This window comes from Ascidiella aspersa, chromosome 6 (assembly GCF_963924565.1).
Source record: "Ascidiella aspersa chromosome 6, kaAscAspe10.2, whole genome shotgun sequence".
NCBI lineage: Eukaryota > Metazoa > Chordata > Ascidiacea > Phlebobranchia > Ascidiidae > Ascidiella > Ascidiella aspersa.
This window is the reverse complement of record NC_139452.1, coordinates 29,653,934-29,714,881: the sequence shown is the minus strand read 5'-3', so window position 1 is coordinate 29,714,881 and position 60,948 is coordinate 29,653,934. Positions and strand designations below refer to the sequence as shown.

The following is a 60,948-nucleotide window of genomic DNA, read 5'->3' as shown; positions in this document are numbered from 1 at the left end:
CACCAGCTGGTTTTAAACAAGTTGTCTTTCAACATGTGCTAGCTTGGTTAACACAATCGCATTACACCAGGCTTCCAATGTTTGGTTTAAACGCAGCGCCCAAATCCGATGTCCAACGCCATGTTTTACAAAGCTGGATTAAATTAGCAGTGTCAGTGGGGATTATTCCAGGCCCTGGGATAAAGAGAGGGGTATTGGGGTTCATCCCATGTGCTTATAACAGCTTAAGCTGCCATCGTTTAATTTATGAGTGCGTTGCTATTTGAAACATCTGCAAACCGTTGCATTTTTGTACAGTGTGTTGGGAGGTGGAATAGTGCTTGGAGAGAGTGAATATACAGGCAGTGAAAGTAAACTTTTACGCATTTAAGCAAAACTACAAGTTAAGTTGTACTTTTGGAGGTTTATGTAGCCTTTGTATGAATTTTAAGTAAATTGTGGTTTAAAATGAGTGCCGTGTTAACTTTGATTAATTTAACCTTTCAAGAAGATTAAATGGTAAATGGTTCTTATGTTAAAAGTTGATGTTACGACAGTTAAGTCAAGATCGCTATAAAAATGAGAAAGGGAACATTACGTTGTGTCATATATAGTGTATGGCAGTCATTCAAATATATATTATAAGTTTAGTACCTAAGACTAAGAAAACTTTAGAACCTGTATAAACTTACGAGTATGAGAAAAACCTATTTGTTTGGATTCGTATTAACCTCCTAGGTTAAAATGTTTAGTCGTGTTGGGAAATCCAAATAATAACAGTTAAGTCAACACCACTGTATAAACAGACCCTGGTCGCAGTTCACAAGGGTTCAGCATATATTGTAATGTAACATTATGTTATTCCCTATATCAACTAGATAACATAATCAGAAATCTAAATCAGAAATCGCTGTATTTATATCTGAAGGGTATATGCTGAACTAAAACGAAGTAAAATGCTGAATAATTAGGTTTTGGGTATGAGAAGATATGGATTCAACGTCAAACGCTAAGATCTTCGCAAAATCAATAAACGCGCCGGTCTTGCGATCGGAATAAAATGTAAAAATGCAGAAACTCCGACAAGGCAGATGTACCAGACTCTGGATCGCCGTGATTTTGCTCGCTATGGCACAAGTTACCAACACTCAAACAGAAAGTAAGTGTACGTACAGCTTGCACGGCGCTTTTCCTCCCTCTGGTCTCGTGGTTTTTGCCTTTTCCGTGTCCAACTCGGGTAAGATGCTTCTCTGCCGACGCCGAGCGACATTTTTGCCCAATGACAGCTAATCAATGCACTTCGGCGTCCAATTGTCGAAGAGGTTTCGCCTAATTGACAGAGAAAAGTTTGGGATTGTGATATTTGATTGAAAATCGCGCGATCCTTGCGCTTAAATTGCCGCAATAATACAAGATCGCGCTGCAATGTACTATGGGCATTTCGGCAACATTTATAACTGTAAAAGTGTATATCACCAAGAAAAGTATATTTACGATATTAATAAAGGCGGTTCTAAATTATGACATATGGAAAACGTATCGTACAACTATTTAAAGTAGTATTTTCAGCAGCATGAACATATATTTACAATAGGACAAAATATATAGCATATATACAGATATTTTTCACATTTCTTTATGGAAAACAGTCTAGGTTAGACGTAACAAAGTAAGCATACTTCCAACTGAAATACTAACACGCTATTTTAATATCTTGATTAGACGAGAAATCAACAACAGTTGATCAGGAGGTCTTTCATTTTTGGCATATCAAAACCTAATAATGGCGCCAATATATTATCATATAAATTTAGATAAGAAAAAATTATACATTGTCTAAAAATTTAGTAAATTTTAGCAATGTCAAAGTATGGAAAATGGATAACCTGACATGTAAAAATCAAAGCAACTTTCTAATAAAAAATAAACAACAAACAAATGTAACATAGTTCATTAGACAGCGAAACAACTTACGATCAAAATCAACAGGCAATTTGATCCGAAATCAACAAGCAAAATAAGGGTCTTTAATTTTTCGCATATCAAAACCTAATATCTTCGCCACCTTTCCACATAGATTTCTACTTTAGTGACGTCACTTAAACAGGAGCATAAGCAGCCGCCAAGCAGCGTTTAAAATCAATTTGCACAAGAAAAATGTTTAATAATTGATGTCAGGGATTGTGCAAACGCGAGGGACCCCAACTATGTTGAAATACTGGCGATGATGAGAATACAATGTGGCGCGAGTAACTGCGCACATCGCCTGCTGGGAATCAAGGAAATCAATTGCGCAAAAATTAGGTGGTTTAGGTCAGGGGTCGGCAACCTTTTTTGCACTGCGGACCGGTTTAAAACTACATTTTTTTCGCGGACCGGCCTTAAAAACAACAAATGCTCAGTAAAGGAAATTTATTCCAATTTTTTTCAATAAACGAATTAAAATGCATACGTTGTTTTTAAAAATGAAAGACACACACAAACATATGTGTTTAATAACATCTGTGATCATATTAAACACATATGTTTGTGTGTGTCTTTCATTGATTGATACGGACTGATGATCCCCCAGTGTGAAGTTGCTTGTACTAACAAAATGTGCAAGTATTGGCGCATGGTTGTTTCTCGACTCGCTCCTCTCTGAGCCTGCATAGCTCAGTTGGTAGAGCGACGGTCCCGGCTTGACCGGAGGTCGTGAGTTCGAACCTCACTGCAGACCAGTTGTTTTTCTGGCTTGCTCTGCTTGCATCATAGATCGACAGATTCGGCGAGTCTGCGATAGCTTTTCGGTTTACTATTGTTTTTAAAAACTTTCCTGCCTGAACATCATAATAATAATTAATTTTATTGTGGGACGTTGTTTGCATGATTTGATTCTATTGTACTTTAGGGTGAACGCGGTTAAGCATAAAAAATATATGATATTTTGGCCCTTTTTCGATATATTGTACATACGAGGAGTTACGATTTTACAATCAAAAATTGCATTATAGGGTGTTGTGGAAGTGCTCTATAGTCTATGGCCACAGCACACTGGTTTGTTTTGCACCTCACGAGTGCTTGAAACTAATTGTGATTTTTCATATACCAATCAACCATGGAGTATATTTAAACAAAAGTGAATGTGATTTGGATATAAAAATACTTTCAATCGTTTTTGATTTTTCCTAGCCTTTTTCCGGCTTTTACGTACGGTTTAGGTTTAAATCAAAACTTTAATCTGGCAACCCTGCTACGGACCGGTAACGAACTCCTCGCGGACCGGCATCGGACCACTGGTTTAGGTTGTTGGAAATGGTGACAAACCTCTAGGTTGGCGTTAACCGCGGCGCTATTTGTAAAAAGGCTGGGATTTTTAAGGTTTCACACCGACAACATGAACCATTTTATAGAAAGTTTTCAAAACTGAAATAGGTTTACAAACTCTATGATCGGCGCTAATTTGATGAAGGCTTATAAATAGTAGGGTTTGTATATGTGTTATTGGAGTTTTTTTGTAAAAGCTTCGGTTCATACTTTAATTAATCAGCAGCAAGGTTTCATAACTCTAAAGCCCGCCTTTCAATAAAAAGTTGTTGAACCTGTAGTAGGTCTATGAGGAGCTTTTTAGAAGGTTTTTAAAACTGTATATAACATCTTTAAACGACGTTTTTTTAAAGAAAACTCGTTTCTAATGCGGATCATTTCCCCTTTTAAAGAATTTTTTAAAGCAAGCTTGTAATGGTATCAAGACACATGTAAAAAACATATTCACTGGCTATAGGAATATATTTTCCATTGATCAATTACTATACTTTTTATATACGTTACTGCAGACGACCAGCCAATGGTTTTTTCAAATAAACCGATAGAAAATATTCCCCTTTTTATCGAACTGTTCATTCGTAGGGCAGTAAACTTAAAACTTAAAAAAAAAGAAATGAATAGTAACTGAATATCGGGATATATATTTTTAATGATAACTAATGTACTTAAGGTTTAACGTAGATTACGGTGACCAGGCAAAGGTTTATTAAATACACTGAGACACAACATTCCCTTTTTATCGAACTGCCCCCTTCGTTTAATCGCGCAAAGACAGCAAACTTGAGAACGCGCAGCTGGATTTCTTGTTAGTGTAATTAATGGCAGATGTTCTTACCACCATGGACAGCGAAACTACGGGGGGCGACGTGATACAATGCACACAGAGGGCGAGAAACTAATTCGCGAAAACTCGATATTGCAATCGTTGCTGTCTATTGATTGGTGACAATGCAGCTTGTCAATTTGCCTCTGCTACTGCTGCCCGGATAGGGGCGTTTAAAGTGAGCCGGGTACTTAATTGATTTTAACGCCGCTGCTATCTCCTGGAGCCCGAAGCGTGTTTTTCACAGGCCATACGAAACATTGCACAATTTCACTCAGGGTTGTCACACAAGTTTCAAAGATTTTTCGAAGATTTTTTTAAGGTTTTAAAGACATATAAATGGATCACGCGAAGTTTTACAAAACAGGGTTTTGTCCAATTGATTTTTAACGGCACTTTAACAAACACTTTCTAAAGCAGGACAACAACGCTAATATCTACCGGAGCTCGAAGTGTGCTTTTTACAGCTCATACAACACATTGCACAATTATTTTTTTGTTGGATGACAAATTTTGTGCTGCATTATTGAAAAAGCTAAATCCGAATAGATAAATTAAGTTGAACATTTGTGTATAAAAAAACGAGAACTAAAACATCATATATAGGTTGAATCAAGGGATATTTCAAATTCAAGTATAAAGCACTTACATGAAAAATGTAATATTTAGAGTTGCCACACAAGTTTATAAAAATATTTAAAGACATCCAAATGCTTTGCAAAAAAATCTAGGTTAAAAAAACCTAAAACATTGATCACAGCGTTTTATGCAGCTTTTAGTGTAAACTAGAAAAATCACAGGGTTTCGATCAAAGAATTTGTGAAAATGACTTCAAATTAACCGTTATTAAGTGTTGAAAATACTAAAAAGGAATTATTCAACTTTCATATGTTAAGTGCAATAATGACAATCCACAATTTTCAAGCCACGAAATACCGATTTTAGCTCACATTGATCTGCCCCATCCCAGAGCAAGTCTGTCGAGAGATACACTGGGCGCACGATTTTGGATGCAGCATATGGCCACGCTTCGTCGTGATTGGGATAAATACCCTGAAAAATTCAGCAGTTGCTGTCAATTTGTAAGCGTCTAATTCGATACGGCCTATCGTGTCAGTAACCCCGGGCACAAAATCGCAGCGATAATTAAATACGCGCCGACGGTGGGTTCTTGCGACTGCCAAGGGTGCACCTTGTTGAGCGGAATCTAATTTGCTGCGGTCAAAATTTCTTGGCTACGAGCATACAAAGAGATAAAAATATTGCTTTTGAAAACGTTTGAAAACTATACAAGCTAACAATCGCTTAGAAATTCGATTTAATGAAAAAACAGGATTTACCTATCGATTTATAAATCACGCGGCTATGCTTAGTTTGATTGTTTACAATTTAGTTGAATCAATTACTTTAAATATTTTTGAAGCTCTCAAATCAACAGCTTATTTTGCGCATAATTATCTATTCAAGCAAAGTGTCGTGTACTTTGCAAAATTTTAGGTTCGAAAATACTGCTAACGCTCCAATTATTCATTTGATCTATTTTACCAAGTTCTACTTTCACTTATTGAAGATATTCGTTGAATTATAAATCACAGCTATCGATCGTTCTATTTTTTTACAATATTATTCACAGGAATCATTTTAAACATTTTTTAATGCGTTTATATATACATTTTTTAATGCTGTTTTACAGTAAAATTTTTTTGTTGTCTTTGACAGAATAAAAATTGACGCCATTTGTAAAACGAAACGCATTTTTTTATTAACAGTTTGGTATTGCGCATAATTATCAAATCAAGCAAATCTTCTTGTACTGTACTTTGCAAAATCTTAGGTTAAAAATACTGTTGACACCCCTAAAACCATTAATTTCAACTATTTTCTTTTCAGCTCGCATCCAGGCTCCACTAGGTGGCATGGTTGTGCTGCCGTGCGTTGCCAGGCAACGGTCATCACGCGTCAAAGCGCACGTGATCGAGTGGTTTCGCTCTAGCGAGAACATGCCCTTCTTCATAAAGATAGGAAAGCGGCCGGAACAAGCCGATTCCAACTTTCTCGGTGAGCGCGATTTTAATAATTCAGCGGTGGTTTGCTTTATGTGTTGAATTACACAGGATAAAATTATTTTTCAAATTAGTTTCAACGCTAAACGCGACCTCGCGAAATCCAAGACGGCTGAGCGGCATCGGCGCACGCGTTCTGTAATCGCCTTGCTTATTACACTGTGCTTATTACAAGTAAAGTTTAAAGACCTATTTTCTTTATTATCGTTTTCAATCACAATATTAATAACCAAGATACACACCTCCTACATTTTTTTATAATGAGCATTTTTCTATCATTTGATGCAAGGTGGTCCAAAAAAATTATCAAGCTTAACACAAAAATAAATATACTTGGAAAAATATATTGTTTGCGTACTAACGCGAAAAACATCCTTTTTAGCCTTGTTTAAAATTCCTAACTTTTATCGCATATGTTTGCTACCTTATCAAGATTAATTTCGTGAAGAAATCCACTTTATCTCTTATATATGACACTATACTACGACATTATAACAACGTACTATAAAATTTATGTTTAAAAAATTTGATTACCCTCCATCCTCCAAAAAATGAAAATAACAAGTTATCTATAAATTTAAGTGTATAAGTATAAAGCATTTAACACAATAGTATCGGCATATACCTTATTTTGACTAGCAAGTGACAATTTTACTACAAATTTTGCAGCTTTTTATTCTAACTCCTATTTGCAAAGTTATAATTGATTTTCACGTGTATTGTCGCATGCAGCTTGGGAAAACTTGTTTCGTTCGAGATTTAAAAGTACCCCGCGGTCAGGTGAGATCTAAGTATGTTCGTATCAGTGTTTTTTTAAGGTGTTTTGAAAAAATTTCTCCAGCGGTTTCCCAAATTTTAGACTTGCAACTTTTTGGTATTTAAATGAAACACTTGCGGTCTATTAAAACTACTTAGCGGTCACCCAAACCAAACCTTAAAAAAAACCTGGTTTGTATTAAGTGTCGTTAGTTTGTTCTGTGCGAATATTGTTAATAAAATCATGCAATATTTAACTTGTTTACTGATGATGCGTTGAAAAATGCTTAAGCAATGGGTAGCCATTACAAAGTTAATTGAGTTTGTATTTGATCATTTGAATAACAACATGTGATAAACTATGTTGATTTACTTTTTGACAAATTTTTGTTATGTATTGAACCCAAGAACGTTCTGATAATATGGCAACATTGAAAACCCGTCAGTAAAAATCCTTAAACTATTTATGAAAAACTGACGTTGAAAAGAAAAAGCACATTTTAAGCCCAAAATAAAAATGTGCTTGTTTACCGCCACAAAGCATTAAATACCTTGCGCAGTTTTAATCTGCAAAAAATAAAAAAATTACGGCTTTTCAGCGCTTGATTTTTTTTCAGACAGGGTCAGTGCCCTCACGTCTTCGCTCTCCGACAACTACTTAACGGCCTCGATAACGATCCGCAACTTATCGATGATCGATACCGGATCGTATCGTTGCGTGCAGTCGATACTCGTGACGTCATCGCAACAGTTTCGAGTGCGGGAAAGCACCGTGCAGCTGACGGTGACTGGTGAGTGAATTTTAACTTTGTTGGAATATTGCGAAGCGAAAACAAAGAGTTGCTATAGGAGAAAGCGCGCTAGGGTTAAATAAGCTGAAACACTTTAGAAAGTAAGAAATCTCCCGCAGGCAATAAAATGTAACAAAAAAATTCTTGTTTTTGCATCAGATGATTTTAAGACTGTTTATAAATATAAATATATTTCGCCTTGAAAGTAGGCATCGTTAGTTTCTGTTAAAACATTTATAAAATGCCAATAATATTAGACATGATTTTATGTTTTATATCTGTTTTTATAAACAGTCTTATTAAGATCATAGGGGTTAAATACGTTAAAAGCGACGCAAAAAATCGTTATCAATTCGCAAGCCACCCTTGTTTTCTGTCTAAACAAGCTACATTTCACTTGGCAGTGTAGTTTCGTATATGCTAAAGCACCAAGGGCTAACAACTCATATCACATTCCATTGAAGGACTAAGGATACCAAATAAAATTTAAAAAGATTTACGATTTTTAGGTTTCAACCGCCTCTGCCCGCCTTTGTATTTATCTAGAAATACTGTGTAGCACAAAACTCACTATTGTGAACTATAGTAAAATCACGTGGGTTTTGAGCTATCGATAAATATTTTTAAGTGGCCGCGGCCTAAAATTCTTAGCTAAGTTAGATGTGGTAGAAAATCGGACGTTTTTGTAACATGGGCATTATAATGCTGGGAAGTTAAGATATAAATCGCCAACTAGTTTTACGAAATTGTTGTCTTCCCTAAAAAAAGTCGTCAATATGTTTTGAAAAGTCTAACAAAAAGGTTTTCCAAGTGTTTCAATAGACCTCGATATTTCCGGGTAAACCAAACCAAATATTCCGGTATGGTTTGGTTGGCCCGTGATGGTATTCCGTGATTGTATTAATTTGAGTTGACAGAGATACCCCTGTGTCTCAGAGTTGTTAACATTGTTTGAAAATATATCCTGTTTGCTTCGACATGAGAAAATTACCAAGTTAATCTTTGTGAGCGGTCGTTGCGGTTTTGTAAAATTTCGTAGTGACCACCAAACGTAATTATGGAGAAAACCTGCTTAACAGTGGTACTAACTTTTGAAACACAAAGTTATTATTATTGTTTTTAGCGTCAAACACAAGTTTTCCTTTAAAGTTCTGCGTGAAATGTTTGTTGGGTATAACAACGCATAACGTTGCTCGTATGATAGAAGTGTTGCCTGGCCGGAAAGCAGGTCGAGGTTTAGCGGCGCCATATTCACATGCTAAGGAGGTTTATCCCAACCTGTCGTTTATTTACTTTGTTCAAGTGCACTTCAGTAGTTAAGGGTGGATTAGTCGTGAGAAGAAAACGTCTTTTAAGTGGTGCGTTTTCACGTCGCAAAACGTGAGAATTTATTTTTTACGCAGATGGCTCATTTAAAAACATTCAAGATGTTTTTTAATTGATCATATTGCGAAACTAATTTGACATTAATGAACATAGTGTGGGTCATAACGAATAATTTAGGTATAGAAAACTAAGTTAGAGCCACAATATTTGAAGAAAGAAAATAAAGTGAAAGAATATTTCTAAAAAAAGAAACTATTGCAAACTCAACGATTAATTTTAAAACTGATAGATTTTATTAACTTTGGAGAAAAATAACGAAACTATTCTGATCTTTTTGTTGACTTGGATTGTGAAACAGTTTCTGCGTCGATTTTATCGAATAATTGAGACCACAAGCACATGTTGGTTATGCGTAATTTCGCAACAGCGCCACCCGTTGTGCCGTAATACCATTTACAAGAATCAGCTAGGTGGCGATAAAGCGCCGCATTCACTTTCTAAAGGCCAAGAGCGAGTCGTAACACGCATTTTCTTGTTTGTGCTCAAACACAGGCACAATTTCAATAGGAAATATTGGAAAAAAACATGATGTAAAGTATGAATAATAGTCTTGCGCTTAATCATGTTACAGGTGAGACTATTAGATAAGCACACTATATACGGATGTGTAACGATGCTTGAAAATGACTCATCAAAGTCAAAAAGGTCGAGTAAATCGACATTATCTCGATAAAGACGTTTCGAGGCGAACATGTTTCATCATCAGTTAATGTAACACTATTACAGTTCTTACACAAATAATGGTTTGAGTTGGCCTGTAGAATTGCAAATATGACGCATAATGACTGACTTTACACTCAAGTGTACTTATGACAAAAACACAACAAAACATCGATGATGGGTTGCTATGTTATGCCTTAAATTTAAAGACGGAATCCTGCTGATAATTTAACCAAGGCATGTACAACGTGTATGCTGCTGGGGACGATAAACCAAAATGTTCCTAAAAATACACTACAAAAATACGGTAATGGCGTGCTATCTCAAGTGGATACGCTAAGCAGAACCTCACTTGACCTCAGATGATTCACGCGACTATTTGTGCGTTTCTAACCGCATCCTACTTAAACATGCTCCTTAGACATATTTCTTATTAGGAAATTTGCAAGGCGAGAGAGTTTGCAGCAAGTCATGGTCGTATTGTGATGCAAGTTGCATTACTTATGAGGCAAAAACATATTTTTTGCAATTCAGGGTTAAAATGTAATAATTGTATTAAAGCCCATACAGAAGTAAGTAGCATTTTAAACGTTTCGAATAATTCTTTATTAATTTTCAAGAGTTATTCGAAACGTTCAAAGTGTTTTTTATGTATGGGCTCTGATATTTTTACTAATACATTAACTACAACCTCCAACCAATATGCTCCAAGAATTAAAAACTTTCAGGTTAAAAACATCTTACTTCCGCAACCGCTTAGACGCATTTCTTATCGATGAATTCACAAGAGCACGCGATGATGGTGTTATATATTAATATGAGGCAAAATAAGGTGTTGCTTTGCAGGTCAAAATTTTAACATTTACGTGGTTTAGTTTATTTAATGTAATTAATTGCAAAGGCATATAATGAAGGACATTGCGCAACTTTTCTGTTGTACTTAAATCAACTAAGGGACGACCTTTTTCAAGGTAAAGATTATATTGTAAGTTGCGCTTAGCTAATTATTTAGATCGTTCTATTTGCCAACATCACAGTATGCGAATTACAAAATTCTTGTGATGATCATGATCCGTAAGTTCTGCTGTGCCTATTTGTAAGTTAAAGTTGAATTAAGAAAAAGCAACAATAAATTAAACAAATAAAAATCGAGGGTTGATGTTCATCTTACAAGAAATTGAACAAACTTGACAACATGTTTATAAAGAGTCATCGTGGTAAACGGTTAAAGGAATACCGAATTGCAAGAGTGACAGAGGGCGACGTTATCAACGTAACGATCACACATACCTATGCTGTTTTTGCGTTGTTGTGGTCGAGTAATGTCTACAAAAACACTCTTGCTGCTCGTAAGTTCGCTAATTTGCAACATTAGGGGGTTTAGTGGTTGAGATTTGTGTGTCAGAAAATATCTTACAAAATAAAGAGTAAAATAGTGGTGAAAAGGCTTACGCGTAAATTTAAGATAACATTTCGGAGTTTTACATATATTCTATACGGAAGTACTTATCAAAGCCCATATAGACGTAAGTCACATTTTGAACGGTTGGAATAAATAGTTTTTTTATTTTAACGCAATTACCAAAGAGTACGTTCAAAATGATACTTACTTATATATAACTTTAAAATTCTCAGTACGTCTAACTTCAACCTTCAATCATTATACTCCAGAATTATTTTGTTGTACAACTTAAAGCTGTTTAATATCATTTCCTAAGAAACGCTAACCCTCGCATATTTTAACAATTTAACAAAAACAAGCAGGGTTCATATGGGGTCAGTATAGGTACGTCACAAGTAGTGTTCATTTCAAAGTTGATATTCCCATATCGTACGTAACGACCTGCTTAACCTAAAAGGCACGATAAGTAATCTTGCATGGGATCAAAATACTTTGATAAGATCGACGTTAAGTATTAACTCTAAGAAACCCTAGAAAAATTGTTTTTTTTTAAATATCTTAAAAATATTTTTTTACGTGAACTTGATGATTCCCAGTACACAGATATAGCAATGGGAATAGCTTTTTAATGCGTGTAGCTCAGGATTGAAATATTAGGCGATAGTGTTCCACAGATTAGCCTATGCAAAACACGATAACACACATAGTTTTGATATGAAATACGATGGCGTCTAAAAAATGCTATGCTGTGAACAGTTTGGTAAGTAAATTACAAAACAGATCTGTCAACAAAACTGTCCAAAACCGGTAATTGCTTCAAACTGCTTAACTTTCAGAGATCAGCGGAACGACTCTGCGTTAAATATCGCTACAGGGTTGATTTTTCTGCGTTAAATATCGCTACACTCTGCGTTAAATATCGCTACAGGGTTTGATGTTGATGTAAAATTATCAAACTTCCTATTAAAACAATATGAGGTTTCGCATTATCTTTAGGAACAAACTAAACTTTTTTTCATAAAATACATGGTCATTTCAAGAGTATATAGCCGTCTTGTCATTTAGCCTGCGATTCAAAACTTAACTGGAAGGAATATTGCGTAATCGCAAATCTGCCAATAAAACATGGAATAAGAAACATATTTTTTCACGTTTTTGTGTTGGTGTTACCACCCAGAACATACAGTATCTAACAGAGTAACACCACCTCATTTACGAAACATTTAGAAAAAAATGAGGTGTTTGAGACAGTTGAACATGCAATGCTGTTGACATTTCAAGCGTCAAATTTCGCTCTTTGAAATGGATATGCAGCCTCGTAGTAGTTCAGTTCACACGTGACGTAAATCGCCAATGCGCGACGAGCGGCAGAGAGTAAAGAATTTGAAAAACTTCTAATTTTACCAACGGAAAGGTTTGCGTTTCGCGATCGCAAGGTGCGAGGATAGCGTGGCGTTGATGTTACATGTTTTTGTTACGGCGAGTGTTCGCTTTGGCTTTGAGTTAACAATAGTTTTGACCGAATTACAAACTTTATGAATTAGTCAAATTAGTATAACAGGGGGCCTTTAGCAGATTAAACAAATTACTCGCCAAATAAGGATTTATTAGCTAGCAAGCAAGGCATATTACTTAAGTGTCATTGGAGTATTTTGGCTTCTGTTTGACATATTAACGCTCCCACAAAACTCTGAGATGTGTGCCGTTGGTGTAAATGTAAGGGCTATAGTCTGAAGAGCTAATTCACAGTTGTCTTACACGTATGTGTATGTATAATTCGGTTTCTAGAATTAGGAAATAAATCTACCAAACTACAAATTTCATTGATATTGCTTATAGTGCATCCAAAACTATTTTACCGCGAAAATGGTTCGTTAGTGTCGTGCATTTGCACAGCCATGAAGGTAAAACTGGTGAAGCTGAAATATTGAGGCGCGAGAAGGAATTTCGTCACCAGGTGCAGTGAAACGAAACCCTTTCCGGTTGCTTCGAATCAGTTAGATCTCGAATAGCGTTACATTAAGCTGACATCAGTCGCGCAATTCTAGAAGGCAACATGCGATAAAACAAGAGTGCAGTTTCGCTCATGTGTGATTCTGCGAAGTTTGTGACGCTCAGTCGTTGAGGGTTGGCTTATTTGGCAAAATGTCGCCCTTTTGGGGAGAAATGTCGCGATTTATTACGATAAGAATCCGAACTGAAGCATTTTGCTGTTTCGCGAATTATTCAGGTCGACTTTAGGAGAAATTATCTTGGTGATAGAACCGAATTGCAATCGGTTCCAACTAAAAATGTATAGTTATCGTTCGATCAGTTATTGGTATGAAAGTACAAGATTTAAGACTTTGCAGTTAACACTTGTTTCTTGACTTGTAATCGTTGACACTGTTCAGGTAATACGTTTGCATATTGCTTTTTTTATTGCAAATTACACTGATCTGACTAAGCGCTAGAAACTCGGAACTTACTTTTGGATTACATAATCCCATCGTTGCATTAACTACTGTCAAGGTAGTTTAATCCGACATAGCTATAACGGGTAAGAATTAAGTTAGAACATCACAAATCAAATATACCTTTGGTACAACTAATGCTAAATAAATTAAATTGCATAAAAAATGGGCAGATTTATAAGGGAGCAGTTAGAAAATGCCAGTATGTTCTTTGCGTTTTCTGCAATATGTTGTGAGCGGCTTGATATTCTCCTAATAACGTCCAAGTATACCAAACCTTACTTTTGTCAAATCTTATTAGTGTGGGTCATGATTTTTCTTTGGCTGTTTTTTTATTTAGAAAATCATGCTCAGAACCAATCCTAATAAATCAAACTATGCAAAACTATAACAGAGTAGTTACCATAAGCTGGTTAGTTTTTTGAGTTTGTGCAATATCATGTGAGGTTAGGGTTATTCGTAATAAAGCCCTAGTATGGCATCCTTTACTTTTGTCTGACGAACCTATGCATCTTGATCACAAAAATCCGACGGGTAAAACCGCAATGATCGCGTTACGCCATTGTTTGTTTAGCGAAGCCAGACGGTTGCAGGTAGTTTAGTGTAGTTCAGCCTCCGTGAAGTTTGATAGAAAATAAGCCGAAATATTTGGCGACCAAAAACATTTATTGATTTTAATTCAAAATACGGCGATCTACGATTCAAGTTGAGAAAGTAGTAAATTAATAATTTGAAAAACCATTGCAACACTAATATGAGCATAAATGAAATAACATAGTAGGTTTTCCTTATTTGTAGTCTATTTGTCAGACGGCTTCAGACCAGAACGTTTTTTGCTCGCTGTCAAAAGTTTAGGTTTGATTATGAATTAGGAACAATTTTACTTATGAACATTTAGATTATAAGATAGTTGACATATTATAGGGCTACCATATTTTCAGCACCCAAAAAGAGGACATTTTTGTTCCCTTAACTTATGCCAATAAGGAATGGTCATTTTTTTTACCGAAATTGTTTACACGAAATATCATTGAAATTACCTGTATTTATAGAGCAGTGGTCGGAAAACTTTTTTGTCGCGCCTCAAAGTACTTCAGAGCTGTTGAAGAAGGCCCACTACGTAAAACCACTACTAAACAGTGGCGGATTCAGGATATTTGAATTTAGCAATTTAGCATGTTTACAGTAATTTTTAGGAAATAAATTCAACGTCTCGCCTAAAAGTCTTAAAAGTATAAGCAACTAACTCGAATTTCGAAAAAAGAGAACATTTGGGCTTTTTTGATCGTCCTCGGAGGACCATTTACTTTTCTTGAAAAAAAGAGGACAAATCCTCCTTAAAGAGGACATATGGTAGGCCTAACATATTAGGAGCAAGTAAACGAGTTCTAAAAATCTAACCAAAAGGTAAATAACCCCTAAAGTTATAATCGTGTTTTAAGTTACCTTATAGAAAAAGCCTTCGATTAGAGAAACACTTACAAAACTTGAGTGGTGATGCGTAATTTGCGGACCCTTTACGATAGGTATTTCCTAAACAGTGTCACTTCGTTGTAAACATATACACACAGGGGCAATATAGCTGACCAGGCGTATGCAATTAGCTAAGTGATGTGTCGGGTGCACAGGTCAGCCAAACATGTGCCAGAATACCGGGCACTGCTATGTTTGTGCGATACATCACTCGCTAAAGGGGCGTCGCTAGTAATTGGCCGTTTCGCACCTGCCAAGCGAGGCGAGATATACAGCGCTATAGGGCATTCGAAGATTTGCGTGAGCATTTGGGCGTAAGTAATGCAGTGTAAGTAATGCAGTGTATGCAGTGTGTTAATAAAACAATAAAACTCAAAGTTTAAAACACCCGAGTAAAAACTGATTTCATATGTTTTTGACTTTGTTAAAAATTGTATTATTACTTTGCTATGTATATGTATTATAAATACTTATAGCAACTAACGATGCCAATAGAGGCGAAATATAAGTCCTTAAAAAAATTTTTGATCTTGTTTTTACTCGGGTTTTCAAACTTTGAGTTCTATTGTTCATATACGCGTCAGCAGAACAATGATCGATAAGCAGAAACCTGTTGCTAATGGTTTTGGATTCCATAAAGATACGCCCTTTTATATATTCTAGTATATGTCTGTTCATGGTTTTATTCGGTATTTTAAACTTTGAGTTTTTTTGTTTATATACGCGTCAGCTGAACAGTGATCGACAAGCAGAAACCTGCTGCTAATGGTTTTGGATTCCATAAAGATACGCCCTTTTATATATTCTAGTATGTCTAATCCTGGTTTTACTTTTTTTAATTTTGAGTTCTATTGTTTATATACGCGCCAGCGAAACAGACCAGCAGAAATCTGTTGCCAATAGTTTTGGATTCTATTGAAAAACGGCCTTTTATATATTCTCGTATATGTCTAATCCTGGTTTTACTCGTTTTTTTTAATTTTCAGTTTTATTGTTGATATACGCGTTAGCGTAATACTGATCGACAGAAACCTGCTGACAATGGTTTGGGATTCCAGAAAGATACGCCCTTTCAGTGTGTGTTTTATGACCTTCGCCGTTTAAGTCATTCACCGGCCAGTTTAGGAAGCGCGATTCAATTGGGGATCGACTTCAGAGCGCTTAACTTGATTAGCTTCGATCGCAAACATAGCCAAGTCAGTATGGAAGGGTTTATAGCGGGCGCGGGACGCAACCGTACGCTGCGTGTCTTATATTTTATTGATGCGCAAAGCTTAGTTATTATATTAAAGCGACCAGATGAAGCCAAGTTTTAGTCGAAACGTTGAATCCGTCAAGGTTTCAAACCCTCGCTTTTCCTCAGGAGCAAAAACTAAAAAACCTTCATTTCGCCACAGATGAGATAAGGATCGTGTGCATTATTGATGCTGGAAACATAATTTAAGGCGGTTCATTGCAAAGAAAACCGCGATAAAATAGAGGACTGGTGAACTTTTAGGCGCGGGCCTAATTGAAGGAAATTCGATCGTCGTTGGCCGATAAAGAAGCTTTCTATAGACAAGCAAAGAGGCCAGCATTAGACTGGGTTTGAGGTCGGATCGATTTGATGCAAAGGGGAAGGGGGCTGATAGAGTAGAGCAAGTTTAAGAGGTTTGGGAATAAGAAATACGGAAAGTGGCAAAAATGTCAGTAAAATTAACCCGGTTGTCGTTTTTAAAAGATCTAAATACACTAGATAGATTGTCCTACTAATTTTTAAAGCAAGGTTAGGAGAAAAATAGATAGAAGTTAGAAAAACAGAATTGCATTGAATTGACTGGTTATTATTAAGAGTTTGGTAAAAAAAACTTAAAAAGGTTGGTATTACTTTACGAAAGAGAAAAATTGGCAAAATGCCGTAAAATCAAGCCATTTTTAAATATCAAACCTGCGAGATAGCCACGCAAATGTAAAATCAGAGCATTGCATTGAGGCAATGATTTAAAAAAAATGATTCTCTAATTGTCTCTCAACCATGCTATACTGGAATTGTATTGTTTATAACAAGCAACCTTGAGAGGCGACCTCGTAACTTTGCAAAGGTTAAGACGTAAAAGTGGTCGAAAGGTCGGTTAGATTAACAGTGACGCCAACCCAGTTTAGAAGGAAATGCATTTCCACACGTGTGAGATGGATTTTGAGCAGCTGTGAGGTAAATATAGGATCATTTTTGCTGATTGAACGTTTATGTCAATTATTTTAGCTTTGACGATTTCGTGTGTTTAATGTGCAGTGAATTACCCTTTGAGGTACAATGTTATCACCCAATCTGCAAGTCCTATTGGAAAGTGGTACTCGTAGTAATCGCCCGATACAACGTACGAAATTTGACAGCAAAAAGTAATAGTTGTTATTCGTCGACGAGCCTGAAAGAGTTTGATGAACAGATTGTGAATAAAGTTAATTAGCAATTAGTAAAACGTTGTTGGTGAAACAAAATTTTGTATAAATAACTAAAAAAGTTACTCTAAAACACTTGACGGTTCCATTCTTGCAATAATTTAGCAATGTAGATAAAAGGCGTAAATATCTTGTTTAATAAGGAAAATTAGACAGTCGTACTTTTGTCTATGATTGAGTGATTATATAATTGTTCTGTCAAAATTTTTTTTGCGTAATAATGAGAATTTGAGACAACACATTGCTAATGTCGTTGGATTAAGATGTGAAGACAGCAAAACCCTGCTAGGTTATATACATTTTTGGATAGTTTGGTTGGTTAAAGAAATTTGTTTAAAAAACTTAAAAAATACATAGAAAGCGTTAACATCTACCCAAAGAATATTCATGGACAAAATTTTGTATAAATAAACAAATAATTTGCTTAAGGCCATTTCGCTCTTGCAATCATTAAGACACCAAAACAGAAATGTAAAAAATAGATAGAACGCTTAAACATTTGTCCATAGTATGGCAGTAGTGCAACGCATTCCTCCGCAAATCAAGATGGCCGCCGTCGACACAATTACGTCACTCTCTCACGACGACGTATCGACGTAAGGTCAAGGGTCGTCATGCTCGAGTGAGCACGAGACGGGATAGAAGGCTGTCGTTTTGCGGAAGAACGATAAGCGGTCAAGAGAAGACTTGTCAGTCAGTCGCCGTAGCAAGTTAGAGACAGCTTGCTAAAGACTTTAGCAACATATTGTCAATGTCGACGGGGTTAAAAGACAGTGGGATTGCGCCATTATTAGGCATTTTTAGACATTTGTTAGATAAGGAAAAGTAGTTTAGTGATACGATTGTGTATGATTGAAGAATTATATAATTTGTTCTTTCAAAAGTTTTTTGCATTAACTTTGGGCAGTATGCCGGAATTTACATATTGGTAATGTCGTTAAAATAGAAGTTAAAAACAGTAAGAATGTGACGTTATTTAGTAGGGTGAGACACATGTTTCAAAAATTGTATAGTCGTGGAACTATGACAAACAAATGATTATATAATACGTTCTATCTCAAGCTTCTGCAAAGCATGGAAAATTTGTGGGCAGTTTTCGGAAACATATTGAGCATGTCAGTAAAATAGGAGTTTAAGACAGCAAAAAATGCGCGGCTGTCAAGCATTTTGAAACTTGTTAGATTAAACGAAAGTAGCATCGGCGAACTATTGTTGGCGAAGTGCAGCCTGTTATTTAATTTACTAAACGTTGTTTGTGCACAAAAATGCAAACGTCACTGCGACTACATCGAGCTTTTTACACAGTCATAAAAGGAACTATAGCCTTGTTATTACCATTACCGATCTAGTTATATAATTTTCTACAGTTTTGGCAAAGCTCGAGTAATTTAGAGGCAGGTTTGCGAATATTGCACACGGCGTTCAATTAAGTTTAAAGTCGTGAAAACTGCGGCTTTTTAGGCATATTACAAAGTTTTCAGTTAAAGATTGGTTAGGCTAAACCAGCGGTTCTCAACCAGTGGGCCATGGCTCACTGGTGGGCCATAAGAACGTTTGAGGTGGGCCACAGACAAATTTAAAAAAGCTATTCAGTTTCATTTTTGTCACTATATTTAATTTTACAGGAATAATGGCTTGGGGATCAATTAAAAAGGAATGTAAATGTATTGTTCAGCAGCAAGTATCTCACTAATGCACGGTTGAATAAATAATCTTTGAAATATGTTCTGCTGTGTTTTGTTCTAAACCTATTTTAAAGTTTTTTCTTTCATAAAACTATTGGGCCGCAGAATTTTTTTGCAACCTAAATTAGCCATAAAAGAAAAACGGTTGAGAACCACTGGGCTAAACTGTCTACACGCATGTTATATTTATACCCTTGATCAGGGTTGCTTCGTAGCGCAACAAGCCGATGTTGTTTTAAGCAGGCGGTTTAAACCGAATAATGCACACTTGAAGTGCATTTGAAACAAGCACGTGTCTGATTTAGTTTAACGATAAAACATTTTGTCATGAAAGCATATTCTATACCTGCAGCCCAATTGTAGGGGTATATACTGCACATTAAAATTGCAATGCTGTTTTACTTGATATTTAATGTAACATGTTTCAGCAATTATGGCCGTGTCTGAGGTTATGTATATAAAGTTGACTTAAAATTTATAATGTCATTTTGATAAACAACATGCATTTTCTATAAAAAAAAAGATAAAAATTGTCTCGGCAAATGGTTTAATTTCTTTGTCATGTCAGGTATTGCTTTAATGGGTATTTTTGATGATTCACCACAAGCGAATCTGTTAAAATTGCAATATTTACCGTGTTTATAATATATAAATTGTCTCTGTAACTATGTATTTTATGCGATAAATCAGTACAGAAGTCAGCATTGCTATTGGGGTACAGTATTTTTTTGATGCACATAACGCCGCCGTTCTACAGTATAGCGTCTGTCACGGTCGATAAAAATTAATGACTCTCTTAATCTCCAAAGCTTTAATATCAAAACACAAGAGACCGATTTAGTGATTTTGATCTTGCCAGAGAAATAGCTGGAATTAAGACCTCTCGTTTAATTATACAAACGCCATTTGAGAATGAAGATTTCTAGTAATTTCTTCCGTTTAAAAAAGGCTACACTTAGCAAGCTACTTTAATTCACGACATTACTCTATGCGTTAATAGCTTCGTTTAGATTTTGCCGAATGAAGATTGTAGTTAGTTGTGACGTTAAACTTAAAAAGTTTGTGTTGTTCAAATCAAAAACGTTATGCATATGCACGGGCTTTAAAATTTATTGCATAATTGCACTCCAGTCAATAAATTGTCAAAGTAAAAAGCTGTGTCTTTAGAAAAACTCAGGATAGCATTCTATGTAGTACAAGTTTTATTGTATAAAACTGTTGTTCAGAATACACCACTGCATGCATTTATATTCTGAGGGTTTGGTTCATACTACGGCCGCGCCTTGACATTTACAAACCAAACGCGTGTGAAAAAAGCTATAAACGGCTCGTAACCGTGTAAAAGTGCTGCGCATAGCTGACAGATCACCCAGGGCGCACTACAACCAAACTGTAAAACTAACGGTTTCTCAACCTGTGGTGCAAAGACTACTATTGGTACGGGAAGGTGTTTTAGCAGTTATGCGAGCAGGTTTTTGGGTAAAGGAGTTTAGAAAAAATCCGCAAGTGTAATATTATTGAGGCTGCTGTAAGTTATACTATTTTTCAAATTAAATCCGCCAATGTTCTAAAATCTGCAGTTAGCGCTCAGACTGTTTTTGAAATTTCAGTTATTTTCTGCTTCGATAAACTTGAGTCAATTAAAACAAAACGATTGCTTTAAAACGACTCTGGGTGGTATACCGCCAGAAAAGCTGTACACTATTGCCGTGAAGTGACAGTAACGGCCAAACTACGTCACCCCAAACATACAGCTACAGAGTTTTGTAACTCGCCAAGAATAGTTTGTGCATTTCCTGGCTGGCGGAAAAGATCGCGACTAAAAGCCGCTAATGATAGGTTTACGCTCGAACTGCGACAAAACGAGCTGCGCTAATTGTGACCTTCAAATCACACGAGGCGTCGTTAGAGGTCGTTGTGGGAAAACAGGGCGGAGAACGGAATGCAGTGGTTTCTACTCTAGTTAATTTACACTCGTGCTAGTCCAAAACTCCAATTTTAACCTGGGTTTGGTCACGTTAAAGATAATTTTTACTACAAATAAAATGTCTCAGTCCAAGTCATTGCAATGAATAACAAGTCAATTTACCGTAAAGTCATCGCCACCATATTAAGTCGATTTCAAGTCAAGTCGTTGTCACCAAAAAATGATTATTCATGAGAATTACTACATTAATTCCATTTCAAGCAATATGACACAAACACAAAAAACGAAACAGCACTCTTTTTACGTCTAAATGTTGAGGTATATGAAAACAATGTTGACTAAAAAATAAATTCGGGACTGTCTTAATGATTTATAGATCTCAAATATTTGCCTGCAGTTTGGGTAAGTTCATAGCCTTGAGAGGCGTACGCTGAATTTTTAGGAACGTGAAATACAAAAAATTAACGAGGGGCAATTAACGCAAAGTATTTACAACTTTTTTAGTTGTTGCACCCCGTTCTAAAAACTTTTAATAAACGTAGGAATGCTATATTAACACAATATTCCAACTTTCACTGATATTGCGTTCCATTCGAAAATTAAACCACGCAATCAAAAGATTAAGATGCGGTAAACCATCACAATTTACGCTTCACCATGAAACATGCATCAATTATTCACGCCCAAGAAGTTGTATCCTAATGGCGCGATAATACAAAGTATACCTTGCAACTTCAAGATGGTATCTCAACTCGAATATTCGAGGTCGAGACTTCACGAGTTCGTTCGCTAAATATAATAAACAGTAAACACGAAACAGTCATTTCAAACGAGAAATCTATTTATATCTGTTTGTCTGCGCCCTAACGAAGATGAGAGAAAAACGTGCGACAGTTTCAAAGCACGCTTAAATGTGTATGCAACATAAAAAGGCGTGTGTTACCAAGGGGCCAGGTATTCTACTTAATAATGTATTTTCTGTTGATGTAAAGTCGCTTATGACATCGGATATAAAATTAAATCGACGTTTAAAATTAGAGTACAGACGTTTATCGCATATGATCCTTAAGCATGCGTTATTTATTTGTTAAGTATTTTGCGACATTTCAAATAACATTTTGAAGCATAATGGTTGGATGTCAAGACGTATAGGTACTCTTTTACTCATTTTTCCACATTGACTATGTTGAAAATGAATTTAGGTTATTCGAAACATTCAAAATGATGCCAACTTCTGTATAGACTTTTAAGTAACATTTAGTTCGTTTCATATTCGTATAAATCCCGGGAGTTACGCATTATAGCTCGCAAATAGACACTTGACCTGTGAAAAGCAAGTAAGGAATCTTGTCAAAAGCGAGGTATTTGTCTTCGTGCTAAAATTACCAGAAACTCCCAAACAGTTTTGATTTAGACAAACCGAGAAAAAGGCAAAATGCTTGCTAAAAACCGAAAAGGAAAGGATCTCTCTGTCGCTAATGCCTACATTATCGGATCACGAGTGACCTGTTGGATTAGACGAACGTACGTAGAGAGAGAGCGTAAAAGCAGCCGAGTCAATCGAAAGTCAGGATAGTATACATTCGGAGTTTCCTTCTAACAGAGCCACATCTCGAGTAGCACTTCACCTGGCTAGGATTGACATCGAAGTGCTAGCTTTGGCATTCATAAAGACCTGGTGCTTCATATTCGATTCGCGTTTGTTGGAGAGAGTATCGTGTATTTACGCTTGGTAAGGGTTTAGAAGCGACCAAGATTGGGTATATGTGTGATTAAAACGGTTCTATTTTATACATGATTGATGCTTGACCTTTAAATCTCGACTTGTCAAAAAATACCGTAGTTTTTAAACAGTTTTTTTGAAGAAAATGAAAAGGTTCTATCATTTGCGCCATTGGATAGTAGATTAGAGTGTGAAGTGTTTTTTAGTCAGCTGGAATGAATCAGAATTATTTCAGTTCTTCACTTTTGCGCGTGAGTCTTTTACACGAAGTATTTACACGAGGAAATTGCTTTACATTTTATGGGGAGAATTAATATGAGTTTTGTGGCAGATAGATAACAAATTATAGCAGAAATTTTGTTCTACTGCATATACATACCTTATATGCACAACTTTGTCAAATCGGGCATTCAATTTTTAGTTTTGCAGTTTACCGACATTAGCGGTTGTTTAAATTCAGTTGTATTGGAGTTATTAGAATTTGATGAAGAGAACGTAAATTCCAGGTATTTCAGTTTTTCAACATAGAAATTAACCGATCCAAGGGTTAAAAGCAAATTTGCGAGATTAACATTCATGCAGTTGTCAGCATTTCAAAGTTGTGGCTACCCAGGTGGAAACAGCGGTTACCGATCGGCAGCAGCTGGCTCAGTGGATGAATGGTGTACTATACGCGAGACTCACGTAACCAGGAAAAAAACAGTCGGAGTTATTATAAAACACCAAGTTGTCCGTTTGTGCAACGATTGCGGTATTTCGGAGTGGCTGAGACATATACCAAAAGACACACAAGTTTATAATATTGTTTGGTTAAACTAACTTGGCTATTTGGTTATACCAAAATGATTTTTATGTGTGCGTTTGTTAAGGGACATCCTTGATTGTGAATTGGACATTTACTGAGAAATTTAACTGCCGAGACAGTACCATAAGACACGATAGTTTAGTACAAATATTTAGCGCGTCTATGCAAAGATGGTATTTGATAGGAAGATTTAACTGACTCATTAAACCTAATCGTTCAGCTGTGTTGATTGCGATTTTTACAATTATTGAAGAAATTCAAATAATTGCGATATGTAACGAAACGGATGAAAGTTTATATTTGAAAATGGTATTTGAAAAGAATAATTTAGATGATTTTGCTGTTAAAAGTAACAAGTACTAAACGCTTTACAATTTAAGTGAAAAAAAAACAATTGTGACTATATTAAACAAAAAAAAGGAACATCAAGATATTTAAGAAGATACTATTTGAAAACAGCGATTACACGAAATCCGCGCTTTGTTTGTTTGTTTGTGATTTTTACGCTTTTAGTGGCAAATGCATTTTGATTCTTCGGTTCAATATGCTGCGTTGTTTCTTAATTTTCGATTCTTCTTCGACAAAAAACCTCTCTTGTTTGTCATCCACCACCCGCTTAAATCGGACATTCCTTTTCTCTTAAACCGCCGTACAAGGTCAGTGTGGTTCTACTATAACAAAAGTCTACCGCATCAGTTATCGTGGAATCAGCGGTGGCCTTGGCAGTCTGCGATTTCGGCAGGAATTTTGAAAGCGTGTCGGGTGGGCCACTAACGCCTTCTCCTTAAGCATTACGCGTATTAGGCATTCTTGGAAGTTGAGCTCTAATATGGGCGTCACTTGTAGTGGAAAGACGCTTTTAAGATATTTCGTTTGAATGGTAAAAGTCCACGGTATCAAAGATTATGTAGGAAATTTAGTACAACGTTAAGGTTATTTGACAGGCGCTATCATTTTGTGTATGTTTTTTTTCTTTATTAAATTCGGTTTCAAATAGGACATGGCAAAACAGCAATGTAAAATTCACGAACTTGCAGATATTATAAATGTGTTGCTAAAATGCACAAGTGAATGAAATTACAGTTCTAAATTATTTCCGTGTAAAACTTTTATATCCACAAATGCTACTTTTGCACCAGGCTAATTATTTATTTCACATGTTCTAAAAATATTAGCTGGTACGTTGTCAATTGACGTGCGTTCTCATATTTAAACCGAATCCATACAAAGTAGTCAAGTTGCACATAAAGTGCGACAACAGAACGCTGTTGAGTAAGATGAGCTTAGTTTTTACATTTCAAAATCAAAGCCGCAAACCCCGTAAAGCAAAGAAACGCAATCCGAACTGATCTAACAGTTTCAGAGAAAGTTGCACTTACAAAGTGCAAGAACAGAAAGACCATTGTAAGACCTTAGGCTTAGTGTGTCAAAACACAGCCGCAATAAATAATACATTTTCCTTTTGTGTTGTGTTGGTCTCAGAAGGCGGTTGGAGAAATGCTAGGCAGCCTGTTGGTGGGGCATTTGTTTGTAAATAGTGATGTTTAGGCATGTGCGAAGTAGGGCAAGGTGTGGTGGAAGGAAAACGGTGCTATGTGTTACAATGCTGGCTTTCTTGACACAACTGAAAGGCACCAAAGCTGTCTTGAACGGAGGTAAGTGGTGGAACATGATTTTAACACGACAATGTAACCATTTATGGCTTGGTATATTTGCGATTTTAACATTTGCAGTAATGCATAAAAGGTCTGTTGAAAATTTCTTTTGTGTTTTTAAATAGTATAAGGCACAAGTTTGCTTTGAAACGTTACAATCCTAATTGACATGATAAAGTTCGGTCCTGCAATAGCCTGCAGATTTTAAAATGTAGTTTATTATTTTACCGGTCCCTATAGTTTACAGTTTTCAATTTAAACGCGACTAGGTTTACAGTACAAAACTGCATTAATTGCAAGTAGACTTCGTAAAAAAAACATATCGCATTGGTAAACAGCTGTATTTTAATTTGTATTCCAAAACATTTGTTGGGGTTAAAACAGCATTTTTACGAAAGGCAAGGAAGAAATTGGTAATAACAGTAAAAAAAGGATAGTGTATAATATCAGAACGTTTATTTCTCAACATCCGCAGCTTTACATAATTAACCCTTACATGTCACATTTATGAAGTGCAACACGTGACCAGATCTCGCAAAACCGCTGATTGCAAATGTCACGTGTCAAGTGCGCGCGCTGATCACATTGTGACGTACCAATACGGCAGCTCGATCGTATTTGTAACAATAAACTCGAAGGGCGGGCGACTGTTCATCAATTTTTAATGCCTCGTCAAAACCTACGCTGCTACTTGGAAAGGTGTATTAAGGTGGAACTATTACGTCACGGTAAATTGGCAAACTTAGTTTGAGGCCTAATGCACCAAGAGCAATGGTATGAAAGATGCTTGAAATTATTGGTCCCAAGCTTTTAAGTTGTTTGCATATGCGAATCCTCGTAACTTGTTAAGTGATTTGCAGTCCCACAAAAAATGTATGTTTATTTGCGCTGCAACCAGACCAATCATTTACCCGCACATGAACAATACAATATAGACATTTTGTAAAACAATGATGTGGCCATTTTGAAGTCGTAATGACCAAAAATAACGGCAAACCCATAATAGTGATAAAACACCAGATGCACATTTGTACATTTGTGATCTGGTCCTTTTAAATTTTGCTTTGTGTACTTTAGCAAAAACACGAAGACGAATATTGTCAAAGAAAAACATAACTTCTAACAAATATCCTTCGGCAATTACCCGAATACCTTGGCAAGTTTAGAGCATTGCCTTAACATTCACATAACTCACTCGCATCTCTTGCCTCTTTACTGCCCTATCCACGTGAATTGTCTCAAGACGACTAAAATATTTATGCACAATTCTGTTTTGTGAGCATTCACCAGCGTTTGGGTATCTACAGCCTTTGTACATTTCGGCAAATTGTCATACACTTTACCGCTAATAGAAAGGACAATATCGAACATATCACACAACAGGCGAACTTAAAACACAATTTTCCCAAAACTGCAAACAACATAAGTATTATGTTGCCACCCAAATCGCTTAGAACCCAATATGTGAAACTTGACAGCCGATGTAACCATAAAATGTTGTTGACGTAAGGCATGAATTGGTTGTTTATATTACATTTTGTGTAACCCAATTCAACTTACTTTGAATCGTTAACACAATAGTAAAATAGTATTGTTGTAACCTTATTTGGGAGGCTATAGGCACTATATATGTGTTTCATGTTGAAGTGAAATATTTCTAGTAACACATAACGACAAGTGTACACGTAGTTGTCACTAACTCGTCGCCTTGTAAGGAAATCGGTTTATTTACTCTACGCTGTCATTTGTAAATGCCGCACACATTCACAAGAAAAATGCTGGGGCGTTAGGTCCTGTTGTGGCCGTCAATACGGTAAAAGTTTTCCAGTCGACCGAACTTGAGTACAGAGGGTTTGCAGAGCTTTCGTGTAGAGCGAGGATTGACAATGATATGTTGGAAAATACCAGCCCCAACCACTAACAGTCCAACGTGTTCTGTAGACAAGCAGCCAAGCATGTTAGACACCCTGCCACGGTTCCGTGCGACTTCAAAGCACACATATGTGCAAATATTACGAGACGTCATCGGGTTGTTGACGGACTCTTTTTATTGTCCCTGATCTTATTTTTATGGGCCAGTAATGAAATCAAATGATTTTTTGTTCACACCCAGTCGTCGCCCGGCCACACATAAGATGCACTTGCTCTTTGCTTTACTTTCATAACGTATAAAGGAAATATTAGGAAAACATAATTTAAAAGACGTAATAAGAATACCAAACCGTCAGTTGTTGACAAAACGTTCAAATTCTACATATACTTCTGTATGGGCTCTGATATATTCTGATTACGTCTTACTACAACCTTCAACCAATATGCTACATAATTTAAAAGTCTTTAAGCAATGCTGGTTTTCGAATATTGCACGCCCAAAATAAAATCAAAGCTGATGCAAAAATATAACAACTGGAATAGGAAAAGGATTCGCTTTAACAGAAAAACGTTTGTAATTTTAAAGCCTATTCCAGAAACAATTTTAGAGCATACTTCTGCTTTGCAAAAATGTTAAGCCAGAAACAAATATAAAATTGATGCAAAATTGCTGCCACAATACTACAAAACCATTCGCTTAGTTCGCCATTACGGTGAGATGAATTTCACTGTTTTTGTAATGTGATATTTCATCTAATTTTCCTCATATTTCAGCAAAAAAATTCCCTAATGCTAGTTAGAGTTGTCTTGTGACGAAGATTGTCATTTTTAAATCAAAATCAGCTTTGTTTAACTTTGATGTTTAACTAGCAGTTTTACATAGATGTCATTAATGTCGAACTTCTGCCAATTGTGACTGACATCATTGCCCTTGAGTAATTATTGACTCTGTGACTTAACTCCAAGAGTTAATACGCGGTATTACGAGTTTAAGTGTAATTAAATAATCAGCGGGAGAAATATCAATATTGGCCTAAAACCAACGGCTTAGAGGTTTAATCGACAAACATTTCATTAAAATTGATTATGTGGCTCCAAATTGATGCAGTCCCGAGAGAGCTTACCCAAACGCTCGGGATTAATTGCGTCAACTGGGTCATTCCGTTATGTGTATATTGCCCAATAACGACCATCCGCATATACTCGCATTTAATCGGTAAAATCTCGACATACAGGAATCTGATAGAAGCCAAAGGTATAAGTATTGTTAGGTGCACGATGCATGGTCCTTAATATAGTCTGAAATCAAATGTCAAAGTCTTGAAGGACGGAATTCCATTGAGACACATTAACTTATGATGATATGATAAATGCGCATCAAAAAAAAAACTCGACTTGATATTGTTCAACTGAAATGATGAAAATCAACATTATTAATTTATGTGTAAAAACGCACTACTATTTAAACTTCGTAGACATATTTTTGAAATCACGACTCCGTATTGGTAAATTGCTTTAAACCAAATTAACATAACGATTTTGCTTCATCTGAAAAATCGCGGCGTGCAGATCTTTTAAACTACTACAGATAACAAACGCAATTTGAATGTAAGTTGTTGTTCAAATAATGCAGATCTCTTATTGGTTGGGGTAGATGTTCACGGGGCTCTGGTTGGTTGGTTTAAATTCAAAGTAGTTTTGACCCAACCCGGGTTAGGTCAACAAGTTCAAAGCGAGTCTGTAGACTTGGGGTGATAAGAAAACGCAAAGCTGACGCTAAGCAGACTTCATGCGTTAAACGGGTTCTAGTAAAAGCTCCCGCCAAGTTTTGAACTTGTAATTAGTAATGGTTTGAAACCAGCCAATAACAAACACATGTAGGGCAACTTACCCTTTACTTATAGGAATGTGTTATATATATATTTATACATATGTGTGTGTGTGTGTTTTTCAATTTAAATAGACACTTTATAACAGGATACATGACACGAACATGCTTAACCAAAAAGAAGAATATTATCGCTATTAACAAATAGTAAAGTTTAGAACCGGACAATATTTTTATACAATAAAATAGGGTGGTAAAGACCAATTGAGAAAGCAACTTAGTGATGTTGCAACAAGTGCAAACCTTATAGTTGGTCTTTACATCAACTTCTTTGTGCGATGATGATCAAGTAAAGCACTTTTTATAATAGCACCTGCTGGACACGTTGTAATCAATAGGAAAAAACAATGTTTTGACTATAAACAATGTTTTGAAGATTGGAATCGTTAATAAAAAAAGTAGTTAGTTGTATTTATTCGCCTTTCAATTACGCATGTAAAATGAAAAAGCTATACAGATTTGGTTATTCGCAAGGGGCGACTCTCATAGGCAATGTACATCTAATCATAGTCAATATTATTCGAAATAACCCCTTTTGCCGTAGCGAGAGTGTATAGAGTCATAACTGACGATTGATGTGGTTTGGGCGTTTACTGTAGAAAATTGCGCTGCAAAGATTCCGAGGCAGATAACAGGAAATTTCGATAATCTACCGGATGCATCGCCTGAAATACCACTGAAGTAGATTGGTAGGGCCAAAGTTGCTATGCAAAAGGTTACGAAGTCGTAGCCAGCCTATAAAACTAAAACGCGGGTTGCCACATACTTTTATGAAATAAATTTCAACACTAAAAAAGATTTTCAAAGGAAGTTTATAGGTTTTGAAAGACCTAAAATTAAATTATCTCGACGTGCTTTGAACATAGTTGGAAAACACAACAGTATAAATGCCATGGTCAATTCAACTAGAAATTGTTTAACAATTTTATTTTACTACGGCAATTTCTGAACACAAAGCGTAAGCCCCACACTAAAAATAAATTCAAAGACTATTCAAACATGGGGTTTTTCAAAGACCTTTCAATACGCAAACCAATTGAAAGACAACAAAATACATTTTTAAAATTCAAAGACCCGCAACGTAACGTACTGTATTTAACTTATGCAACGGTCAAAAAATAATTAGACTTGAGAAAACATTGCATTGTTTAACAAAAACTTATAAAAAAGTTGTGCTTATAATACGTAACAAAACTATATCTGGATTTCGTCGATGTAATTTTTACATGAATATTGATAACTCTCATTTCGCAGCACTGGGGATAAATGTCAGCATACTAACTTTAAACGAATTTAGGTTTGGGTGCCACATTGAAGGCAGCTCGTTGCGCCAATACCTTATTTATTGCCATCTCGTTCATCATTACTCTTTTGTTGTTTCTGGATTGTAACAGCGGATTTTGCCCACCCCTTAATCAGCATAACTCGAATCCGCTAAAATAACCACATATTTATTTAAACCGAAAATCAAGCCAATACCCGGAGTTGTTGGAAGTGCAAATAAAATGATAGATGAGCAGAAAGCCCTAAAGCAGAGTTTTTAACCAGAGGTGCTGAACTGTTTCAAGGGGGTGCTGAGATGCTGGATCAGACACCGAAAATGTATTACTGTAATTTATTCATTTGCTATTTCCGTGCTTAATTTAATGTAAACTACCTCCTATTTTGGTATTCTTTGTATATGGCCGTATTTGTCTAATTCTAAATAGAGGAATCAGGTGGCACTGTATAAAGACAAATTGTATTTGATTCTCGACAAGCTTTCGCACAACCGTGCTTCATCAGGTCAAAGTATAATTAAAAACATTTTTGTATGTTACTGTGTTACAAGTGCCTTGTATAAAAAGAAAATCACAATGGTTTTGTTATTTAAGCAATACCATAAGGGGGTGCGAGAATTGGTTGGTGATTTAAAAGAGGCGCTGCAAGGAAATATCCTAAGAGAACCACTACAGGCTTTTCGTTTTTAGTTCAACACTTGTATCTGTTTTACGGGAAGGTGACAAACATATGTTAAAATTGCGAAATTAAAAATTGTTGATATTTGAAGGCATTTTGGTTAGTTAAACAACACTTCCATAACCAAAATCCTGCTCGAATTGTATACTTTTATTTGATAAAAGGAGACGACAAAGAATTATCCGTTGGTTTTGTACAAACCATTTTGTTCAGCTCAACAATTCTTCCATAACACAAATCCTTTAAACGCCCGTTCAATATATTGACCCAAGCAATAAGTTCACTGACAGAGACAATAAGGATGATCCCTCTATTGGGAATTTGGGTCCTTACAACTGGTATTGAGCGATCAAGCTCGACAGGTTAAGTATCAAAGCAGCCATTTGATGCTTGCAATATGTTTTTTATTCGTGCTGTCAGTCATTTATATAACTGGGCCGTTAAATAAGCCGTTATTACTTCAGTAAACGTCGGTTGGAAAGGAAGAAACCAAAACTGAACGAATAAACAACGCAATATAATTTGGAAAACAAATTAGTCAGCGATTATTGATGCCAACTGACCCTTCAACAAATATTGAACCCTGTCAATTAGAAAGCGAGGCATAGTTTGAAGGTCGTAATCGTAATAACTGGCAATTAAATATCAATGACAAAGCAGATTTACTGTAGATGTTAATAATTTATGGTTAAGATAGTAAAAATACCTTACGATATGTTCGTTGCTTTCATGTATGTTATCGACTCTATATAATTAACTTTTAGAGAAGGGGTGTCTAAGTCAAATATACCGACGTGCCAATTTTTATCTTAGAACTTCTTCCTGTGCCAAAGTTTAGCAACTACTTTTTTCTAATATTAAAAGCGTTTTTACACAAAAAATAAAACAGTATAATGTTATAATATCAGAAGTAATTGTTTGTTGTCGTATAATTGCTGGAATCGTTTTGTATTCTTAATAAACAATGACAATTGGCTGTACAACAAATTAAGCTTTTTGACAATTGGCTGTAATTTTTGAGGGCTTGCGTGTCATTTTTTATTAAGTGACGTGCCACATTTGGCACGCGTACCTCATGTTGGACACCCCTGTTCTAGAGAGTATTTCCTTTTTCGGGGGTAATTGTTTTAAAATCTGCGATTTTTTGCAGTTAAAACAGTAAAATTTTCCATTTATAATCGAAATGTCATTTTTAAAGGGTGTTTTTCACAAAGATCACAGTTTTTTTCTTTAATCTTTAACGTGAATGATACAAATTATAGAGTAGACTATAGTTAGTGTAGAGCAAAGTTTAATATAGATGTTAAATGAGATGTTAGAAATATCTTATGGTGTGTTCTAAGTTGTAATAAAAGGTGTCGACTTTAATTTATGTGTTTGAGTGAGTCTTATCATTAGAATCGGACTCTTAAAACAAACTTTCGAAATATCGTTTTTATGCCACATATCGTATTGTTATCAACAATAGGTGGGTTTTATTGGCTTAAATAGCGCTGGTTGTGTTAACATATTTGAATATCAAAACACAGTACTTTATAATGTATTTTTGCCTTTTCAGCACCGCCCACTTTCACCAAATACCTCCCGCCGAGATACGACGGTCGAATGGGGAATCCCCTTCTGCTCAAGTGTCAAGCTAGGGGCGTCCCCGCACCTGTGATCACGTGGTGGAAAGATGGGGCGAGGATTTACGGAAATCAGGTGAATTTTGCGGTTTAAATTTCGTGTAGTTTTGCGCATACAAAATGCTACATGGTACAAACGCCTGATTGGTGATAAAAAGACCTATGGAAAACGCTTGGATTTTATTTTCATGTCGATAGACGTTACAATTTTGGGTCCGTAATTCCATTGCGCGCAAGTAACAAAACCAAAAATTTCATAGAAAATAAAGTTGTGGTTTATCTTATTCTAAAATTCACTTATCGTGTAGTTTTGACCATATACAAATGGCTGTGCGTCTGAAGCTGTATTTTTTGTTTCATAAGTACACAAAATACTTTACGCCTGATTGCTGAGATCAAGGGTTATGGAAAACATTTTTTATCTTCATGTTGATAGACGTTACTATCTCAGGTCTGTAATTTAATTGTGGCACACGTAAGCCTATGAAACCTCTATAAAATATGGTTAGATTTATCTTTAAAACAGTGGAAAGATGTTTGCAATAGTAATGAAGTCTGCAAGTATTGTGACGCGACAAAACGGTGCCGTGAGGTCATGTATGTACGTGTCGTTCTGCATGACTGCGTACGCGGCAGAGTGAAACGGCAAATATTTAAAAGCATTTTTTGAAAGGCGCGGACAGTGTAGGCGGATTTCCTAAACAGTTTGTGATTGGATAATGATCGTTTAAACGCAACCTTAAACGAAAAACTTCGAACAGACGGTAAAAACCGTATTAGGAAGCAAAGTGTATGTTATAGTTTGCTGCTGGAACACCATTCTATTAAAATTAAAACTTTTGCAATATAGAAATTATAATATTTAGTTCTATATGCGTAAGAATTCTTTACATATATTTTTTATATTACGAGTCCTATAAATGCCCAAATCATCTCGTCGCTAAAATAACATTAAATTGAATTTAAAAAATGAGGCAATATAGATTTTACATTAAGTTTAGCTTCTATAAGCGTTTTTTGTCGTTACTTCAGATTATCTGGTTGTCAATTTCTAAAAATCCCTAATTATGTTTAATATATCTATTGATGCAAGAATACAAATTGATGAAAATATAAAAAATGTGAAGTTTAACGCCTTCACATAGATATTTCAAAATTTCTGTTTTATTTTTAAAACGTCAATATCAATTTTGTGGTACGCTGTCGAGCGTTTCAATTAACAAAGCACCGAAGCGCCCAGACACCGCGGAGTAATCTCTCTCAATCCTGGAACCCTTCACCATGCAACGTAAAAATCAATCGAAAAATTTGAACTGACGTAATGCTTATGGTACCTTGCTGCTAAAAGCATTCTGAAACCGATGGTGCAAACTAAGGCCTGTGTTTGAAACTGCATTATGTGGAAAGTATGCTTCAAATGCGGAAGTAAAACGCATTAAGTTTCTGTTTTAACCTAACTGTTCATAAATGAGTCATTAAAAAGAATGCGAAACCTTTAAATTAACTATAATGATGTTTGGAAATGGCAATACAGCATGTACATTGTGAAACGATTCCATTTGACCTTTTGAAAAAGATATCTTTTTTTTAAGAGTTGTTCTTAGTTTTTTTATATTAATTTTGCTATAAATCCACATATTTGAGTAATGGATACTAGGTGTGTATGTTTAAAGTCTGAATCTGAGGAAATACTAAATTTAATTTTCTAGGTTGACAAAATGTCGAATAACACAGAATTATAATATTTTAAGTGCACGCCAAAAAACCTGATGTGCCTATGCCTTCTTTGTAATCCAAACATTATGTTAAAAAAATATCCGTGCCACGCAAAGCTAAAATTTAACCCTGGGTAATATCAGCACAGGTGTTGGACATTAACAGGTTAATCAATCATACCGAGCCTATAGCGTTAAGAGTGGGATGATCGCTTGTTTAGCAAACATTAGATAAATTGGTGAAACGATGCAACGTCTACCTTAGCTAACGCCTTCTTGTCGGTTGTAATTCAAAGATTTTGTGAAGTTGAAGCCAACTGTGAAAACCCTCAGGCTGTTATATTTTGCGTAAACAACTTTGTGTAAATAAATTTCGAAAGATTTCACTAAAATGAATATACTGTTGCTGCCAGGTATTGTATCAATTGTAAAATTCTTCTTCAGGAAAAAAGTTTTTTAGATAAATGTTGCAAGTTCATTGCCCTGATAAAAATTTCTTGGATAGGTTATCGAAACGTTGGCACATATAATAAAAAAATTGCCGGAAAACAATTTTACATATGAGTTTAATCCATCATATTTCGTAATTGTATTTGACTCATTGCAAAAGGTAAATAAATGTCACTTTAAAAAAAAACGCATATTAAATTTGCCAAACTCAAATTACAGCTTTACAAATTTTCGAAATTTCGAAGAATATTGTATAATAACATCAATGTACTTAGTTTTAAAACTCTGTAATTTGCTTGTTTAAGGCAGAATTAAGTTTTCTGGAGACACTGTTAAAAAATTGTATAAGTGGCAACAATACAAGAATTATCACTAAAGAATTTAATCCTCTATTGCTAGTAAAGTTTAATTTTGTATCAACAAAGCAGATCAGTCAATAAACAAAGACTTGACGAACGCTGGCAACGCAGTTTTAAGATTTCTAATTCAATTATCACTGGTCGCATTACCCACAAGGCACATGCTTACTTCACACGTGTTGCAAGTATAAACAACTTGTTCGCGACAACTGGTGTCCATTGTGCATAGCTGCTGTTTGTTTATTTATATTATACACGATTTACCATATGGGTTTTACAACCACAACGACTTACTGGAGTTTTAAACTTTGAAATTTAGTTTTCGGGAGCGAATTGTAATATAGTTCTTTGTACCCTTAGCACGTTTGACTTTATAAAGCGGCATATCTTACATTTATTTGATAATTTACAATGAAAAGGAAAATACTTGTCAGTATAGTACACATTCGGCGACGCTGGTCTAGAATCCCACCACTTTATTTAAACTAACGAAACGAGTTGTCAAAATTGAAATTGCAAAGATCAGCTAAAATCGGGAGGATGAATATAATTATAATACTTGACGCACCCTTACCCAATTAATGTCAGCAATATAAACGCCCGGACAAAAATGTGTTTGGAATGCTAGAACAGCCCCCATTCGACTATTCTTCATAAATTGCGAACTAATTAGGCAAGGTTATCCTACAAGCAATTCATGTATGACTGGGTGTTTAGTGTGGTAATTTTCCTCACTATAGAAGTCCACTTTTGGAAAAACAAGGAAATCCTAAACTCTTTTGTTTATAAAAACTAGTATTTTTTTACAGCGCGACATACTGCTCTACAGATACCATTCAACAGTGTTACAAAGTTATGTGCATTACCGCAACGTACCTCTAAAACACATACTTAGTCAATTTTGTGGTATTGAAGTAATTCACGCTTTCTTTTATACGAAAACCAGTGTTTCAGGGTGCGCGGCACACAACGCTAATTAAATCATGCAAATATTATGATGTTAGATTACATTATCCCAATGTACCTTAAGGAATTTGCCTTTTCTTTTATGCAGAAGGGCGTTACAGTCGATGGTGGGACACTTCGCATAACATCGCTATCGAGAACACACGCGGGAAAATATACGTGTAGGGCTGGAAGTGTGGAGGGATCTATACAAAGAACAACCATGGTCTATGTGTCCGGTAAGAGCCAATGGAACTTTTTTATAATATGTATTATAAGTTGAACGCTAATCAACACAGGATAATTTAAATGTTATAATTTTTGATCTTGGTAAATAGAGATAACTGTTTATTTGTGGTCAAAAACGGTATGGCGAACAATTCATGATGATGACTCTCAGGCATAAAGTAGTGGTCGATTTAAGGTACATCCCAAAAAGGCAAAATATTTAAAATTCTCACCTAAAGATTTTTGTTTCATTCGATATAGTCGGGTATGTTTTACTTCATACTATTGGAATTTTGATTTTCGATTTACAACGCCCTAAATGTTCTTAAAAAAGTGGCTTTACTCCATGTCATGAAATATCACCAGCTTGCTTTCAACACTGTACGGTGGCAAGTTGCAAGTTAAAAGTTTAAGGCTTCATATTACATACGCTAGTAACACACTGTTAGTTAAAGTTCATTGCGTTGGTGTTAAAGTGTAAGTCGCACGATATTTTGCGTTATACACAAGTCACTCACACAGAAAACTTATCAACAAACCTAATATGCAGCTGACAGTGAAAATTGGCTGACAAATTGCTGACTAAATAGGAGTTAATCCTCGGGTAAATTTACCACTTAATTACCAAGGATTTAGCGATATGAAACAATGTGTGAAAAACAGACAGAATGAGTAATAACGCCTTCTATATGAGGCATTAACGTCGTCTTCATGCAATAACTCATAAGAGTAAAAAAATATGTTTTCAAATAAATCCCTTTAAAACAAACGCCATAACGTGTAATTTAACTATTTAGTTTGGTTGGTTATATACACAGTATAGATAATGATTAATTGTTCGTGTAATAATGGTGAATTGTTTACGAGCAGCCCCTCCTCGAATCAGCAAGTTTCCAGAAGATTCCACGGTTCGAGAAAGCAACAACGTTCTCTTTACTTGCGAGGCTGTTGGGTACCCGAGCAATATTACGTACAGGTAAACACATATTCGCGTGTGTAGCTTAGTTGGTAGAGCGACGGACCCGGGGTCGTAAGTTCGAACCCCGCCGCAGACTAATTGTTTTTCCTGTCTTGCTTACACTGCATTCCTTATAAACTCAATTATTCAACTATAATTTCGGTTATATAGTCATTTGAAGGCCTACAGTACAAATCATTGATAAGTCGACTAATGTTATCAGATTTACTGAAAATTATAAATTAGTTACAAAAAACATATTTTTAATTGTTAAGTAAAAACTTGCTAAAGAAAATTGCATAATTGTGCAATCGTATCCAAGTTACCGAAATAATCAAGACATCTAAATGTCAAAAATCCACTAGACACTATATAAATTATTGTTGGGAACAAACTATAACAGGTCGTTCTTAATATCGTTCCTATCGAGCCTAATAGCAATGGAAATTATTTTTCTGCCGATTAATAAACTAATTTAAGTTGCAACCAAGGAATTTCTTGATGTTAAAAAGTGTTTGTAAGAAACGCGCCCAACAAATATAGTTACCAAAAAAGTCTTTGTAGAGATTACCGAACACAAATAACAATGCAGGTTTGTAGGGTTTGCTCAGTAAGTAACATTGCTTTTCGTTTCACTGACAAAACTCGTTACGTTCAAAGGTGGTTCCACAACGGTGTTTTGGTAACACGTGGTTCAAAGCGAAGGAGAATTCCCCAACCGGGGACCTTGATCATATACCAAGTTGACCTTGAGGATGATGGACAGGTCACGTGCGAGGCAAGCAACGGTTACGGTTCATCACCCCGAGTTTCAGCTTCACTGATCGTACAATGTAAGTTTTAAAAGGATTTTGCTGTTTTCACAATTCAAATGAAAATTTTGCTGTTTTCACAATTCAAATGAAATTTTGCTGTTTTCACAATTCAATTGAAAATTTTGCTGTTTTCAAATTTCAAATGAAAATTTTGCTGTTTTTACAATTCAAATGAAAATTTTGCTGTTTTCACAATTCAAATGAAAATTTTGCTGTTTTCACAATTCAATTGAAAATTTTGCTGTTTTCAAATTTCAAATGAAAATTTTACTGTTTTTACAATTCAAATGAAAATTTTGCTGTTTTCACAATTCAATTTGGATTTCACTGTATTCCACAATTTAAATGCAATTTTATTGAAGAAGCGAAGGCTTTAAAATGTAAACAGTTGGATGTTTTTCCCTGATTATTAATCAGGCAATTTTAACGATATTTAAACATGATAACGTTTGCTGGTAGCAAAACGAAAGTTAAACGTGAAATTATAAGATGGAGATTCAGATGAACGGAAGTAGATTTGACGTAAATGAGTAGTAAAGCAACTTTTACAAAATCAACCATTAATATTTAAGAATGAATGTTCGACACTGTCATAAAAGTTTATTAAACAAAACCTATCGTTGGAAGTCAGTAAAACCAACCAAGTGCACTAACAAATACTAGGAGTAGGAAATGGTGTCTAAAAAAAGAAGCTGAACATTTGTGCTTAATTTTAAACAAAATCAAATTGCCCTAATGCGGTGATAATTCATAACATCGGAAAATTACCTGAAACTTCTTTTTTTTTATAAACCTTCATGTTTTCAGGATCACACGGTTTTCCGCGATACAGGATATAAAAAAATTAACTGAAAGCAATTTTGTCCTTACTAAGAAACTTCACAATACGCACAATACATTCAATAGCAATTAAACATTCAAAGATGTTGTGGCACCCCTGGTTATCTTTACAAACTGCCTCGTTATAAGCTACTGGTTAAATGTTAGCATTTTAAACCCCAGCGGTCCATCAAGTATCCCACCGGCAATTTCAATTTCACAAGCTCGCAATTTCAAACGACAACCATCGATTGTCATCGACGCGCGCTCCCCTTTCAGCGCTATGACATCACAATCCATATTTTAAAGAAGAGCGTATTCGTTTGAATAAAAGATAAATCAGCACGCATAAATGACGAGCTTGGATTGTTGACGAAAATAATAATTAGACGGAAATGTTGTTAAGCGAAATTGCTTGACATCAATACAAAATAATATTGCTAATTGAAAATATTACAGAAATGTGTTTGCCTGTGTTTAGAGATTTCACAATTTCACTAAATGTGTTAATGTTGCATGGGTTTCATTTTTAACCCACAATTTTTTGTGAAATTCAATAGTTTATTTATTAGGATTTATCCCCGCTCAAAATTAACGTTAAAGTTTTTCCTTAATATTTCGCTGCGTTATGTAAAGCTGTCACAGTATTGCTTACAATGCGTAATCAGCTTAAAACAAAGCGTTACATGGATTCGCAATAGTTTGGAAGGGCGGGTGCGAATTGACAGGCACAAGTGGCCGTCAATAAGTGTTTGTAAATAAACTAAAACCGAGTAAGACGACAGATTGTACACAACTGGGTGTCACGATCACTCTAACTCTCTAGAATAGACGTGCCGACATGTCGACTGCCAAGTATTTATGTTAAAACTCATATAATCCTAACATACGGAAACCTAAAGTAAGTCAAATTGTGTCATCGTCGATAGATTTGGGTCACTTTTAAAACAATATTCAAAAAACACTTTTAAAACAATATTCAAAAAACACTTTTAAAACATTATTTGGTTAAATGAGAGTTATAAACCTTAAAAAAACGCTATTTTCATATGAGAAAAAAGAAACGCTATTTTGATATGCGGTACATCTGTGAGAAAACGACTGTAGCTATTATTACTTTATTTCTTTTTTTGTGCGTTTATAAAACACCAAAAAGCAAAAATCACCACATAAGTTTCTTATTCGTTACTTTAGCTTTTGTAGGTTAGGATTCAAATTATAGAAAACAACGAAATGCGACACCCTTTTTGTCTAAAATGGCCTAGATTTGGATTATTTCAATTCAACATAGAAGTATCACTGAAGAAACACAAATCCTTAAACTTAAGTTTAAAATTACAAATGCGAAAAGGCCGGCAGCGCAACTTGAATATAAAACCCAATATTTCATGTCAGGCGCATAAACCAGTTACATCAAATGTCACTATAGTCGACAAATTTCTATCAGCATAACCTTGTTACGGCGCCGGCAGTTTAAGCTTATCCGATTTAGCAGACCAGTAATGGCGTCATTTTACCGGCATAGACAACAGACAGTCGTACATTATCTGCTGACATATGCACTATTAAGGAATTTAGGAATGAAGAGAATGCCGTTAAAATCGTGATGTAATCTTAAATTGAGTCGAATAGCAAGCGTTTAATTTTAACCAGGTCGCTTCTCAATACAATTTAAGCCAGAGCGACAATTTAAGTAGTTTTGAGGCACATACTGGTTTGGTTGGTTGATAATTTTAACGCTTCGACAATTACATGAACATAAACTCCTCGAAATCGTAAAGGTTATATTTTGTTCATCCTTAAACTTGAGAGCCCTAACAAGAGACAAAAATACTTTTTATGACAACTTCTATCAGTTCAAAGCTTAAATAAAGCGCGGTAAACGCGTACATTAGAACAGTATAGTTTGCTTTTTCTTTGTCCCAGTCTTTATATATTTAGAATAAGTGAAACACGACTAGAACCAGGATGATTTTGTTTCACAAGAAACAGTTCGAGCGGATTGCTTTCGAAAGCATTTTCACTTTGAAATTGAAATATTACAGGGCGATACATCTTAAATTAACACAAATAAAGCAAACGCTTTTGTTTGCCAATAAAGCATAAAAAACAACAACAATAATTTATGTTGAGAATGGACCGGTTATTCTAATGTGTAAATGACGGTAACTTTAGTAAACCAAGTCAAAGTCAAAGTAGCATTCCAATGGTTCATATTACAAGCCCTAAGTAAGCCGATTTAAGTAGACTTGCCCAGATTCTATGAAACATGGAACACCTCGACTTTTGGTTTTCGTGACGCAAATAGCACTTGAGATTACAAGGTTGTGTAACGAAAGTATCGCGTTAAGTATCACTACCAAATGACGACAGCATTACTGCGAAACATAGATTTGTGAAGAAATTGAAATCTTCAGAGGTATTTTTGCCAGGTTATTGGACCACAATGTGCTTTAGCATTAAGAAGTTTAATTACTTTCAGTTGTTAACCACGTAGAAAACTCTGAGTTGCACTGCAAACCATGGCTGAAACTGCTATATATATTTGGTCTCGGACCGGCACCCATACTACATACAACATCATAGTGTTCTACAAGTACCGACAATAACACTTGGCGTCAGGTATCGGCCACTATCCGATATTATCAAACATCCTTAGTTAAAGTTTTTGTTCTTAAACGTCAGACGCAGCGAGAGTTCAGGACATGCCGCGTCGGGTTTTCGGGGGGATTTCCCTTCCATTGACTCTCTATTGCCCAGCGGTGGGCGTTCCTCCAGTGTCAAAAGTGACTTGGAAGAAGCAAGGACGAAACGTCGATATACAAGGGGTGAGTGAATATACCTTGTTATTCGATACTAGGCTTAATATTTTTTTTTATAAAGTTTTAACAAAAGTGTGTGACCTGTTCTTCAAATGATCAACTGCAAGTTGCGCGTTGTACGAAATAACAACAACTTAACAACAGGTTAAGTTTATTTAGAAGTTTAAGACGCACAATCCTATTATAACTGATCCATGGCGTACAAGAAAAATATCTTTTTATGTTGCTAAATTTAGAGGAAAAAACACCGTTAAATTGATTTACCTGGTATGTATAGCGCAAAACAATGTAAGCAAACGTTTAAAATTAAATTTTTATTTTTTGTATTGGCAAAATTTTATTGTTTATTCATTTTGAGGGAATTACTACATCCAGCCATTATCTTAACATTCAATAGAAATGTTTAAAATACTAGCTACTTCTGTCCGGTCTTGGATATTATTGCTACGTCTTACTACAAACTACAACCAAACTTTCAAGACCTCTTTTTAATGTTTCCGATTTTACGTCTAACTACAACGTACAGCCATTATGCTCCAAATTTTCAGGATCCTATTTTATTGTTGCCGTTATTATTATCCCAGGACTCGCCTTTGTCAACCGATAGAACTATGTTGAAAATGAGTCAAGAGATATTCAAACCGTTACCAACTTCTGTATGGGCTTTGGTATTATTACTACGTCTACTCCAACCTTAAGCTCCTAACTTTCAAGACCTCTTCGCTAATGTTGCTGTTATTATTATCCCAGGACCCTCGTTTATCAACCGACGGAAACGGTAGCCTTGTGTTCAACAGCGTGAAACCACGTGATCACGGAACGTACACGTGTACGCCTTACAACCAGATAGGGACGCATGGGGAATCCCCGGGAACCCAGCTGGTGATCAGGGACCCACCCCGGTTCACCCTGACCCCCAAACCAAAGTACGACGCGAGGGTGGGGGAACACTTGACCATTCCGTGCGGGGGAGATGGAGACCCAAGACCAACTGTGACGTGGGTTAAGGTGAGCAGTATGACGTACAAATGTGCGTTGAGAAACCAAAAAGTCGAATTGTACGTATTTGTACATTTAAATGGAATAATGACCTATTTAGTCAAATTTGTATGCGTGTAACAATGAATAGTGTTGTTAAGTATAAAACGAGATTGTTAGTACAAATAGATGGTTGTAATATCAAAAGATTATTCCGAATATATTTAGCTATGTCAATAACACTATATTTCCTACAAATTTATGTTCTAAATATTCTGTGAATTCCATTGCTTAACGAGTAATACGTGATTTGTTATTAAATATGTCCAAAGTCTGGGGCTAAGGACGTGTTAGAATTCTTAAAATGTAGCGCAGATCGATTTTAGACGCAGGGGAAATGTTAAACAGGCATGCCTGAATTTGTTTTAAACTGGATTTGTCTAAAAGTACGCCTACTTTTACATAAATTTTTTCTTTTTTTTTTTAATTTTAAGGTCATTAGCTCCAAACGTCGCAAGTCATAAATATGATGCAAAAGTTCCTTAAAAAAGCAAAAAAAAAACGTATTTGACACCTTTTGTAAATTCTTATCAATCTTTCAACTTTAACAGACGCAGGGCAAGGCAGACGACTTAACCTACTGCATCGAGGGTGGCAACCTAAGTATCGCTTCAGTAAGGAAGGAACATCACGGCCTGTGGCAGTGCGTCATCTCAAATGCTGTTGGTGACGTCAAACGTGACGTCAGGATTATCGTCAGATGTAAGCGGATTTGATAGCAGTTATATTGCAAAGTTTGGGAAGTGTTGAACAAATTTTAATTGGGTAAAATGGCTTGGTTTCGTGGAGCAAACACTTGTAGACCGTATAACGGTGGAAGGAAAATCACTTTTATTATTAATACCGACTTCCATACACGTCATCGTTGGAATAGTATACAACTTTATGTGGGTTCAATAATATCCATATTTGTCAAAGTATTTGAAACCTGTCTATAGATATAATGGGAAAACAGGACCGGGCGGCCAACTATAGTTCAAACTTTGAAAACATAAAAAATAGCGTGTGAGGTTATTTTTTTTAAACCACGAGCGTTTACATTTATTATTTGTTTAAATTACTTAAGCTGTCTGATTCAAGATTTTTAATTACCTTAATTGCCGGTTCACTTTAAGTCGCTTCCAATTACTTCGATAACTAAGATAATGTGGCGACATCAAAAGTAGATTAACCCTAATCCATTTATTAATAGTGAAACATATCTTTTTAGTGACAATGAAAAAAAAACGATCCCTTTAGTGGTTATAGAAAGCTATATTGTGGAGCCTTATGTCTGGAGCTTGTAGTTCAAAGTGAACTAAATATCAATGCCAAAGCATTTTAACTGCTGTATAAGCCTTTATACTTATTATTATAGGACTTTTCACACTTCTTATTCATTGCATTATAGGCTACAATAGTTATCTTAATAAAAATATTGATGTTACCATTTTAAGTTTTGCTGTTATTTTTATTTTTTTTAACAGATACGTCACCCCACCTAGTTCAGAACTTAACGGCAGAACTGGTCGATGATTGGTCAGTTCGTGTCACTTGGGACCCAGGATTTGACGGTGGTTACCCGCAACACTTTTTACTCTGGTATGGTTATGTGTAAAAATATATTAGGAAAAAAAAATATATATATATCTTAAACCGTTTCCTTTCGTTAATCATAATTATGCTTTAAAATGTAAGCAAGTTTAGTAAATTTAACTCAAAAACGGTAGTTGTTACTTATGCAAAATGCAGATGCTACTTTTGGCGAAATATATAAAATCATTTATCCAAATATCTAACCATACTTGTTACTTGTCTAACCATGAACTTGTTAATCTATGAATTATCTGCATAATATGGAGCTCTGACATTTTCTTCGCTCTGAATTTATGTTTTATATCCTATATCTTTCTACACTTTTGGCTTGCATGTGTAATTTGGTATATATAGCGTAAAACACGGTAATCTCGTTTTTAAATTTACCTCAATTTACAGATGTTTATATTACTTACACTCAATAAATATAAAGCACGTATTACACTTTTCCTAGGTACAAGGAAGCTGACAAGGGCGACAACATGTGGCGGTCAGTTTACAATCGCGGCGACCAGCAGGTGGTGCTATTAAGGCATTTAAAGCCGGATACGTTTTACCAGTTCTCGGTAATCGCTGAAAGCAAGGCGGGAAAGGGACATTTCAGTCCAACTGTAACCCTGAAGACGAGAGGTAAGGTTTGAAAGATTTTAGTCCGACAAGCATGTGCTGTACATACCCGACAGTTCAGCTGACGTTGTAATACCAGTATAAGTTTAAATTTAACTACAATAACTTTCACGCCATATTATATTTCAAACCTAGTTTTTTTTTTGCAAGAACTTGATATTTTAAAATATTTTATTCAAAATGAGGAAGAAAAAATTGTTAAGTTGACAAAGGCCAAAAATGTTTTACCAAATACACATTTCGCCTTTGAACGATTTATTTTCTTTAAAGCAACCCGTTGAGTTATACAGCACAAAAAAATATTACTCATTGTAATATGCCTAAACTCCTTTTCCAAACACCACTTATTGAAATCAGTTTTTGTCAGTGACATACTTTTAACGAATGAATTTTTCTTAGACCAAATTGAAAAATTCTTCGTACAAAATATGTACTCCATGACATTCTTTCAAATATTATACTATAAACGTACTTTTAAAGGTTGATTTCCTTACATCCACTATTAGTAATCCATCATTAATAGTCGAAATATATTTTTAAACGACGTTTGAAACTTTAGTACAATTTAGTACAAAAAAAACACCCCTACATATTTTCATCCAGCTTTAAAGCGACCAGTTTCCACACAACAATTAACACTTCCTCCGATTACGCGACGTAAATATAACAGTCCAAACGTAATTTAACAACCTTGTTGTGCAAAAACACTGCTTTTCGAAATGCTGTTAAAATTTCCACTTGTCTAATAATAAATAGAATTATTAACCAAACAGCAGCTTGCTGTGCTTTAAAACGACCGTGTATCTTCCAGTTCTTTAAAAATCAAGTTTACTTTGCCCTAAACCACCATTTGCAGTGGATTTTTAATTATGAAAACATATTTTTAAATGACGTTTGAAATTCCAGTATAGTTAAGCACAAAAACACCCCTAATGTTTAATCCAGCTTTAAAGCGACCAGTATCCACCCCACAACCAACCCTTCCCCCACCCTCCAAACTCGACTTTACAACCGACTCGGATGGCAAGGTCATACTCGCCTGGCGCCCGCCTCGAAACTCGCTTAAGCTACTCGGATACTTGCTCGAGTTCAGGAGGATTGGACCGGATGACGTCACAGAAGAAAATACGTCACAAAGCCGACCGGTTCCGACGTACGCCGAGAATATAAACTCACGAAGTAAGTAATTTAATATTAAACTATTACTATGAAATAATGATCTGAAGTAACATGACAAAATTTATTTTGTATAAGCTTTAAATTTCTTGAAGATATTTTTTGTGGTAATATAAGGAAGTGGCTATTATCCCGGCTCGCAAAACTGCGCATACACACATTATACATTGATTTACCTTTTACAAATATTAGTTGTTCGATCAACAATAGTAAATCCAAACATTAGATATTTTTTCTAGTTATATAATCGTAAACAATATTTAATTCTAGGAACAAGTAGTAATCGCTCTTACTTGAAACATATAATGATCTGAAAGAACATTTTTATGCAACCTATATCCATCATATTGTACCTGCCTTTGTTGCAACCATGCTATTTAAAAACTTTAGCATTTTTTTTATGTCGAAATTCCATCTACAACCATTATGATATAAAACAGACGTTTTTCAAGTCTGTGAGAAGGTTGGCTTAAAATCCTACATTTCCTTTCGTGATTAAGCACACTTTCTCACTGATTCGACGAGTAATTGTTTAACAGTTTTTATTTAGATGTGTGGGTATTTTTGTTTATGTGCAACAACCAATCCTAATTGAGGCGATAAATTTTCGTGAAGCAGATTTATGTAAGAGATTTAAATAGATTTCTGTAATCAAATATCCCAGTATTCATAAAGACATAAATAGTAAGAAATACAAGAGATAAAAAATAAGAAAAAACATGTTTCGCATATTATTTTTGTTCACTTTTATATATCCCATCTAAAGTAAATGCTGGCAAATCACGCAGAATGTTCACAGTGTTTCAACGTTAACCGTAACCATCAAAATTAATTTCGAATTTAGAAAATCGAAACAAGCGAAACGTGGACGAATTTGATTGGAAGACGTTGGACACCACATCGAGCAACGTCACTAGTTACGTCATAGCATCGGACCTCATTTATCGTGATCAGATTTATGAATTCCAAGTAGTGGCTGTAACACCTACCCAATACACAAGACCAAGCCAACCGGTTCGACTCTCAACTAAAGGTATCCGTGTATTTACGTTTTCACTTGTAACGCAGATTTGCGATACTTGGCATTGTATTGTGATACTGATACGATATTTTGGCCAAACAGTACCACGGTCCTAGTTGATAACAAGTTACGCTATTGCTTGGCTCAAACAAGCAAAATAGGTAAAATTGAAACGTTCGAAGGTATTTTTGAGCATTTTATTAAACCCAAATTTGCCTTTGTAAAGAGCTTATAGCAACCTTCTATCGTTAATTTGTTTTAATTAGTTTACCTCATTAAGCTAGATATCAATCTTACGAAGACCAATACGACCACTGAATGTCGGACATCGGCTCCGAATTGATATTATTGGGCATCCTGCTTGTACACTAATATTACTATCCAACATCTAAAACCATACAGGCAGAAACAAAAACTTCTAACATCCAACTTCCAAAACTCTTTAAGTACACTTATAACAACTCTACTGCAGTCTGCACAAATATGCCAACATGCCCTTGCCTTATAAAACTGGAATATCAAATAATGATACGGAAACAAACTGTCAGTTACAGCACTAAAGTGTCAAAGAACTAATAACGTGCAATAATTACAACGATATACAATGTCGAATATTAATAACGTCTCCAACTATAACATTAACCACTAGAAATGTCTGGTATAAACCTATACTCCAACTATATACCTGGATAATATAGAACAACTCGAAAAAAAGGTTAATCAGGTTATTAGCTTTAGCTTATAAAACCCGAAATTTATAACATTGCTGCACTAAAAACTACATAGATAACCTATAACAACTCTACTTTACAGGTTTATCAGCTTACCCTTGCCTTATGGAACCGATAGCAAGCTCTGCAGTGTTACAGCATCCAGTAACGATCGGAATTGTGGTTGGATCACTCGTCATACTTCTCATAGTGGCACTTGTTGTGTTGTGGAGATGCAGGCACAGGCTTGCAACCAACAGGAGAGCATCTAAAAATAAACGAGGTTAGTAAATTGGTAATATCTACTTTGTATGTTGAGTTTAAACCGGGTTAGGTTCGGCGAAAGAACATATTAATTTAAAAAGCGGCAATAATGGACAGAAAAATGTAGCAACATAATAAATATTATTGGATAATACTTCCATACATCGGAAGCCTTTGACAGATTAAACTAATCAGTCGATTAAGATACAAGCAGGGCCAGCTAGAAAAACATGTAGCCTGTAGTGAGGTTCGAACTCACGGCCTCGGTCATACCGGGCCCGTCGCTCCACCAACTGAGCTACACAGGGTCAGAGGGGACAAAGTCGTGAAACAACGATATCACCGTTGCCTGCTGCATCGTGTTTGTAAAACTAACCTGTGGTAAGGTTTGAACTTACGACTTCGGTCATACCGGGACCGTCACTCTACCAACTGAGCTACACAGGCTCATAGGGGAGCAAGTTGAGAAAGAACAATATCACAATTGCCTGCTGCATTCTGTTAGTACAAACCACTTTCTACTGAATTCTATCTACAGTATTACGTCAAAACTTTTCAATTTTATACATCTGTGATAATTGTTTCAGAAACATCGGTGGAAAGCTTTACTTCAAGCGACCAACGTGAATGGTAAGTGCCTACTGTCTAGCACAATTAAAAAAAAAATTTAGCTTGATAATGAATCTCAAAGTCAAAAAGGTCGCGTAGATCGACAATATCTTGATTAAGACGGTTTGATACGAGCTTGTATAATTTAAATTGATGTCGATCTACCTTTTTGACTTTGCAGTTCATTGTCAAGCTACAATACAGATCCGTGCATAGTGTCCGTAAAAATTGGTTTGAAATTAATTCTCCCAAAATCGTATGGAAATAAATGATTTTTTCACAATCTTCAAAATGGCGTCTAAATTATTCTTTCAACGTCATAGCTGTGACGTCAACGACCCAACCAACCCTAGCGAACACATTATCGTCAACGACGGTTTCTCGTCGCTCTCCTGTCTCGGACGTCAGCATGACGCAGTAGTGACGTCACCAGTTGTAGCGCTGGAGGCCGAAAGCAAAGAAGCGGAAATATCCGAAGGTGAGAAATGTTTCCGTTTTACAATCGACATGTCTGTTTTTGGGTTACTGACTGTTAAGCTCTCGCTTTGCGGTATAAAAGTAATTAAATTAAACCGTAAGTAGTTTATGGCTGAAGGTTAAAAGGTCAGTGAGCACGCTTTGCCTTTAAACTATTCTTGAAATCAACCAGTTGGTGTTACTATTCTGTAGTGCTAAAACAAAATGCACGTTCATGACTCTTGCAAGCATACAATAAAAGCAAAGTTTTGAAAAACAAACTGAAATGTTTTGTTTTCAAGCTTATCCAGTCAATAGTAAGTTAACAGGAATTAACTGCTGTATAATGATTTCAACAAATCTAAAAACCTTCATTTAAAATATGCGTTTAAAAATCTCAATTATACTTATATTCTATCGTTAGCTGATTTATGACATTTTTCCTCCCCCAAGGAGAGGACTACTGCCTGCTGCGTCCTTACGACGGGAGAAGAGAGGAGATTGATCGTAGGAGGAGGAGCGCTGATGAGGAGTCAGTGAAAAGAAGGAGGGAAACTGCTGCCAAGATCCTACAAGCTCAACAAGCAAGAAGATCAAAGATCGTAGCTGCTTCCAAAGAAGGTACAGTGGCAAAACAGCATTTGCCTTGGAAGATTTTATTTAAAGGTACAGTAGCGAACAGACCGACACAAAAAATTGAGATTGCACCGGAACTCTTGTAGCAAACATGTTGCTAACTTCAACGATTTTAAAGTACGGTAGCAAACGGAGCCAAATCGTCTTTAACAAACGCGTCAGTTTAAACCGAAGCCGTATTCTTGGACGCAATAAAATGCAGTCCATTACTAAAGACAGTATAGTTCTATATTATGCTTTTTAGTAATTCAAAACAAATAAATTCCTATACATCTTATTTTTCAAATTTTGTTCAACGAATCTTTGCTATAAACAAACAAATGTAAAAGAGTTCTATTTTCTTCTTTAGGAACATTCGAGACGGTATCGTGCGATCCCAGGAAATTTAAACAATTGGAAGACAACAGCGCCACCACGCGGTTTCTCATGCTTGACGACCGCAGGCGCAAGGTGGAGCCAGAGTGCGCGGTGGATGAATCCTGCTTCGGCGTCATAACGAGCGCAAATTCAGCGGAAGTGACGCAGGGCGCTTTCGCGTCAACCGGAAGTTCAAATAATACAGTCGACGATGACATCATAGTCGGTTGCCACGTCACAGGTCACGTGGACGAGCCGACGGGGCAACACCTTCCCCTGTTGTCTTCGTCGCCGGTCAAAGTTCAACCGAACCGTAAGTCTATGACGTCAACAATGGGACGCGCGGCGTCGGTAAGCCCGGACCGGTTCCTGCGGCGCCCGAGGTCCCGGGCCAGCTACAGCTTCGATTTCTATCGTGAGAGGCATAAACAAGTAGCGACTGAGGGGAATAACCGGACGTTCTCGAGTGGAGAGGGAAATTCCCATGATTCGCCCACTTTGGAGATAGATTGCAGTAATAGCGACATCGAGGTGCGCTTTGTAAAGGCTCCTGGAGGTAATCCACAGCATCAGCAGATTGTGATGCAACGGGGTGACAACTATAAAGTTGGTGAGTAAATTTCTAAACGTGCATGTTTGAAGCTATAAGAATTTTTAAGAATACTTGAATAATAAACGAAAGTAAGCTTGTTCTTAGTTAATCAAATCAAGTGATATTTTGAGAAAGCAATATTGCACTGAATATGTGTTATTAAATATTACCTTGACCCTTGCAAGATAACTGTTGACCCCAATACCTGATCGGTAACAGAATAGTCTGGTAAACCTAGTAATTCAGGCAAGAGACCATTTATAGATGTAAACGATATATATATATGTACTAACAAAATATACCGACTATGCTTTTGCTTGTAAAATAAATATGTCTTTTAAAATCTATAAACAGTGTCTGATCTGAATTTCTAGTTTTCTTGACTATTCTGCTGTTTCAGAAAACAATTATGTAGTATAAGAAAAAAAAAACTTGGGGTAAAAACAAACATCTAGTATAAAAAGAATGATTTATCAGAAAAGTCACCTTTTTCTATTTCAATCTTCGACTGCAAAAATAACCTTATGAAAATTATTATAAATGCTTAAGAGATAAATGTCTAACAACCACACGGTAACGAAATATAGTTTGTTTCTACAAGGACCAGATCCTGTGGATTACAACGTCGGCAGAAGTTTGACACCGAGAGTGGCAGATATGGAAGTAAGTACAAAGCGTATACCAAACTATAGAATAAAACTGAGAAAACATAAGTGTTGTGGACCTGGATGTTGATTTTCAATAAAATGTAGCAAACAAACAACAACAAAAATACCAATAGAAAAAGCAAATTTTTAATTACTGATCTAGCCAAATTATGATTGAAAATTAAAATAATGTATACTTGCTTTATTAACTTAAAAAATCTCAGATAGTAGCTATACTTGTACAATTTAAAAAATGTGTAAAGCTTATCAATGTTATTAATACAACATATTTTTAGCAGTGTCAACTATTTTATAAAATGCAAACATGGATGCATCTAGTTTAAACAATAATCTAAGTCACTTCACTAAAATAAATAGGACATTTTCTTTTCAAAAAGTCACAAATTGATAAATGGTATGAACTAAAAGCCCAACTATACAGATGTAATCATTGCATTCAACATGTCATTACAACACTAAACCACAATATAATATATTTTTCCTACTAAGCTATATCTTCTAGTATCTTAGCCGATAGAATCCACGTAATATCAAATCACTTATTACACTTTACTATCTCGAACATGACAACTGCATAGGATCTCAAATATTTTAGTTTCCAAGTTCCCAATTCACATTCAAGCAAATTCCTTTTAAGGTTCGCATGAGAGGTTCGACTTACCACCAGAGGGCAGCACACGACCGCCACAAGCGAGTGTCGCTAGAGGCGCTGTTGAGCCCGGAGCACAACAACTCTCAAAACTTGTTCGCATCCGACTCCGAAGTTGAAAAGAAAGTAAGGAGACCACCTTCGCGAAGTCGCGCACAAAGCGTTACGTCGCCTTTGACCAAGGGTCAGTGTTCCCAGCAGAACGCGCCTTCTCCTATGCGGGGATTCACCCACGATCGCAGCAAGTATAGGGATTATTTACAAGGAGAAAAGCAAAGAAAAAGGGATTCGAACAGAATCTACAGTGAAGTCCCTAAACCGACCATGATATCGATTGCTGACATTTCTTGGGACGCAGTTCGAAAGAGCGACACGATTGGTTCGTTCGGCACTACGTCATCGTGCGTCTCGCCCAATCACAGCCCGCTAAAAACGACAAGCCCGATAATGTCTGTGGGCGCCATCAGTTCAAAACAGCAGCAGAGTGCTACAAGTTCAACGAAATGGCAGCAGCATTGGGGCAGCCTAGGTCGGACTTCGAGATTACAAAATCTCTCCCTTCCTGTACGCTCGGTGGCGCCACCACGTGAACATTTAGGAGTGCAGAAGAAGAGTTTGTCGTTTTCCTTTACGCAAGGAACAAACGATCAGATCATTTTGAAATCCAGGCAAGGAAGAAGATCTTTGCCTAATTCGCCCACCAAGGCATTTAGGAATAGGGAGGAAATGTTAGCGCAAAGAATACACGCCAAACCGCCCGCTGGAAACGAATTGCGCAATCTACAGACGAAGTTGCGCAATCGACCGGAGACGTCAACCCCAAACGTGCTGGATGGAAGCACAGGTAACTTAACTTATATAACTCTAATAAATGAACATTAAACAAACTGGCGTAATTCCAAAAGCTTAACATTATATTCATTACTCACAGTATGCCTAACGATATGCTAGAAAACATTTTTCGCTAAATTTGGCATAGCTAAAACAGTATTTCTCAACCTTTTATGGCTAGCGGCACCCCTCCGAAATAATAAAGATTGCGGCACCCCCTTCAAGATTTTCTGTAGGTAATTCACTAGAATGTCAAAATAAACGGAACTGGGATAGAAAAATAGGGAATAATTGAAGTTGAGCAAGCAAACCAAACGGTTTTATCAAATCTACACAACGTAGGACGTTATAATTGGATTTATTCCACTCTAATCTTACCCAAAAAGTTGTAAGAGTTAAGCAAAAATCTGATTCTTAAAGATTCTCAAATATCTCTCGGCACCCTTAAGCATTAAAAATGTGCTGCGACAACCCGCTTAAGAACCACTGACATAAAAGTATAAGCTACTTCTTTATACCGCCAACTTTTTTTGCTTTGACTTTTCGCATCCTTTTATGACGTCATATTATTCGACTAAAAATTCGTGACGTCATAATTTCCAAAACCGATTGACAATAATAAAAGCGTTACAGCAGGGGTGTCCAACTCAAACATGCCGACGTGCTAATTTTTATTTTATAATTTCTTTCCGTGCCACAGTTTAGCAACTATTTTATTGTAATATTAAAAGCGCTTTTGTACAAAATATGAAAACAGTATAATGTTATAATATCATTAGTTGTTTGTTGTCGTAATTGCTGGGATTGTATTGTGAATCAACAATAACAATTGGCTATAACAAATTTAACTTTTTTGACAATTGGCTGTATTTTTAGGGGGGCTTGCGTGCCATTTTGTACTAGGTCGCGTGTCACATTTGGCACGCGTGCCTCATGTTGGACATCCCTGCGTTACAGGATTAAATTCCATCCCTAACCAAATGTTTTCTATAGGTTCAGGTCCTGAACAAATTTTGTCCGGGCATTCGTCATCACTGCCTTCGTCACGAGTGACGTCACCAACCATGCGACGTCATCGCTCGTCGCACGGAGAGTCGCTGAGCAGTGGCTACGTCACACAAGATACCATACAACTGTCGCCCGGTGGCGGTAGAGCGCAATCAGAAAGGTAAAAAAAATTGAAAAACAAGTTAGCCATAAAAATTTGTACTAATTGAACTTGCACACTTGTAGATCCCGGCGTGACAACTCTTCCATAGAAGACAACTACGAGTGGGATTCAGAGTTTGCGATGGAATCTGAGATTCTGGAGGCCTTGAGAAAGTTTGAGAGCAGCAAGCCTACTTCTACATTGTCGGCTGTGAGTTGATTAAATAGCTTTAAGTTAATTTAAAAGAAAAAAAAACATGCACTGTGAAATAGTTTTGTGATTTGGACAAAATCCACAATGTTTATGTCTAAACAGTTTCAAAGTCAGATTATTCTGAGTTGAAATGTTAATAGCGCACTTAGAGACGTATCAGGATTCTCATTCAATATAAAGTGATAAAAAAAGTAATAAAAAAATTCACAAAACAAACCTCAACGCCGCAAGAGGTTAATTAGCGACACTCATAGTCGTCCAAATGTTTTTAATAAAAAATAATTCCGTAATATATTGTAAACATCCATTCAAAGTTTGGCATTGCATTAATCTTGCCATCTCAATGTATTTCCGTTAATTTTAGGAATTACGTGATAAACTTCTTAAGCAGTATTTCCAGTATGCCAAAAACTCCATTTTAAGCGATTACTTTAAATTTATATTATGCTATTGACAAACTGGAAATTAGTGTAAAACTTATGTTAAACCAAAACATAAATTTTACGAAATGAATACCCAAACAGGAACACCATTCGATTTTCCATCTCTAATTTTCCTCTCACTTTCAGGAATTACGCGATGAGCTTCTAAAGTTCGCTGGTGACGCAAACACAAGGCGATCATCAACCAATCAGAGAAGCCCACGTAGCCCTTCTGCAGCAAGAAAGATAACTTCGCCATTTGTGAGTGGAAATAAATTCATACAATGTAATGAAAAATGAAATAGGTATTCCCGCTTTACATGAACTGAGTATTACTTTTTAACGAGACAATGCTATCCGACAAGACAAATGCTAACTAGTATAATGACTTTAGGAAGATTTAAATTACCCCCAAATCTGTTAGAAATCGATAAAGTGTGTATTACAGAAACCATTTTGAAATCCACCTTTTAAACCTTTGCTTTTACCTCAGGTAACTTGAAATGAGCAATCATATAAGAAACGAAATTTGTGCGAAGCAAGTTATTCGTAACTATATAATGTGTAACAAAAACAAGCCAGTTTTAAAAATTATTTTCCAACCAGAATCACTTATCAAATCTACTGTATGTTTCATACTTTAGGGCACAACTGGATCGAATGACGATAGCGATGACCAAACAAGACAAGATATAGAGAGAAGGTACTAACTATACTAAAGATTAACGCAATAAACATCCAACCAAATGTTAACAAACATGTAACCAAATGTTAAAATTAAATGCCATAACCGGAGCTTCATACATCTAGCTATTTACTTATAATGCTGCATAAGTTCTATATTTCTCGCGTTACATTTAATGCTGCAAACAAGTATAGAGGACACAACACGTATCCTATACCAATCTATCAACAACATATAAATAAATGAAATACCCATTCTAATTAAAATAGGCAATAAAAAATATTCGCCCAGATAAACAATAAGATTTATAGGCTTTAATTTTACGTGCTCAGGTGATTAACCAACAATATTACGTGCTATTTCTCGCACTAGATTTAAAGCTGCAAAATAATTGAATATATAGAACATACACGTATTCCATATCAAACGATCAACAATGAATAAATAAATAGAATACCAATTTTAACAAACAGAAATAAAAAACATTCTCAATACGATTTATTGGCCTTTTGCCAAGGTCATAAAACAGTACTAACTTCTGTGTTTCCAGATAAATTTAACCAATAATTTTAACGTGCTCAGGTGCGCCGTCTTGCGGCAGGAGTTTTTGTACTTTCGCCAGCTTCAAGCTCAAGCTGATCAGATGCAACAAATAAGGGAGGAACGGGACAGAGATAGGCACAATTTGTGAACAACCTTTAAGTTTCGATGCACAACATCACAACAATACAGGTTTTAGACGTTTTATTGAACTTCCGCGCATAAAACAGGATGTTTGCTTCTTAAATTAAATAAATCTTTAAATTCTTTTAAAATAGAATAAAACAGAAATAATACAATAACACCCGAAGCGAAAACAAAAATCACAATATTTTAGGAAATTTGTAAAACAGAGAAAAACATTTTTTCGTTTTCTTCCAAATATTCCTGTTTTAATTGTTTTGTTGAACGTTTTTCCTTTCTACTTAAAGTGTTTGATTTTGATTTAGGAAAATAATCTAAACAATTTGGTCACCAATTTTTATCGTAATCGATTTGATTCCTATTTTCTATGTTGGTTGTTTTATTTATTTAAATGCCATTGACTCGGTGTATTTTTAATCGCGCAAAAAAGTTCCTTTTCGTGTTAGTTTACTGTTTTTGTTTTGAAGGTGTACTTTATTTGTTTGTCCAAGCACTTGTAGTGGTAAAATAAAAATATACAAGTTACACAATCTTTTAAGCGTTTATAACTTTGCGCGTTTCCATTAAATCAAGGTTTACTGTCCTATATTTCGCACAGTGTTACGAGATATAATTTTATTGACGAAGTATTTATGTACGTGCGCCTTCCGTAAATCACAAATAAAAGACGAATCAATATGATTGTCTGTGAATTTACGCCGCCCTAAAATGGCGGAAGCTTATTACTAGCGTATAGATTATAAATTCATGATTTTTTTTTAAGAGATTTAAATTTAACTTAAGCATAAGGTTTTTGAAACGAATTTCCTCTTTTTCGACAAGTTACAGACAACTAAGAGATTTAAGTGGATTTTTTTTCGAATTTCCAAATGTTTACAAGGCTTAAACAAAGATAATTTTTTTTCTGTTTTTATTTATGATTTTAAACAATTGCGGATTTTTTTTCACTGAGATATGTCAACCAAGAACCGCAATTTCTCATCAAATAGATTTTCCGTGAGGGTTTTAGAGTACAAAACAATCACATTAAGAGAAAGGCGGATATGTCTGGCATGCGCCTAATTACATACCGTCTTTTAATTTATTATTTTGAACAATTGCGGATTTTTTTTTTACCAAGATATTTCAACCAAGAACCAATTCCACACCAAAAAGATTTTCCGTACGGGTTTTAGAGTACAAGACAATCACATTAAAAGAAAGGCGGATATGTCTGGCATGCGCCTAATTACATATCTTCTTCCGGCCTTACATCACATATTGGGTTGCCGGATTTTTCATTCCACTTACGCCACGCCATCACAGCATGAATATTTAATAAGACGCCATTCATATAGACACGGGAATACGACAAAGGTAAACGAAATATATCACAAGGCCGGCATCAGCAGACACCAGTGGGACTATACGGTTGCACTGACGGTCCGGTTTTAATAATTTATGGGCCAGTGTGAACTAGAGCCTCTGGGATGCACTTGATCTCACACAACTTTACAGGAAATTCGGGTCTTTTTTATAAGATTTAAAACCTACATTGGGGTATTTAATCGCATTACGAATGTTGTCGCAACTTCACTATTTTATTTTCCACCTTAAAATGTAGACCTGTGTTGAAAGTTTCGGCAATTCAGGGTTGTTGTGTTTTCCAAAGAGGGAATCAAAGGTCGAGTAAAAATATATTTTGGCAGAAATACGGGTCTTCTTTGTGAGATTTAAAACCAATTTGGCGAACTTAATGATATTATTTAGGTTGTCGATAACATACTAATTTTTACTGTATAAGAAAAGACCTGTGTAGCAAGTTACGCTAATTCGAAAAGTGTTTTTCAAAAAAAGGGATGACTCTTTTAACTGAACTAAATTCCTTGAAAGCTAATCTTCCACCCACCGTTACTAAGAACGTGTATATTTATACTTATTCTAATGCTGTTGTCTTTAGTAATCCATTTAAAATATAAAAATGTTCTGGTTGTTGTAAATAAATGTCGTTTTAGTAGGCCCAAAGTATTTATAAAAGATACCTGTATCGCATGATACGCAAAACCGGGGCCTGTTTTGAACCTATAAGTTCCTTTAAAAATATTTATAAGCATAATTAAGACTCGGTAACGCTTAATTTGAAACCTGGTAACATCTTTACAACCGAAATATTTTGTAATTTTCATTGTCTTTTTGATTTCTGAAAGTTATGTTGAAAGCGTCTTGTTATGGTATTAAAGCTAATGAGTCTTTTAAGAGGGCGATGCATCGTTATATCTTTATACTCAGTTCAGTTAAAGCAGTTCAGTCATTAACTTAAAAAATCTATACAAGTCGCCTTTGCGATGTATTGGACTTCCTTTGTTAAATAAAATAGCACGATTGTGGAAATTCTTGTTCAATACAACGCCACGCGGGCCCATTTTCAGGAAAAAAAGGAATTTCAAAAGGAATTTCGAAGTTAAATAAACTGCTAAAAAAAGAAAAAATATAATAAAAGATAAGCTGTAGAAGAAAAGTATAAATTAAGAGAATAATTTGTCCGTAGATGTTTGGGACTCTACTCTTAGAGTTAGGAAATTGCCAAACTTGTATTTTAAGGCTACCTATAGTTTGACAGTGCGTTAGTATCTCAATGTAAAAAAAAACGGTTATTATAAATCGCAGAACGTTGGTAGATGTGAGTGTTTAGTAACAACGTCATGCAAACAATGTAATTTAGGCTTACAGGCTATAGTTATGTGCCAGTACACAGCGACACTTTTCTAGATTTTCGTAGAATTACTTTTCGTAAGCCTGGCTTCAGTGTATTTTAAGTCAAGGAAACAGGCCGACACTATCTTGGACGCTGATCTTGGTTTGAATAAGCTTGCTATTGGCGGTCGCTAGTTTGAAATATGCATGGTTGTGTGCCCTTCTAATCACACCAACTGTTATTTGAACTTGAACGCCACGTCGCTGTTTTTATTTCCAGAAACCAAAGTTCATCACTTACGTCATTGGTTACGAAAACGCCCAGAAATTAGGCTGCTTTAAAGTAACTAAAAAATATTTTACCTAATGATTAGTTAATATGTACTTTGAGCAAATTTAAACCTATCTCAGTTTTAACAAAGGAACACGTAAAAAATTAATGCCATATCCTTATTTGTGGAGTAGGAAAAATTAATATAAAAAATGACAAAATCTTGTTTTATAGCAATTACATTTTTAAAACGACAAAAAGTTAATGAGTTCACTAAAAAAATCACAAACTGAAAGTTGTGGGCCACATTGCCTCTAAACTACGCAGATGGTGAGCGAAACATTTCAATAACAGTATAGTATTGATTTCTGGCCATGCCGGTTTCGCCATGCTTTGCAGCGTAATGAAAGGGCCGTTAATCCAGTCCCCAATCAATGATAACTTAATCGAGGCTGGCCTTGAAATAAACACTTGCCCGTTAATTGCAACCCTTCTATCACTGGGAAATACTATACAGTTCTACCACCCTCTTACCGTTCAAAACGCGCGTTTAAATTAAGAAATGTTACATTTTATTTAATGTGGTGTTTTTTTGAGGTGAAAAACTTTTGATTACTTTTTAAAGGGTTAAAGAAAAACTTATTTCATATATTTAAATTTACATTTTTTAGTGGCAAAGGTCTAAAAAGATTGAGTAGGCAACTGTTTTTTAATCAAAATGCATAGCATTAAGGCGCACGTTCGTCGGGCGAATTTTTTGTTTCTCGTTTTTTTTTCATGACAAAAACGAAACTCTTTAAAAAGATGACTGCTCAGCAAAGGCTTCATAAGAAAATCCAATAAAATCAAACAAATATTTATTGGCAGCCTACAATTCTTGACCTCGATTTGTGGTCGTTTCAAAGCAAAACATTTTTGTATTTCTAATCAAATTTAGTTAGCCATCAAAACTCAGTCTGTAGTTTTTGTCGCAACAAGTGTGTAATAGTATGGAGGTGCTTTCAATATAAACATGTCAAACAAAACTTTCGAGACATATTTTGGGAAACCTAAATGTGTAACGCTTGAAAGAGTAACTATTAACTCTTTTAAACATTAAGCCACTTGTCCATTTTAAACTATACGATCACCGTATAGTCTACCTCCTTGAAAAAATATAGGAGATAAAATGTGCATCACATTAGGCTAAAGATAATCCCTAACCATGACCAACACCATTAGGCATTGATTTGTTCACACTTGCAAAACCTTAAGCGCGGCCCACAACTGTCATTTGCAGCCAAGGCAATTTATTAAGGGCCCAACTCAGAGCTACATACTTTGAAAGCATCCTAGTAGCAACAACAGCAGCAGTTCCGAAGTGATTTACCGACGGGCGTTAATGAAATAAGGGATCCGTTAATCCCGGCAGTAAGCCATAAAACTTGACGCCGCGGCCGCAGTCGCCAACTAAAGGCGCCTTTTTCGCTTTCTGGCCCTATTGAGTCGAGGAAGCGAGCTAAGGAAAGCCTTACACTGGGATTTTGTCGGGAAAGGCTGGCGCTAGGGTTTCTGTTTGCTGAGTGACACCCCGTGTTTACATTTGCGGGGCAAGTGCAAAAAGGCCTGTTTGTTTTGCTGGCTAGGGCTTCAGGTGAATGTCGATTCGAGTTTAGTGGCTGTTGTAAAGGTTAGGCGGATGTCGGTTCAGTTTTATCAGATTTTAAAGGGAATTATGGATTATCGTTAAGTTTAATATATAAAGAAAAAATAGCAGATTGAAAGAAACGAAGGCGCAGTTATCAGTTGGTTACGAAAACGATTCCAATATAATCGACATAACCAGCAGTAACAAAATTATTGCTTAAACGTGAATGTCGG

At 35.8% G+C, this 60,948-nt stretch overlaps 1 protein-coding gene across 1 annotated transcript; it reads left to right on the top strand.

Moving 5' to 3' along the window:
* The first annotated feature begins 1,047 nt into the window (after positions 1–1,047).
* On the top strand, positions 1,048–56,465 carry LOC146141183 (uncharacterized). The gene is made up of 26 exons (XM_083392840.1): positions 1,048–1,138; positions 5,999–6,166; positions 7,545–7,718; positions 32,604–32,746; positions 36,252–36,378; positions 37,238–37,343; positions 37,986–38,158; positions 41,645–41,787; positions 42,532–42,789; positions 43,371–43,521; positions 44,286–44,400; positions 44,849–45,024; positions 45,967–46,200; positions 47,042–47,230; positions 48,032–48,211; positions 48,780–48,822; positions 49,125–49,279; positions 49,711–49,878; positions 50,243–50,860; positions 51,444–51,505; positions 52,148–53,003; positions 53,984–54,158; positions 54,224–54,350; positions 54,923–55,036; positions 55,420–55,478; positions 56,043–56,465. The coding sequence occupies exons 1-26, from the start codon at positions 1,048–1,050 to the stop codon at positions 56,149–56,151; spliced, it is 4,914 nt and encodes a 1,637-aa protein (XP_083248966.1). The 3' UTR covers positions 56,152–56,465.
* Positions 56,466–60,948: the final 4,483 nt, after the last annotated feature.

Excerpts from the sequence above, each read along its gene's own strand:
- LOC146141183 (XM_083392840.1), top strand. The coding sequence starts at position 1,048 with ATGCAGAAACTCCGACAAGGCAGATGTACCAGACTCTGGATCGCCGTG. Across the intron at positions 32,747-36,251 it reads CGAGGATTTACGGAAATCAG|GGCGTTACAGTCGATGGTGG; the intron begins GTGAATTTTGCG and ends TTTATGCAGAAG. Across the intron at positions 48,823-49,124 it reads TCAAGCGACCAACGTGAATG|CTGTGACGTCAACGACCCAA; the intron begins GTAAGTGCCTAC and ends TCAACGTCATAG.